Source organism: Raphanus sativus, chromosome 6, assembly GCF_000801105.2.
Source record: "Raphanus sativus cultivar WK10039 chromosome 6, ASM80110v3, whole genome shotgun sequence".
Lineage (NCBI taxonomy): Eukaryota > Viridiplantae > Streptophyta > Magnoliopsida > Brassicales > Brassicaceae > Raphanus > Raphanus sativus.
The window spans coordinates 4,850,796-4,922,408 of NC_079516.1; the positions used below are offsets into that span (position 1 = coordinate 4,850,796).

The 71,613-nt window shown below is 32.1% G+C and overlaps 7 protein-coding genes and 2 long non-coding RNA genes across 11 annotated transcripts; 2 read left to right on the forward strand and 7 right to left on the reverse strand.

Annotated features, from left to right (window-relative positions):
- The first annotated feature begins 2,941 nt into the window (after nucleotides 1–2,941).
- Nucleotides 2,942–4,671, forward strand: LOC108812651 (jacalin-related lectin 32). The gene is made up of 4 exons (XM_018584974.2): nucleotides 2,942–2,996; nucleotides 3,084–3,301; nucleotides 3,722–4,177; nucleotides 4,265–4,671. Exons 1-4 carry the CDS (start codon nucleotides 2,969–2,971, stop codon nucleotides 4,514–4,516), a joined length of 954 nt encoding a protein of 317 aa, XP_018440476.1. The 5' UTR covers nucleotides 2,942–2,968; the 3' UTR covers nucleotides 4,517–4,671.
- A 972-nt stretch (nucleotides 4,672–5,643) lies between these two features.
- LOC108805781 (PYK10-binding protein 1) lies at nucleotides 5,644–8,095 on the reverse strand. The gene is made up of 5 exons (XM_018577721.2): nucleotides 7,980–8,095; nucleotides 7,679–7,900; nucleotides 6,754–7,197; nucleotides 6,202–6,660; nucleotides 5,644–6,087 (listed from the first exon to the last, which is right to left on the reverse strand). Exons 2-5 carry the CDS (start codon nucleotides 7,877–7,879, stop codon nucleotides 5,833–5,835), a joined length of 1,359 nt encoding a protein of 452 aa, XP_018433223.1. The 5' UTR covers nucleotides 7,880–7,900; nucleotides 7,980–8,095; the 3' UTR covers nucleotides 5,644–5,832.
- An 11,030-nt stretch (nucleotides 8,096–19,125) lies between these two features.
- Nucleotides 19,126–21,106, reverse strand: LOC108809519 (protein IQ-domain 26). Its single transcript, XM_018581657.2, has 3 exons — nucleotides 20,448–21,106; nucleotides 19,989–20,171; nucleotides 19,126–19,900 (listed from the first exon to the last, which is right to left on the reverse strand). The coding sequence occupies exons 1-3, from the start codon at nucleotides 20,835–20,837 to the stop codon at nucleotides 19,298–19,300; spliced, it is 1,176 nt and encodes a 391-aa protein (XP_018437159.1). The 5' UTR covers nucleotides 20,838–21,106; the 3' UTR covers nucleotides 19,126–19,297.
- Nucleotides 21,107–27,271: 6,165 nt separating this feature from the next.
- Nucleotides 27,272–30,110, reverse strand: LOC108810625 (uncharacterized). The gene is made up of 3 exons (XR_001943145.2): nucleotides 29,792–30,110; nucleotides 27,688–27,855; nucleotides 27,272–27,599 (listed from the first exon to the last, which is right to left on the reverse strand). It is a non-coding gene; the product is annotated as an uncharacterized LOC108810625 (long non-coding RNA).
- Nucleotides 30,111–34,312: 4,202 nt separating this feature from the next.
- On the forward strand, nucleotides 34,313–37,753 carry LOC108807663 (uncharacterized). Its single transcript, XM_018579925.2, has one exon. The coding sequence runs from the start codon at nucleotides 34,313–34,315 to the stop codon at nucleotides 37,751–37,753; it is 3,441 nt and encodes a 1,146-aa protein (XP_018435427.2).
- Nucleotides 37,754–41,700: 3,947 nt separating this feature from the next.
- Nucleotides 41,701–43,505, reverse strand: LOC108806393 (auxin-responsive protein IAA26). The gene is made up of 5 exons (XM_018578495.2): nucleotides 42,919–43,505; nucleotides 42,521–42,801; nucleotides 42,291–42,423; nucleotides 42,038–42,105; nucleotides 41,701–41,950 (listed from the first exon to the last, which is right to left on the reverse strand). Exons 1-5 carry the CDS (start codon nucleotides 43,194–43,196, stop codon nucleotides 41,931–41,933), a joined length of 780 nt encoding a protein of 259 aa, XP_018433997.1. The 5' UTR covers nucleotides 43,197–43,505; the 3' UTR covers nucleotides 41,701–41,930.
- A 5,832-nt stretch (nucleotides 43,506–49,337) lies between these two features.
- LOC108859005 (uncharacterized) lies at nucleotides 49,338–50,975 on the reverse strand. Its single transcript, XR_001950421.2, has 4 exons — nucleotides 50,589–50,975; nucleotides 50,480–50,517; nucleotides 50,113–50,152; nucleotides 49,338–49,424 (listed from the first exon to the last, which is right to left on the reverse strand). It is a non-coding gene; the product is annotated as an uncharacterized LOC108859005 (long non-coding RNA).
- A 2,743-nt stretch (nucleotides 50,976–53,718) lies between these two features.
- Nucleotides 53,719–54,896, reverse strand: LOC108810182 (protein SRC2-like). Its single transcript, XM_018582314.2, has one exon. It carries the CDS (start codon nucleotides 54,780–54,782, stop codon nucleotides 53,922–53,924), a length of 861 nt encoding a protein of 286 aa, XP_018437816.1. The 5' UTR covers nucleotides 54,783–54,896; the 3' UTR covers nucleotides 53,719–53,921.
- A 5,175-nt stretch (nucleotides 54,897–60,071) lies between these two features.
- Nucleotides 60,072–62,412, reverse strand: LOC108807664 (pentatricopeptide repeat-containing protein At3g16010-like). Of its 3 annotated transcripts, none has more exons than XM_056988006.1 (4): nucleotides 62,045–62,412; nucleotides 60,620–61,962; nucleotides 60,485–60,515; nucleotides 60,072–60,366 (listed from the first exon to the last, which is right to left on the reverse strand). In XM_056988006.1, the coding sequence occupies exons 1-4, from the start codon at nucleotides 62,151–62,153 to the stop codon at nucleotides 60,266–60,268; spliced, it is 1,584 nt and encodes a 527-aa protein (XP_056843986.1). In that variant the 5' UTR covers nucleotides 62,154–62,412; the 3' UTR covers nucleotides 60,072–60,265. The 3 variants fall into 3 exon arrangements, with proteins under 3 accessions (XP_056843986.1, XP_056843985.1, XP_056843987.1); XM_056988005.1 differs by having other exon boundaries at nucleotides 60,077–60,366; nucleotides 60,485–60,518; nucleotides 62,045–62,390; XM_056988007.1 differs by having other exon boundaries at nucleotides 60,077–60,366; nucleotides 60,485–60,518; nucleotides 60,620–61,921; nucleotides 62,045–62,164.
- Nucleotides 62,413–71,613: the final 9,201 nt, after the last annotated feature.

Below are 71,613 nucleotides of genomic sequence, written 5' to 3' on the forward strand. Positions count from 1 at the left end.
TAACTAAAATAAAATTATACGCGGTATTTTATTAATTTTTTAATAATAATCTATAATATATTAAATAAATTTTTATATGAAATAAATGTAAAAAAATATATTAAATTAGTAAAGTAACCTATTTTATTTTTAAGACTGGTTTCATTTAAATAAATATCACTCACTGTTAAAATGGATTAAAATGTTTAAATCATTAATGTTTTAATACATAAAAAAAAGAAATTGTTAACATATATTTTTGTAACTCACAAGAATATATTATCTAAAAACAATTATATATTACTATTTTATTTATTTTGAAACTCCCAACAATATATCATCTAAAAATAATTATCTACAAAACATAAATTATATAACTAACCTTTAATTCATTTATTATTTAAAATATACTATTCGAAAACATTTGAAATTTTAATATTTATTAAAAATATTAGTAAAATAAATTATATTAATAAATTTATTGTTTATTTACAGTTATAACAAAAACTTGTTAAAAAATATGAAAACTGAAATTTCCAATATTTTTAATAAAAAATGCATTAATTTAGTAAAAAATAAATTCAAAAATCATATAATCTTCCAAACTCAAAAATAGTTGTCTAATTTTTAAAATTTCTACTGAGTAAATATATAATTTTAAAAATAAATCTTCCAAACCCATAATAATAAATTTGAAATTTTACAAAAGATAAAACAATAGGTCCTAATATATAATTTTTGAAATGAAACACGAAAAAATAAAATATTTTTTAAAAAATTATAATAATTTAATATTTTTAAATCCTAATTTAATTAAAATTCAGAAAACTTGATATTAACTTAATACTATAACATCAAAAAACATCAGACATCGATAGAATTTACTAAAATGATATTATAGATGTTTTTATGCATAAAATTTATTAAATAATAGGGCATGACTACTGAAATAGAATAATATATTTAATTATAAAATCATGAAATATATTAAAATGGTAAATGCTAAAGTATACTATTTAAATAAAATATGAAAACATAAATATTCTAAACAGTATCATTCTATAGCATAACAAATTTTTTTTAAAAATGTACTGTTGTTACAAAAAAAAATTAAAAATGTATTGTATACAAACTGTCAAAATTAGAAAAAAAACATATTTTGTAATTCTCTATTTAATTATTTCAAATTATGAACTTATTGTACTGAATTCAAAAATATAATAGTATGTATAATTAATAACAAAGTTTAATGCATACAAAAATTATTATATATTAATTATGTTGAATAAGAAACTTAAAACAATAAGATCGCAGAGTCATACAATATACTCCCTCTGTTTTTTAAAGATCCATGTTCTAGGAAAAAAAATTGTTTTAAAAAGATATATTTTTTACTTTTTCAATGTATTATTTAATGAAAATCTGTTAACTTCAAGAAAATTAATTGTGTTTATTGGATTTTTATTGGTTAAAGATTATGGAAAATTGTTATTCACAAAAATTAATGCATTTTTAATGTGATTTCTTAATATATGTGAAAAGTCTAGAATATGTATCTTTAAAAAACAGAGGGAGTATAACACTAAAAATGCAAATCATATCTTTAAAATGTTTAGTTATATATTTATAAATGAAAAATCTATCCGCACGGATATGCGGATCAAACTCTAATTTATTATTAAATTGCTGCAATGTTTCATAATCAACCAATCACAAATATCCCGCAAAATGCAACAATTTTCAAACGTTATACCAGTTATACAAAACACTAAATAAAGTTTGAAACTACAACCATCCGCATCCACAAACTTTGCCAACTGCAAACATAACCGATGCGTTTGAATCAGACATGCCATTAATATGCGCACAAAATATGGATCATCATCTAGTAAATGCTAAATGAAAAAAAAAACAGAAAATCCAAAATCACTTCTCCCACATCGGTAAGGAGAGTACATGTGACAAGTCTGATTGCCTATAAATACAACTATTTCTTCTTTACATCAGATTGCAATGTGGACTAGGCTTTTTATAAAGCCAAAAACATGTCCAAAGTTAAAACTTAATCAGGTAAAAATTTGAAACTTATTCGATTAATTGACTTAGGCGGTCATTTATTCGGTAACCATTAGTTAACTCGATATGGTCAAAATCACTAAGTTATTCTAATGCCAAGCATCTAACCGGCCGATCATACGGTTAGGCGCATGCGTTTTCGAAGAGAGGGTTTTAAGTGTTTAAAATGATATAGTTGTTTTATATCGAAAGATGATTAAAAAAATTGAAAACAAGATGATAATTGTTTTGATTGGTGAAAAGTACAAGTTTCCTATATTTTGACTAACAAACCAAAATGTTAATGGGTTTTTAATTACCTCTAGCCCAATTTTTAAGAAAAATATATATGTTCAATCGACCTGTATCTTAAATAAACCCGGGTAGGTAGCACTAAACGTCAACGAGTTTATGGTCGGCGTACACGTCAAAGTTAACGTATGAGGATAGCTCACAGGAGTATTGGATTAGTAAATCCATTTCTATATCCCCAATTTGAATAAAGACCGATTCACGAGATATCTAGGCATGTACTATAACTTCTGCGCTGTCAGTTATGAATAATTTGATACTTAAATTGGTAAATTATAACATAAGCATTTATTACAAATAATAACACTACTGGATCTTATTTAAATAAAGTTGTATTTTAAAAACGAAAACTTCATTGTTTTTTTACAAAAAAAAAAATTCATTGGCAAAACAAAAGAAAAACTCTCAATTTTATTGCATATAAAATCAGCGAGTGGAGTTTTTTGTACTTCAAAACCAGATCGCTGACAGCAATTTTACGGGCTAAAATTCAACTCATTTAATATTTTACAGACTCGTGGATCACGAGATATTATAATAAAAAATATCTACATTTATTACGTAGCTGATGATGGCCTAGATCCTTCAGGACATCAATAAATACACATGCAATTGTACGTAAATGGATAACTCGACTCTCTATCTCTCAGGTTGGCCCTCAGTCTCTCATATGATAATAGATTTGTAAAATTTGGCTTTAAAATAATTTTAATTATTTCGTTGTTACAAGTAATTAGGACTTATCAAAAGCAAGCAAATAATGGCTCAAAAGGTGGAAGCACAAGGAGGCGTGGGAGGAGATGTATGGGATGATGGTGTTTATGACGGCGTTAGAAAGGTGCATGTAGGACAAGGCCAAGATGGTGTATCGTTTATCAATGCCGTGTACGAGAAGGGTTCTCAGGAGGTTGAAGGAGGTGAACATGGAAATAAGACACTACTTGGATTCGAAACGGTATAGTGTTAATTTGCGTCCATTCTTATGTATTTTATTTGCTCAACTTATCATTTGCAATCTTTAAACTACTCAAGACTCGATTCTAGGGATGTATTACTTCCCTACGCACGAGAGGTTTATTTCTTGCTAACCCTAGAATGATTTGCATGACAACACTAGCAGTCTACCAAGCAAGACTTAAATCTCAAAAATGAGAAGGAAGCAATCCAAAATTTACGAAAGAACTTATACAGACAAGTTACCAAATTTGTAAAAAAAAAAAATTATTAGAACTTACTAAAATGTTTATATTCCTCAAAATCTTAATTAGGACTGATTCTTACCTAAGACTAGACCCATTTGCACCAATTATGGTCTACATAGACATAATCCATACAAATTCCCTACTCACGAGATGTTTGTTTCTATTTTTTCCAGTTCGAGGTTGATGCAGACGACTACATCATAGCAGTGCAGGTAACCTACGACAAAATATTTGGCCATGAGTCCGACGTCATCACATCTATTACCTTCTATACGTCCAAAGGGAAAGCCTCTCCACCCTATGGATTAGAGACCGACAAAAAGTTTGTACTCAAGGAAAAAAACGGCGGTAAACTTCTTGGGTTCCATGGACGCGCGGGAGAGGTTCTGCATGCTCTTGGTGCGTATTTCGTTACAACCACAACTCCTTTGACTCCTGCCAAGAAGCTGCCAGCAGTTGGTGGTGATGGAGGAACCGCATGGGATGATGGTGCTTACGATGGTGTTAGAAAGTTGTTTGTTGGACAAGCACAAGATGGTATATCAGTCGTCAAGTTTGTGTACGACAAGGGGGCTGAGGAAATTATAGGAGATGAACATGGAAATAGTACTTTACTCGGATTCGAAGAGGTACTCATTGTTTGTTTTTATTATATTGAACTTTTTCTTCATCAAAATTCATTTTATTGTTTTGGTTTTGTTTTGCTTTAATGGCAGTTTGTACTTGACTATCCTAGTGAGTACATCACGTCAGTTGAAGGCACATATGATAAGATATTTGGGAGTGACTCTGAGGTCGTTACCATGCTTAGGTTCAAGACCAATAAGCAAACGTCTGCTCCCTTTGGAATTGAAGCTGGGACACCCTTCGAACTCAAAGAGGAAGGCTCCAAGATCGTCGGGTTCCATGGAAAAGTCAGTGAGCGGCTTCATCAGTTTGGAGTCCATGTTCTTCCAATCACTTATTGATCATCACATGTTTTCCTTTCATTCCCTTCCATTAAGTTTCCTACCTTTTCTGTTCTGTTTGTTTATGTTTCCAGTGTGTTATTGTCTCCTTTATGATGTTGTCATGTGTTTGATGCTATATATCTGTCTGCTTTAATAAAATGGTTGATTTGAACTCAAGAAACAAAACCAAGTACGAATAAAATTATGATACTGTAAACGAATAAAACTTGGATATTCCATCGGATATCTGAGAGCATCTTAATGGGAAGTTCATGTTCTTAAATAATACAAATTAAATACAAATGCAAATATATAAAATATTATATTTTAAAATATTTATATTTTATCATAGGTACTTCAAAATTATGAAAAACTCACCATAGATAATAAAATTTATAATAAGTTTATTAATATTTATAATTTAATATATTATAAAAAATTGTTAGAATCCTTCATTAATATTTTTTTTTAAATTATACAGAGGTATCTTGACCCCACAGAAGTGATCCAGACTATTCACGTGTTGCCACATGTCGGTCCTCTGTCACTGGCGATGCCGAAATGTTAATCTTCCAGTGACCAGGATTCAAACCCAAGTGGCGGAACTCACAGCTGTGAACCTTTTATCAACTGAGCTAAAAGCCCCGGTTCTTTCGTTAATATTTTCTAAGAACATTTTCAGAGTTTGGTTCTTAAACAGTATTTCACAATTAAAATAACTAAATAAATAAATAATATTATAAACTCTATGCAAGTATATTTGCAACACCTAAAAAACAAAGTAGCCAATTTTTTCCATTTAGATTTTTTGGCCATTCAAGCAAGATCCCTTATGATATTAAAGAGTCAATATTTACTTAAGACTTTTCTCAATATTTTGAAATTTATGTCAAAGTTGAGCGATTTCTGATGCAGACAGCCTTAGTATATTATTTTGTCATCTTGCATTTACAAAGCTTATGTCTTTGTTTATAATGTCAAAAACTCTGATTTTCTTCTTTTACAGTTTACTTAGTAAAGGGTGAATTTTCCTTAATCAAATAGAGATCTGCTACATTTCTCTACTTACTCAAGTAAGACCCCTTATAATACTTATTTTTTTTGTCACCTAAAAGATCAATATATAATTCAAGGAACTAGACAAATAATTCAAATAAAATTTATTCATTAAGAGGGATCACAAATCCATCTTAGACAGAACAACAACAACACAAAAGAGAAGAACTTGAAACAAATATAAACTAGTAAAAGGTAGAAACAACTTATTTAAAGTTCAAAGACCATTATGAGAGAGAGAGACCACAAAAGCTGTGACAAATTCATGTGATCCACGATCAGTTGGTGATGGGAAGGACATAAACTCCAAATTTATGAAGCAAATCACCAGCACTTCCATGGAAACCCACGATCTTGTGGCCTTCCTCTCTGAGATGGAAGGCCTCACCAGCGGTAAGCCCAAAGGGACCATATGTTGCTGGCTTATTAGTCTTGAACGTAAGCATGGTAAGGACCGCGGAGTCACTCCCAAAGATTATATCGAATGTGCCATTTACTTCCGTGATGTATTCACTTGGATAGTCAAGCTCAAACTGCAACCAAAGTAGCCCAAACCAAACTGACATTAGTCCATATCTTAAAAACTGGAAAGAAAAAAAGAAACCATCTGATGTAAAGACAAAAAAAATAAAGCAAGAACTAAGTACCTCTTCGAATCCAAGTAGAGTACTCTTTCCATGTTCATCTCCTATGATTTCAGAAGAACCTTTGTTGTACACAAACTTAACCGCTGATATACCATCTTGGGCTTGTCCTACAGAGACTTTTCTTACGCCGTCGAAAGCACCATCATCCCATGATGTTCCTCCCTCACCACCCTTGGCTTCTAGCTTCTTGGTTGGTTGGGCAGGAGTCAAGGGGATGGTGCCTACTGGAGCTAAGTAAACTCCAATAGCACTAATAGCTGAACCAGCTCGTCCATGGAACCCTGTAATCTTGTGACCTTCCTCCTTGAAATCAAAGTGTGTGCTACCTTCGAGACCATACGGTCCATATGTTTTGTTCTTGTTAGTCTTGAAAGTGAGCATCGTCAGCCCATCACTCCCTAAGATTTTGTCGTAGGTGCCTTCCATGATGGTTATGTATTCATCTGATTCAAGCTCAAACTGCACAAGAGGAAGGCATAACAAAATATTGAAACTAGTTCCGCATATCTTTTAAAAAAGGAGAAACCATATTATATATATGTTTTAACGTACCTCTTCGTATCCAAGCAATGTTGGCGTCCCACGTTCTGCTCCAATGACCACTTGAGAACCATTTGTGTATTCAAACTTGACAGCTGCTATACCATCTTCGCCTTGTCCTACAGATACCTTTATAACATTGTCGTGTGCACCATCGTCCCACACAGCTCCAGACTCACCACCCTTAGCGTCAAGCTTCTTCGGGGGAACTGAAGGAGGGGCGGCTGTTAAAGGAGCAAAGTAAGCTCCAAGAGAATTAAGATTGTCTCCGGCGAAGCCATGAAAGCCAATTATCTTCTTGTCTTGAACTTGGACGGTAAATGGAGTACCATCATTGTATCCAATGACATCAGAAGACTTCTTGTTGGAGTTGAACTTAAGCCCTTGAATGACACCAGAAGAGTCATACCAACCTTCTACGGAAACTAGATGCTCCTCTGGATGGTTAATCACAAACTGAAAAGATCCACCGGAAGATCAAAATGTCAAAAACTTCAAAAAGAAAATACTCATTTTATTTCACAAAGATGTATGTTCTGAAAAAGAAAATTCAAAAACATAAATTTTATATATTTTTCTTATGCATTTTTATTAGGTAATAAAGATAAATTTTAAATTTTTAAAATTGTATTTATTTGATTCCCATGAGCTTAAATTATGGAAAATAGATTATCACTGAAAATATTGCATTTAAAACCAAACTAAAATATATCTTTTATATGTGTAAAAATAATATACATCATTTTGATATAGAGTGCGTATGATATAGACATGCCCTTAACTATGTTTGATAATATCTAATTCTGATCTGTTATGCTAATTTACACCGATATAATAACATTGAAAATATATAATCTTGATATTGTTTTAATTCAAGCCCATCTCACTATAACTTATAGAACGAAGTTTAAGAAACATAAGGAAAGTGTATTGGTACCGGATCAGCTGCGATGGCACGGCCCTTGACACCGCGAAGAGGGGCGGTTTCGGGTTGTCCGTTCTTGACATAGTCGAACTGAACATATTGAATACCGCTCCCACCTGGCGCGACCGTAATCTTGGTTACAGCATCGTGTTCTGATCCATCATCCCATTGGTTGCCTCCATTTCCTCCTTGTGCTTCCACCTTTTGGGCCATCTCTTTTGCTTACGACTATACCTGTAATTAGGATCCCTAATTGTTTTATAATCAAAATTTACAGATCTATAATCATATGAGAGAGAGAGTGAGAGTTGACCTGAGAAGAGAGGGTGAGAGTTAGTGATCAATATGAAGAACTACATCGGTATTTATTGAGCTTATTAAACTTATGCTAGTAATTAATTAATACAAGTGGATATACATATTATATAATCTCGCGATCCACGAGTTATTAGAATTATATTGTTGTCAAATATGAAGCAAATGAGTTGAATATCTTCGTCAAAAAAAAGCAAATGCGTTGAATATGAATAGTTGATATTAGTGATCTAAAAGTAGTACATATTTCTTAATAAATTATGGTCGTGCATAATGATGTTTGACAATTCAGCTAAGATAACTCGTTATTGGTGCTAGCGGATTCAAATCCAGCGGCATGGGATGCCGTCCTAACCTTTTAACAGTGGCATCGAGGCCTTAAGTTTAGGCCATGTCATGCTTTACCAGAAAATTAGTATTAGTTTGAATTTCTTGTGAATAGTTGACAGTGACTTTGAGCTAACAAGTTTTTAATCATGCAGTGAATGTATCATTTGAAAAGAAAGTGAGTGCATAAATTATAGTACAGTTAATGCAATATGTATTTACCTCTCTCTTGCTTTAGTTAAGTTTGCAGTAATAATCTTGGATCATCCGCTTAATGACTGGAGAATGCGACACACGTCCCACGGGCCACGAGTTAGACTCGACGTGCTCAGAAAGTGATAATCTATTTTATTTTGCAAGCTTAAAAAGTTTAAGTCATCATCATTATTGTTACGCTAATATAAATAAATATCACGAGTCCCACGAGTGTTGATTCTCTTTATTTAAATGTTATACCTTGCTAAAAGAACAAAAATGTTTACCTTTCTTGAAAAATTAAGAAGATTTCGACATATATATATACACATCAAGATCAAGCATTAAGATAAGGTAAAATCTCCTTTAATCAGATCATGTGATATAATAAAGACTAGATCATGACCCCCGCGCCTGCGCGGATTTATCTTTTGATTCACATATTTTATATACATTTGGTATATTATTTAAAATTTATAATATAAAAAAGTTAGAATGATCCGGAACCAAAAAAAGTCGATCCGGATAAAAAAAAATCAAATACCTACTTAGATCCAAATGTTGAGAACTTGAAGAACTCATACCTGAAATGAACAGATTTATACCCGACCCAGTGAGCTAAATTTCAAACATAATATCTTTTGTTATATTTTTAATTCATTTTGTTGGGTTGGTGAGATTTACTATTTATTCGGAAGATTTTTGGCTAACTTAATGGTATATATTCGTAGGTTTCTTTTTTCTGAATAGGAAAAAAAAAGATTTGGGTCTTGATTAAATTTATCTTATTTAACAAATTGCTGTTATAAATAATTTTTATAAAAACTAATTTGTAACAGTAATGTCATTTTTGTTATAAATTAATATATCATGGTTTATAGGTTCAAAGTATAGAGTTAGTCGTTTTCATAGTATTGCTAATATTGATAGATGCAAGTTAATGAATACAGATAATATATTGTATTATTAGTAATATGTCGTAATATGTCGTATAGTATTATATGTTAGTAGATGTATCATAAATAATCTATCTTATAGTATAATATGCTAGTAGATGTATCTAGATTATAGTAAAATATATGCAATATAAGGAAACATGTGTAGTGGATATAATAATAAGGTAAGAAGTAAAAAACTATGGTAATGGTTGATATTAATTATTTATAAAAAGGTATGTCTAATAATAAATAGATTAATATAACATTAAATACATAAATTCCAACTTTAAAATCTATCCAGAAAAAGTTATAATGTTTCTGTTTTAATAAGATAGACTAGATTTTGACCCGCGCTTTGGAAGCGCGGAATATTTTACGATAAAAATTTTCACTAATAACTTAACAAATATTTGGGTAATTTTTAAAGAGTGTGTATTTAAAATATTTTTGCATTTAAATCAGTGTTTTTAAATTCAACCCGATTGTGATTATACCCGTTAATTTCGGAGATCTGACAATTCAATTTTGGTTTTTAAAATATTCATATTAAAAAAATCACTAAACCTCGAGACTAACCGATTGAACTGATGGATGATCGAAATGTAATCTAATTGGATTTAAATTGTAATAGTTTCATAATTTGTAATCTTATAATCCAAATTTTAAAGTTCATTATTTTGCAATTTATGAAATTATGATGTTTCTACAAAATTCTAAAGAGAAAATGATAGATATAAAATAACTAAGATTAATTATTGTATTATCTAGAAACATTGATAGTAGTATAAAAATATATTGTTTGGAAACATTGATAATAGTACAAAGAAATAAGTATATTGTTTGGAAACATGGATAGTAATATAAAGAAAGTAACATTAGTGATTTAATGTAGGTTTAACTATAAAGTATAAAAGTGTATTTAATTTAAAAACTTATAAAATAAATGTTAGGTCCAACAGAATGTTTCTGTTTTAATAAGATAGATTTAGATTACGGTTGATTAGGTAATTATTCCTTAATTTGTCTCCTAATTCTATTAAAATGACGTATTATTTACACTCCATACTAGAAATGGAATCAATTCAAATACATGTTCTACGTCAAAACATCATATTTGATTGAATAAGACAATACGCTTCCATATTCCAACGATCGCATGACCGTGCAGTTAAAGGAAGCTTCATACATATTAAATTAAAAAATTATTCAAATTGTTTAAATAATTAGACATCTCAATAATTGTAGTATACAAAATACGATTCTGAACAAAATAAAAACAATACAGACTACGATAAGGATTGCTTATCTCGCTGGATCGCTTCCAATGATGCGACTATACAAGTATCAAGTAAACAAATAAACAAAGCATGTGACAGCCAGCATGGTATAATTTACTGCAAAATAGAATAATTTACATTGAGTTTGTCGTGCCACCATCTTCATTACTCATGTTCTCGCTCTCTCAATAATTTACATAGAATATTTTTTTTTTAGTCAAAAAAAAATATTTTTCCTAATAAAACTTGATAAAAAATATTATAAAAACACGTAAACTTGGCAAAAATCTGTTATGGAATACTCATTGAGACTCTGGTTTAGGTTTGTCCTAGTGACAGACAACAACAACAAATACATGTTCATGATCAGGGGCGGAGCTACATGGTCAGGAGGAGGTTCAGCTGATCCCGGTCAAATGTGAAAAGTTAAAATTTTAAAATTAGAAATGTGAATAACAGTTGCTCAGTTGGTCTAATTTAAAAAGAACAGAAGTTAAACCATTCAGTTTCTTTTATTGATTTTCAAATGATTTCTTATATGTACTTTTCGGTAAAATTATATGTAATTTTTTGTGTTTATGTTCTCATTGTTTTGGATCTTTTAAAATATTCATTTTAGAGAATTTATTTCTTTTGCCACATATTTTTTGCTTTTAGTTGTTTTGCAATTTATTTAGTTCATTTTCCACTTTTGTTTTAAAGCTTTATTTAAAAATTAATTTTTAAATACCCTCATTTCTATACTTTTGTTTCAAATATATTTTCTCCTAAAAATGAAAACAGCTTAATACACAAATAATTTAAATTAGATTAATAAATTATATTTTTACATAAATTTTAATTTAATTAATTTAAATTTATGACCCTTGTATAATTTTTTTTTCTGGCTCTGCCACTGTAATCATGATAATTTTTGTAAAAATGTTTTCATAAATGGTAGTAATATACGGCCTTCTTTCAGTAACATAACATTTGAGAAGAGAAACAAACACTAACCCCAAACGTGACAAAAAAATCTTATATCCATGATGGAAAGTTTTTTTTTTTAAGAAGGGAAAGTTTTTTTGGTAAAAGAAAGGAACATTAGAGCATCTCCAATGGTGTTACCACCATTGGAGTCCTTAGCAATACTAAATTATTATTTTTTAAAAAAAAAATTTTTTTTGAATAGTTAAGGACTCTAGTTAAAATTATATGTTCAATGGTGTTTTCCATTTTGAAGTTCTTAGTAATATGAGATACAATAGAGGTTTCCAATGTCTAGGAAGATTCATAATGCTATGATTTAAAACGAAGTACGACGGCAGCAAAATCCTAATATATTTCTATGGACATTTGGGTGGTGATGATTTTAGATACATATCTTCATCAGTGCCTGCGGTCAAATAGAGAGTATCATAAAGATCAATCTCTACTGTTTTCCATAAGATTATCTATATGGGAAAATGGTTTACCTTCAGATATATTGGATAGGTTGGTTCTTCCTGAAGCTTGACCACACTACTAGTTGCTGCTTCAATATCTTCCACTGCAACAAGAAATAGAACTCAGTACAACCCAAAGTTAACATCAAGACGTGCAATTAGGTACCGTGCTTATTAGTGGTTTTCTTACAGTTATCATCATTGCTGCATGATCGCTCTGAAGGAATGATATCTTCTTCATGCGGCACAGCGAAGCCTGCAAAAGAGAAGGAAAGTCCAAGGGAAGCACTAGAACAGGGTGTGCACTTTTGGCCTTCCTTATGTGTGTGTTCCTTCTGTTGTTGCTCTGTTTGTTACTGCTGCCACTTTGGCTCGGTGATGACACAGAAAAACACAGATATAAGAAAAACAGAGCAATAACAAAATCTTTATCTTTACCTATATCTAAAATCTTTATCGTTACCAGTCATCTAAACATAACACAGAAAAACACAGATATAAGAAAGGTTTGTATAATCAATAACAAAATCGATCTTAGTTCAAAATATATGATGGAAAAACCTTTTCAATAATTCCAGAAACTTGCAAGTTCGCCATCTTTGCTAGACCTTATCGATTCACCCCTTCCAACTGCATCAAACAAGGGATCCTTCAGTCACAGCAAAGCAATGCAACTCAAACAAACTCTCGGTATAGTTCAATACGTCACAAACATAGTCATAAGAACAAAGGAGAAGCCCCGAACAAAGGACTGATTCTCTCCCTGTACCAAAACCTAATCGATTTCCCTAAGAAAACTTATGATCAATCGCAGATCACAATCAAGAAGTTCGGTTCAATCAATCCAAGTACCTTCACACCAAAACCCTAGGACTACGACTACGAATACCAAAAGAGTTAGCGCCAGACATCATCATCAGACTTCTCGATGTGGTGCTAAACATCAAAAGAGGAGGAAATCCTCACCTCACAAGACGAAATCGACGAAAGAGATAGCCCAACGGGAATGGAAGCAGAGAGGAGAAAGAGATCGCCAAACAAAACACAATAGTCTCCCACCCAATGGCAACATGCCACCTCTATAAGGATTCGGTCCATATAATCCTTATTTAGAGACCAATCCTTAGTTAATTTAGTTTTTATATTATTATTTTATTTATAATAATCTAGGTTTGTGTGCTAAGGATTTTCATCATCCCCCATTGTGGATGGTCTTAGTGGATTATTGACTTTTACAGCTAAATTAGTGAATCTGAAAAAGTCTGGTGGTAAATAGTTTATGGCTGTAAGTTTCGCCACTTACATTCGAGTGAAGTGAAAAAATAATATTTTTAGATGTTTTCGGTGGATTCCCCGACTTATCTCTGGTGAACGGTTACTAGGATGCTAATTGGGTTTCTTTGAAGATATCCGAATATCAAGATTAAAAAAGAAAATTTAGTGAGCCTGATGTTTTTAGACCAATATGATGACTAATCCATTATTATACTCATTATACTAACACAAACGTACCCATTATTTTCTTTTGTTGGAACATCAACCAAAAGATTAATACTTGGTCCACCACCAACAACCTTATATTTTCTAATCGAATACTCATTAGAATTTTGTTAGTCCAATCTTTAAATAATTAGGTAACAAAATAACTCAACCATAATTTTACAAGCCAATGCTTGGGTTCAAGGCTATTAAGTGATTCCTTTTGGGCTGGAGGCTGGCACACCCTTTGGTACTCAAAGAGGAATGCAACAAGATCTTGATTGGCCTTGTATTTGTTACACTTTGTGGTCTACATCTTGATGGTCTTTGTACTTTGAATTAGCTGATTTTACTCTTTCTGGTTTATGTTTGTTACCTCTTCAGTGATTTACGTCTCTTTTATGCTGCTATTTTGTCGTTTGATGGACTTGATATTCATTTTAGTAACGTAAGTTCGTTCCAATTATTACATTAGCACTCCAAAGAAACAGAAGGATTTACTAATATCAAAACAGAAAGCAACCTCTTTTATTTAGATAGCAAAGAAACAACATGCACATACATAAAGCTTGAGACAGATCAAATACAACAATAGACAGTATACATCTCGACAAACTCACAAGATAATGGCGTATCAGATTAGTTCTGCATCAGTTGGTTATGGGCGCCACTTTGGCTCAGAGTTTGTAAAGATAGTCACATGCTTGTCCGTCAATAGAACCAAACGATTTTGTAGTCTTTCTTCTCCAGCACGAATTCAGTTGAGTCCCTTTCCATTCGGGTCATACATTCTCTTGTTACTTGTTAATTAGTCTTCCATTTAAGATAATCCTTTTTTTTTCTTTTGCTTTGTTAATAGATGGGCTTCGCAACACTTCAAATGCTAGGCCCAAATAAAAGCAACCCCACCAAAAGTAGCCAACGGAAACCTCCAGGCCCAGTTTAGTAAAGATGCGTGCTTCTTCTATACGGACCCCATATCACACGGCACCCTTACGAGCCAGATACGGAGAGAGGTACTAACTACGTATGCACATTCCACCTTTGAACCGGTTATAACCGGATTCGTATTTGCAGGAAACCAGTGGATGTTAAAGGACACTGCAGATTTCACCAGCAAGATTATTGCAAAAATATTTTCAAAAAAAAAAAAGATTATTTGAACAAAACGAGTGCGTGCACACACGCGCTTCTCTCCCAAATCGAACTCGAAGCACTCCGTAACCCTAAATTCTCGACATCAAATCGGCGGCCACCTCTGCAACTGTGGAGCTCCGTCGCCTGCTCAGGTACTTTTGAAGCCTCTACTACATCCATCTTGAAGATCCCCCCTCTGTTCTCAAGGAATGGAATTTCCTTCAACCGGTTTGGCCGTTCTCCCTCACTGTGACGGTGAAGCTCCTGATCCACCACCACCACCTTCCATTGCTCCTCCTCCTTCTGTGACTAAAACTCATGATTCTTCCTCTGCTGCTGTTCACGACTCTTCCATCACTGCCGTCATAGAAGTCGCTGCGATTTCAAATGTCGCTGCTATCACACCTGTCGATGTTGTTGCTACTGTTGTTGACGTTGCTCCGCCACCGGAAAGCTCCGATCTTGATGGTGATGAGCTTGACGAAGATGAAGAAAATACTTTTGTTCAGAGGCTGCAACCTCTTTGGGCGCGTGGTCGAAACCTCTTCACTTCACGCCTCCTCCAACCCCTCCGGAACCTGCAACTCCAAGGCTCGGAGTTTCAGAGGCTGTTAGACACCAGATAGCTTCGTTTTGGCCGACGATTGGTGAGACAATCGTTAATGGCTCCAAGTCTAAAAAAGGGCAGAAGTTGTTCCCTGCGCAAGCAAAGCCCCAACTGCCTGTAAACACAATTCCACCTCCGGCACTTAAGGATGATGGAAGTCTTCGTTTCCCATGGGCCGCTCGTATGAACCAATCCTCTAGGAATCTCTTCCGTGCGACTGAACCAACTTATCGTCTAGATGGCACGCCTCAAGTGACGATACCCTCCAAGGTACTTAGACTAGGACCAGAAAACAATGAAGAATACGTTGTTGGTCAGTTTCATAAATGCTCAAGTCCTCCGGGGGGTCTTATACACGCAGTATTGAATAGGTTATGGGGTCGGGAATGTAGGATCACTTGCAAAAAGTTAGGAGATTCATCTTTCTTGTTCCATATCCCTCATGAAAATACTCGTAAATGGGTTATTCAACGGGGCGTCTGGCACGTTGATGATTGTCTACTCTTTGTGGCACCTTGGACTCCTGTCAACTCCTTCAAGACACCCGAGATCTCTACCTTACCAGTATGGGTAAATCTTAAAAACATTCCAGATTCTTGTTTCTCTAGGTTAGGCATCAGCCACATAGCATCGGGTTTAGGAGAACCAATGCTTACTCACAAGCCTCGTTTAGATCCAACAAATATGGGGGAAGCAAAAATATTAGTTGAGGTGGAGTTGGATAAACCGTTTCCAAAGTTCATTGCTCTTGATGACAAACAAGGTAATATCTACTTGGTAGAAGTTGAGTACACTTGGATCCCTAGTGTTTGTGAAAGGTGTGGTGCACTTGGTCATAAGGAGAAGAGGTGTATGTTACCACCTATGCCACATGATTCTGCTCCTGTTACAAAAGAGTCTCAGGTCACAAATGAAGATATCCCAATTGTGGACATTGTCCATCTGACGCAAAACTCCTCCATAGCTCATGCCGAGCATGTAGAGCCAAACTCTCGTTCACTCACTGCCCATCAATCTTTTGAGACTTCCGAAAAGTCACTGGTCACTCTTCCCTCCGAGGATGCATCTGATAGTCATGTGAATGAGGTACACTCTTCCTCTTGCTCTCAGTTTGATAACACTTTACCCTTGTTAGCAGCAGAAGCTGCGCCAACTCAGTCACTTATTATGGAAGATATTCTATCACATCCTATCATTTTGGAAGACCATCGTGCTTCTGAAATTGAGCACCGAATTGATCTTCGTTCTCCTCTCACTCTTGATCACTCTCTATGGAGCCAGAAACTCCGCTCGCATATGGGAAAGGTACTGGTTTTGATGTAGTTGGAGACTCGTCTAGTTACACTGTCACTAGAGGAGGAAGAGCAATAAAACCAACACAAAAAATTCAAGAAATGGGATGGACGAATGTTAGTGGAAGAGGTAAATGAGGCCGTCGTGGCCGAGGAAACCAAATTCACTAGTTAATGTCTTCCTCATCTTGTTTTCTAAGATTCATGGTGAATCTTTATTTAAGGTTTTTAAACCCTCTTGTTTGTAGCAAACTTTATCAGATTTATAAGTGAAAACTCATACATGTTATTTCTTGCATTTTAATTTGAAAGCCCTTTTGCGGAAAAAAAAAAAAATCTTTAGGAGCAGGTAAACAAAAAGAAAGACGGACAAAACACTTCAACTTCAGAATTGTTTTTCCTTTTAATAACAAACGTTGATTTTTTGGTAAGCCTTATAAAATATCATTATTGACGAACGAAGAAATACGAAAATTTGCTTGTCTTGATAAAAGAAAAAGAAATACGAAAAATAAAAGTTGGAGATATGGCATAAAGATGAATGAAACGTTTACCAACTGTGTACTCTGTTTTTGTAACAGCTTAGGTTTTTAGTTTCTTTCTTGTTGGAGGATGCTGAGAAACTTATAAAGAGACATGAAGATAGATTGAGTATTGTATCACACACTGTTTTGTCAGTCTCAAATTATGAGCTCTTAATGGTACTTTAGTCCATGAATTGGCTACTTTAGTCCATAACAATTCATGATGCTCTGCTCCAAGTAAATGCTTTAATATACAAGCCAGGCCTTAAATATTGTGATTTGATCGCTAACAACAAGAAGGAAAATAGTCTGATGTGATCCAAAAGAAACCCAATGAGACAAAGTTCCCTCATGCTTTTTGAAATGTACAAGCATAGTATTCATCTAGAGTCTAAGGGGTTGTTATTGGATTATCTATTTATCAAGAGTTATATAGATTTAGATTTTCTAATAATTCTAGTGTTATTCAATTATGATTTTTTAAAACTATATCAAAGTCTGATGTTATTGGTTTATGAATTTTTAAGAAGTTGTTAAAAGTTTATAGAAATCTGGAGTTATTAGATTTGTTATTTTACAAAATCAACTAAAATTTTGTGTTATTCATAAAAAACGAAAGTAACTGATTTTTTCATGACTTAAAAGTCTGTTGTTATTCGTTTATTGATTCTATATATTTTTCTTCACAAAATTTGTTTACCAAAGTATTGCACATTGATGATGTATTTTCATATACTTTTTTATAATTTAAACAAATTTAAATTAATATCATTTTAAAACAAACTCTGTAAATTTTGGTTGCAACACGTCTTCATGCCACTGTAAAGACTGTAACACGTTAACATTTTCATTCACTTACCTCCAATGTAAAATGCCAACTAAAAATACAAATTTGCTCAAAAAAAACTAAAAATACAAACCTATAGAATAGTTCCTGATGAAAAATTTAGAGAGTAGTTAATGAAATTCATAGGAAAGTCAATGATCTGGGAAGTGAACACAGAGGTTTGATCAAAAACAAACCAAAAAAAAAATTAAAAATTTGCAAGCTACGAAGATAGGAAATGAACTTTTGCGCAAATAGAAGAAGGAATAGGAAGAACAGGAAATATAATACAAAGGGGCAAAATGAAGAGGATAATAACAAACACAACAAACACAAATATTTAAAGATACTCTGCATAAGTTTATAATTATCTCGGATAAAGAATCTAACGATTTTATAAAACTCTTCAGCAAAATTATAAGAAAATATAAAATCATTGTAACTCTTTTAAAATTCAGAAAATAATTAATTTTAAAAAATCATCAAAACTTTTTTAAAATCACAAACCAATAACAGCCCTAAACTTTAATTAAGGTTAAAAACCTTAATTAAAAGGCTATTATGGAATCTTTTTGGCAGATTACGAGGTTAATCTAGCTCTTATCTTTTTCTTTGACATGGTAAAAAGAGCTTATCAAAAGCCGTTGAAATAAATTTTATTTTATTGTTGGGTTTCAGAAGAACGAATATGATGACGTAAACACGTATCGGCCTCCGCCAATCATATTCCCTGGTGGGTTTAATAATGATTAGATGTAGAAACATAACAAAAGAATTTGAAAATTTCGTAGTAATGATAACGTCATATCGTACTTGCCTGATGCTACATGGATTCGCAATTTTATTGCAAATTTCAACCTCATTTCGTCATCATAGGTAGTAGTTATTAGTATCTTCTCGATTACACACATATTTGAATTTCAAAATCTCCAAAACATTTACCCGAGTTCAGTTAATCTATTAATCTATTTATATGATATAACCTTAACATAATACTCTTGTACATAATCTTTTGAATCAGCTTCTTATTTTCTGATGTATATAATAAGTTCTTTATTATCATTATATAAAACACATTTCAGTATGAAGTGTAGTAAGTAGTCTAGTATACTAGTGAATAACTAGAAACAAATTTAACATTTTCTTTTCCAAAGCAAAACTTTACAAAAATAAGAGCCCGAAGAAAAGGGAGAAAATGAAAGATCAAAAGATAATAAGAAAATAAAAGAAGTCCTTGATGAAAGTCAAAAGCAACGACCATCTTTTCTCAAGGACGAGAAACGCTTATTTCTAATTATAGAATCTAAAATCCGCCGGTTCTTGAGGAAACTGACGATCATAAGAACAAGAAGAACGTTTTTCTTGCTGCGGTTGCGGTTGGACCATCCTCACGCCGCTAACGCTACTCCTAGCCGCCATAATCTCATCAAGAGACAACCTCTTTCTATCAGGACGCTGTCTCGGCGCGCTATGGGAACGCACCTTGGCCTTAAACGACTGCGTATTAGCCATATAACTCGGTGTCATCAAACCAGGATAATTCGGCCTAAAACAAACGTCTCTGGAAACGCTTTTTGCCGGTGAAGGAGGTGTATAGTAATGATGATTATTCGCCATCGATGAAGAGAATCTTGGAGTGTTTTGAGCCGTGGGAAACTTGCATTTATCTCCTGGAAAACTCCATTCGAAGTCTTTGCCTTGATAGATGAAATCATCACCACACTCGGACACAGCAACATTCATTCTCTTCGATCTTGATTTCGTTTTGTAAGTGTCGATCTCAACAATCTTGGGACTGGTCTCATCATACACGTTGTTGTTGAAGCTCTGTCTCTCAACAGAGATTGATATTCTCTTGCTATGGACTTCGCTTCTTGAATCATCAAACCTCTCCTATTGAATAATCATTAAACATAAGTTTGATCATAGAGATCTGTGGTAGAAACTGAGACTGACAATAGAAGGGAATGGTTCTTCTTACAAGGGAATGTCTAGGATGTAACATGTTGTTACGGTTGATGCGTTGAGACCGAACGCTAGTTTGTGCTCTGATGAGAGCTTGCATGCTGTGTAGCGTTTCGGCGGCGCGTTTGCGAACCAAGTATCCTCTCACCAAAGCTTGGAGCTTCACTAGACCTTTCAAAGCTCTCAACGCTTTCCTCGCCTAAAACAAAATTCAAATTTAATATTTTTAAAAAACTTACGAAAAGCTTAACAATTATATTAATGTGTTTAATTAGAAAAAAAAAAGTTTTTTTGAAATTAACAAAGACGTGTACTGTTTCATTAAGGAAGATGTGTAAGGACCAAGCAACGTACAGACATGCTTTTTCTTTAGACATCCGATTCTAAACTATACCCACATGGCAAAACTCGATCTTTCGTGTCTAAACGATATGAAAAAAAAAAAGAGTTTTAAGGAGATAGTTTATTAATTTACCAAATAGCCCTTGAAGACTGTTTGAATTTTCACGGCGGCCCACCGCTCAACTCCGTTCCCGCCGGTATATCCTCCGGCTCTCCCGTTACTTGTTAGCCTAACCACCGCGACGGCAGCTTGCGCAGCTGCAACCGCTGCGTCTGCGGCTGCGGCAGTGGCGGCAGCAACAGCAATGGCGTGTTTGTTCTGTTCCTTGTCTGTTTCTGCCAAGTATGTTCTGAGCCAGACGGAGTCTGCTTGGAGAACTTTCCGGTGAATGAGGGACCCACCAGCTTCTCCTCCTCCATTGCCGGAATACTCACTTTCGCCATCGCCGGAAACTCGGTTCTCTTTCTCTTTGCTCTTTTTCATACCGAAAATGCCCTTGAACCATCTTGATGCTCTGCCCATCTTCTTGAAGAACAGTCAAAGATGTTGACGCGATTTAAAGAGTAAAAAAGATTCAGAGGTGAGAGATCACAAATACCCAGAAGAAATGGAGAGTAAAACTTTATGGCACTGAAACAGAAGAAACAGAATGATGTTTAGTGAAAGAAGCACTGCAAAAAGGGAGGGATAAGAACTTGAGAGAGAGAGAGAGAGGGAGCGATGGAAATAGATTCTTGAAGATAACCATCATGTTCGTATTTATATATAAGTACTAGTATTTGAATTTCAACTCGAGCAAGGGACAAATATGTTGATTATAATAAACTATTTATGTACATTTGTTATGGAGAATTTTTGTTTGAAATGCAACGTTTGGTAAAGAGCTAGCTAACCTTTTCTTTATACGATCTAGCTTCAAATATAAGGTAACGTATTTAATTTGTAGCTTTAATTTGTTTTACCAGAAAAACCTATTTTATTTACAAAGATTAACAAATACTAACATTTTTAATTTAAGCGTCAAAGTGAAGCTAAGGGGTAATTAAGGGGGTGTTAGTAGGAATTACATTTATAATTATTGTTAGAAATTTAAAAATTTATAGTTATTGGTTAATGGATTCTAACATTTTTATAAAATCAAGTGCTATTGGTTTGATGATTTTATAATGACATATGAAATCTATTTATTCAAAAAGTCTAACTTTTAAAGATTATTAATTCTACAAAAAATAGTCTTATTGGTATTTAAATTCTTAACACTTTAACTCATGAAACAAGAATTCAAAATATTGCATATATAAAGATTTTTAAAATCATTGTAGTAGAATAGTTTCATAAACTTTTAAATATGAAAATTCATTAGAATTTTTTATAAATTTAATTTAACAAATCTCTTGATTCTTAAATCAATCAAATCTACTTAAATTTATCTCCCACTAATCTCCTCTAGACTTGTTTTTCTCAGCAAATCGATCTTTTGAAATATGTAATTATAAATTTATCAGTTGATCAAAGAAAAATTATTTAGCATAGAAAGAAGAAGACAACTTTTTTTTGGTAAAATAAGAAGAAAATATTTTTCTAGTTTTGTAATTGTAAGACAAGCAGTTACTTCATTTGAAAATACCTTGGATTCAGCTTCAATGAACTGACAACAGTTGTAATCATACTTTCTGAAACGTGAAAAGTAGGAATCATTACTCATAAATTTTGAAAGCGAATTATTTGATAAAAACAAAAGAAGAGATAAACCTTAAGCTAAAATAATACTGTGTTTACCGTATATTTTCTACAGTGTCTAGATTTTAGGGCAGTGCATAATTATCTGTAAAAAAAGATCTGACACAACCTCGTGAAGTACTGAATTACAAGACAAAATGATGTCATGGAAAGACAAAGGATGGAGCGCTCTATTTTTTATAAAGCTATTTATTCGAATTACTTCTTTAAAATATGCAAAAATGGAAAGAAAAATAGGAAATCGAACACAACGGACCACGGATCTGCAGACAAACAATGAAGACGAACAGAGTAAATTACTTTTTATTATTTTTTCAAACTAAAACTACACATAAACACTCCTCAGAGATTCAAAAGTGGTGTCTCTGCCTTCCCATTGAGTAATAAAAAATGTCTTTATGGAGCATTGTGTTCTTACTCGATTTTAGAGATACCCTTCTCGTAATTGTCGTCATTAACTTAATTTGATTATCTTCACTTCCAGTCCTCAACCCATAAATAATCTCATTTATTTCTAAATGCAAACTAAAACAGAACATTTTAAGTTCAAATATCTAATGAATTATGAATCATAACCGCTAATTAATCTGTTGTTATTTGGTATATGAAGTATACACTTTAAGCTAATTGCATTGATTATGGAATCATGTTGAATTGTTTCTAAATCAAGTGTGGTTTAGAAATGGAATGAGTGTATGATTTGATGATTATAGTAGTTCGAATGTTTATTGAAATAAAATGGCAATACCCAATTACCAAACTTTAATTATGGCCGTGGTTAAGGAACGTTGACCATGACACTTTCCATTGTTAATGCTAGCTTCTGGGAAACAAATGCGATTCTGGAAAATAAATAAAAAGTTAGAAACTTTATGTATTAATGATGAGTTTGCGTTACCAATCAAAGAAGTTAGTAGCATTGCGTTTGTCTACCTCGATAAATGAAATTAACTTTGTGAAACAATGTACCTTTTAACGTTCTTCTTTGTACTTTTTGGGATGTGGTTTATTTGGTAGAGTTGGGTATAGATTCTAGAGTCGGTTATGGGAATGTCGGGGTAGCAAAATGTATACATCCGGAACAAAAAAATGTATCAATAATTTTAATTAACGTAACAAAAAGAAGCACTAGATAAGCATTTATATTTTCATCTAAAATCTATATTATTATATGAAAAGTAAATTTATTGATTTTCATTTCCCCGTAATTTTATGTTTAATCATATTTTATATATATACTATTAATTCATATGTTTCGTAATAAGTATCATTCTATTTTTTTCTTATTATACAAAAAATGTCATTTTACAATTCCAAGACAAATTCTTATTTTCAGCTGAAAATTTATTGTAAATTGCATTGATTTTATAAATAATTTTATTTATTTTAAATATTATTGATCAGAGAAATATAATTAATAACAATTTACATATATTTCCTTCACTTTCTGTGTGAAAAATGTCAAAGTGACACTTATTCAGAAACAGATGGAATATTGACTAGATGATGGCTCACACATTTGTGAGGACTAACATATATTCAATTAACTAAAATTTGAACATAATTTTTAATTTCAATCTAAATTATCTAATTATTTTTAATTGTTAAACTAATCAAAATATATAATTTACCTATTTTATTACAATGCAACATAGATAACAGTTTGATATTTTCATAATCTTTTATTTATTTTGTCACCAAGCCACACACGTAAAAAGAATCATCATCATAATAACCTAATAAGTTTTATTGATACTTTTAAATAACATAAAAGATAATTATACAAAATAAATTATAATTACTAATTAGGTGATAATTTTAGTTTTGCTTATTTGTTATGTTCTCGATAATTTTAGGTTATTTTACTTAGTTACAATGTTTTATTATTTTAGAAGCTTATTTGTCATATTCAACGATTTAGTATGGGTCATTAGTTTTAATAAATAACTTTCTGAACTGTTAGTTTCTAAACATTTTTAGTGATTACTTAGTAAATATTGTCATTATATTCAGATAATAATAATCATTGAGTATTATCAAATTTCAGCAATAATTTTATAGTTTTGTTAATCTTATGTTTACTTTAATAATATTAAATTGTTTAATTTTGTTTAATTAATTACTTTTAAAAGGAATTTTGTTTATCTTTTATGTCACCAAATTATGTTACCAATTAAATAATATGAGTAAAGAATAAAATCTATAAAATACAACATATATAGATTATTACTTTTAGTTTATAAAATCTTAGTTAAATAGAAGTATATTTTAATTATTTTAGATTTTGTTAATAGGTGTCATTATATACTTGGATCAAGAGAGAATTCATATAAATTGCAATTAAGATTGATGAAGAGAGGTTTGATTTCATAGGTTTTGTAGATTTATCTTATATGATATTTTAACGTATTAATAAAACTTTATTATGCTATTATGATAATGTTATTTTTACATGTGTGGTTTATTGATAGAATAAATAAAAAATGGAAGTATCGAACTATTATTTATTTTGTGTTGTAATAAAAAATAAAATATCTTCTGATTAGTTTAATATTTGAAACTAATTAAATAATTTAGATTAAAATTAAAAAAAAATTGAATTTGAATTAGTTGGAAATATATTAGTCCGAAAAAGTGTGCGGTCACCATGAGATACATAAATATTTACATATCAAAATAGTGAACTACCTATATTTGTGGCAGGACTGTTTTATATGCTGAGTATGCGATATTAAATATCAGATGTAAACTAGGATGACAAACAAATGAATCAAAATTGAGTAAACTGTGTTTCGATGATTTGTTTCAGAAAGATTTATGTTTTACAAAAACAAAATATTTCAAAACAAATTAATTTTTTAAAATTTTCAATATAATTATTATATTTTCAATATATCTTATTAGGTAATAATAGTAAAATGTAATATTTTAACAAATAATTATGTTTATTAAATCTCTATTGACTAAAAATTGTAGAAAATAATTAATTACAAAATAGTTAATTTATAATCAAAATTTAATGTGTTTTATTATGTGTAAAATTATAACACATGAATCATTTTAAAATATATATATCAAAGAGATTATTTATAACCTTTATATGTTTGTTGTTTAAATATCTTTCACATATGGTGTGAAGATTAATTTGTAAAAATAGCAAGTAATAAATTATATTGACCAAAAAAGTTATTAATAAAGTAGTGATTTCTAATAGTGTTTCCACATGTTATCATCACATTAAAAAATATTCTAAGCACTACTAGTAAATTTAAAACCATTCTAGGTGAATCAGAATAATCTTCCAAGCTTTATTATTCAAAATTATAATAAACTGTTTTTTGTCAACAAAGTACTGTATTTGATATGTCTGATTTAAATATCTGCATCTCTTTTAATTGTTTTTTACCACTGTTTTAATTGTTTTTACCATTCATAATGTAAGAGTTAAACCACTAGATTGTCCAAGAGTTTCATTGTCCAACCACAGTTCAACACAATGTAGTTTGGAGATGACTCCTAGTTGATGGGATGGACTCTGTTACATTCAGGGGCGGACGCAGCAATGAATTTTAATGGAGTCAAAAACATTTAAAGGGACATTAATGAGTTTGAACCCTGGTTTTTGGGGGTTTAGAAGTCATACTTTACCAATTATGCTACTGAAATTTTGCCAACTTATTGTACAGAATCAACACTTCATTAGATTTTTGTGGTGTCAGATGACCCCTCTAGTGATAATGTGGGTCCGTCCCTTGTTACATTATAAATTAATTGCGCACCGCAACATGTTTTAGTGCGTTTACCAGTAGTTTCACACATAACATGATGTAGTTTTCGTAGTATTTGTATATTCTCTCCGTACCATTTTAAATGATGTTTAAGCATTTTTATTTTGCTTCATAATAAGTGAGGTTTTCACATTTCTAGATAAAATTTAATGTCAATTGAAATTTGCAACCAATTACAAAATACTACATGTTTTTCTTATTGGTTAGACTGATTTTATTTAATGCAATTTTATGTAACCAAGATAATTCCATAGAAATTTGTATTTTCTTAATCTTTGTGTAAAAACCTTAAACATCACTTAAAATAGTACAAAGCCAGTATAATACTTCTAATGGATTATGGAGTGTATTTTTTGGTCTACCAATTTATTATCTCGAGGCCTAATGGACAATTGCAAGTTCTAAAGAAGATCTTAAATCAGTAAAGGGTGTCATTGAATAGGGTATTTAACAGAATTGAATGTAATTCAAATTCAGCAATAAATCTAATGTTATTTGATCGAGTATTTAGTAATCCTTCTATTTCCAAAAGATAGATGTTTTGGAATTTTCACACTTTTTAATAAAACATATTAAAGTTTAGCTATAAATGCATCGTTTTCTGTAATTTTATATTTCCTATACTTTTAAACCAATAAGATTTTACGAATTAGAATTAATATTTTTGAACTTCACAATTTTTCATTATTAGTTGACAAAAATTGTATTAAAAATATAAAACATCTATCTTTTTGAAACAATTTTTTTTCTCTAGAACATCTATCTTTTAGGAACGGAGAGAATAGATACTACTATTTAAATCTATTAAAAACCCTATTATTCAATGTCTTTGTTACGGTGAATCCCAATGGAATTCAGTGTATCTTTTTAACTAAAACAAGACTAAAACAATACTCTTTCCATTTCAAAATGTTACATATTTTAGATTTTTCATACGTTTTAATAAAACACATTAAATTTGCATAAATTTTTGTGATTTTCTTTTCATAATTTTAAGCCAATAAAAATCTAACAAGTGCAACTAAGTTTTTTAAAGTTTGCAATTAGTTAATAATGCATGCATTAAAAATGCTAAAAAAATAGATTTTTCTGAAACAAAAATTTTCTGTAGAATATGTAATTTTATGAAATGGAGGGAGTACTATATTTTTTATCAGTATTTGAAGGGTACGAGACTGACTAACAAAATAGAAACACACCCAAAAACAAAAATAGTTTTATTATTCAAGTAAAGAAGATAGAAGATTACGCTAGGATCCATGTCCCAATTTGATTCAGTTGTATTAGCCATTAGTTTGATTTGATTTAATCCAAGAAGCTACACAAAATGACTTATTTTGTAAAACGTTTGTATCATAAAACCAAAAAAAAACATTAATAAATTGATGATGGTTTGAGAAAGTTTTGTAGCATTAATAGAATAAAAATTGAAGATCTTAATTGCCTTAAAAATTTACTAGAAATACGGAAAGGTTTTTAAATCGTCGAGCGGAAAATTATTTCAACTCAGAAGCAGAGATAAAAGAAAGGATTGGAGTGTTGCTCTGTAAAATGGCGTACGTCCATGAAATCATGTTTATTTTCTTGTCTTTTTTTTTATTTGCTAAATTATTTTCTACTGTCTGCGGTAAAAAGAAAAAGAACTTCCGAACTGATTCGAATCAATGAGCTTTTTAAGTCGAAAGGAATCAACGAACTTCACATAATCATATCTCAGAGCTTGATTATTTTGCAAACCGACATGATGAAATGATTCCTGTATGTTTAAAAAAGAAGAGATTATGAAGTTTGGGTTTTTATAGACAGCTTTAAATAAAACCGCACATTTGAAACCGATGATCTACCTTTTCTATAAGTTGAAAATGGCAAGATGAAATCCATCTTTTCAATGTCACTCGCATCGCCGACACGTCTCTTCTAACTGAATATCTGTTATCTCCATTACAGCAACTCTCACTTATTGAAGACCTTCATACGTGTTTCATCTCACTAACATTCAGCTAATCTAGCATCTGTACAATAATCTAGTTTCATTCTTTGTGCTAGTAGTAAGCAACCCTATCTATTGCTAATCAAATTATTCTTACCTTTAAAAGATATACACACATATTATAATAAGTCAAACACGACAATCCAATTAATCATGAACAATAAACAATAACCTTGCCTGAAACACTCGCATAAAAATATAGGCCGAGTTGGATTCTCATGAACATCAATTTTACAAATTCACTACATCATGACCCGCTCGACCGAGCGGGTGTTAATTTTTTTTATCTTTGTTCGTACTAAATGTTATACATGATTGTTATGTGTATTAATTTTAAATTTTGAGAAATAAAAATGTGTTTAAATGTGTTTAAATAAACAATGTGTACTAATGTGATTCCTTTGGCACGCTGCTGCAATCTTTACACCATATAAAACAGAAAAAAACAGATTTATAAACCAATAGAATAGAAAAAAAACTTATAAAAGCTGAAACAAATGCAAGTACAGATTCATCTGCGAGGATGCACTCAAATGTGTCGCCTCCAAAACCGGTGTTTTGTTTCCAACAATGAAGAACTTCAACTCGAATTTTCCAATTGTTTCTTAAAGGTTTCACACCATCTATCATAACTAAAGTGCTAGGTTTCGACATTGTGTTTATTTGGGAGTTTTGTGGATGTCGTATGGTGAATAAGAAGTCGAGTATTTATGGACAAATTTTTGTGAGGTGAAAAAGAATATTTCACATTCAATTAAATCAACCATAATAAATAAAATATCACAATTTGATCGACTCCTAGATTTTCGCTTGGATAAAATATACTTGGAAAATAGGATTTTCCATAACTGATTATTTAAACAACTTGGAGAAGGGTTTTTCTATAAAAAAATATTGACTGTATTTTTAAAGGAAAGGAATATCCGATAATCAATTACATTAACCATAGTAAATACTAAGAACATCGATTTTATTATTTTCTAGATTTTAGGTTTGATAGAATAAACTTAGAGAAAAATATTTTCTATAACCGATTTTTAAAACTTGCGATATTATTAAATCTGATATTGTAGGCATGTTAAATCAACTTGGAGAAGTGGTTTTGCTATAAAAGATTATTTAGTGTATATTTTAGAATTGAGAGATTCAATTTTTTAAAGGAACAATATGGACCAATCTTAAGATGAATTATATATAATTGCAATATGGATAAACAGATGAATTATACATAATTGCAATATGGACCAATCTTAAGAAGCTGGATGAGTGTGAGCATGATGGTTTTATTACAAATACTATGTCTAATTTGTATATGATCATGGCAGGGATTATGGTTGCACATTTGAGTTGATCAGATATATTAGTATCTAATTTCAGTATCTAATTTCTATGTATGTGACGATTCATATGTATCTTAGTATTCTTACTCTATATATATATATATATATATATATATATAATTTCAATATAGACAGATATATGAATGGTACGTATTTCATAGGAATGGTATCTATATATTATATATATATATATATTATATATAATTGCAATATGGACAAACAGATGAATTATGTATAATTGCAATATAATTATAAAATTTAGTTTCAGAGCAATGGTACATATTATATTCTTAGTATATAAATCGACATGTAATAATGGTACGTATTAAATTCACATGTAATAATATGCGAAAACCGTATATGGTATGTATTATAAATAAGGGATGATAATTAATTTAAATATAAAAGATCCACCTTTAAAATCTACCTAGAAGAAGTTGTAATGTTTCTGTTTTAATAAGATAGATAGTGAAAAATAATATTATTGTATACATTCATGAACATAGTCGAAGTGAGCTTCCCGTTCCATATTTATGTCATGCCAATGCATCTATTACAAGAATCTATCTAACTCATCATTCTAATTAACTTCAATATATATGAAATTTTTTTATATACCTTTTCTTTTAATTTCTTCTTTCGCCTGACTTAACCCTGCGTGCACTGGCCATAAGACCTCCTTTTATGACATTGGCACTCTTTAAAGCTAGCTTCTTCAGGCCATCTCTCAAGAACCTCTGTTTCTGCTGCTTCTTCCTCTTCCTTACCAAATCCAATATACTTACTTGTCTCTTGCTCGTTCTGAAGTAGATACAACAATAAGAAGAGTATAATTAAGTTGTTCGCTTTTTTATTCAATGCTACCCTTCTTTAATCATATTTCTTCGTAAAATAATATATACACACATGTTAACCGATGAAGGAGCATAGAGCAAATTTATGAATGGTTAACCGATGAAGCGACCAAGTCTTAACCTATTTTATGCCAAAAAAATGTTTCTAGAAGCACTCGATTGCTTGGAGACCATTTACTCAGAGAAACACTTTTTTTCATATAACTCAATGATCATACAGATACAATATGAGCACACAAGTTATTCCATAGGTCCATTACAGCTTGAAAATAACTTTTTAACCCTCTTTCTTCTTAAAATATTTTCATTTAATACGTATGTTACACATTTGGTTAACTAGGCCAATACCGATTATCAAAATTTGCCAAAATGGAACAAAAATCAGCATGGTTGTCCATTTGGTATAATACGTTTTTAGTATATATTTTTTTACAATTCAAGAACTAACCCTAGATTAATTAAATTAAACATATTAAACACAGTTTAAAAGTTTAACTGAATTTTAAGAAGTTGAATAAAAAGGAAAAAAAAACATTTTAAAAAGATAAAATTTAAATTTTTTATTTTTTATTAAAAAGTTTAATAAAACTAAAATTTTTACAAACATTTTAAACTTAAAAAAACATTTTATAAAGTTTATTTAGTATTTTTATTAAAAAAAATATAAAGTTTTATTTTTGTTTTTATAAAGTTTATAAAGTTTATTTTTATTAAAATTTTGTTAAAAACGTTTTACAAAGTTTTATTTTTATCAAAAACATTTTACAAAGTTTAATTTTTATTAAAAACGTTTTACAAAGTTTTATTTTTATTTATTTACAAAGGTTTTAAAAAGGTCAAAGTTAAAAAGTTTAATAAAAAGGAAAAAATGGTTTAAAAAAAGTTTAATAAAAAGGAAAAATGGTTTTTTTAATATTTTGACAAGGAAATTGATCAAAACACGTTTTAGGAAGTTGATATATTTTTGGAATATGTTTAGAATATTTTTTTAACTGAAATATCTTTAATTTTCGCAAAATAGTGTCTAGATTTTCGAGTAGTGTCTAAAACACTTCATAAAAGTAGAAACTGCATTTGACAAGAAAGTAGATGTCTTTACAATTAGTAAAATTCACATTCTCCATATTTAGAACTTTAACTAAAAGTAGATGGTTTGTTCTAGAAAAGTAGATGACTTGTTTAATGTAGAATTTATTTTCTTCTAACTCATTTTCTATAGAAGACGAAATCTACTTTTAGTAAAATGTAATTTAAAAAAATTATTTATCAAATTTTCAACAAAAAATATGAGTTCGTGTATATGTGTGTTTTATTTATTGTTTATATTTTTAATAATTTTTTTTGATTCATAAAACTATTTATTTAATTAAATTTCAGAAATAGAAAGGATAAAAAGGAGACAAAAATAATTTTATACCAAAGTGACAACCATGCAGAAATTTTGTTCTATTTTAGAATTTCCCCTACAAACTGTACAAAAATACAATGTTGATTTACCCATATCAATCTTGAACTCGATCCCCTTTGAAAACTAAATTACCACTCGATTAGTCTGAGTTTGAGTTTCGGTCCAGGTGGTTTACATTGTGGTCCGTAACAGATGATGGGTTCACCTCTTGGCATTAGTCGGAAGGCATTCCAAACTCGGATCATACAGTGTGGTACGTTTTCATGCTAGTCTACTCTGTAATACTAAGTGTGTTTTTTTGGGACCGACCAGATTACCCGATTGGGTTTATCAAAAAAAAAAATACAATGTTGATTTATTAGTTTTTATTAAAATTATCTAATTTGAAATGTCATATATCCAATGAAATTGTGTTTTGCATTGAGTTTTTTTCACACACTTGCATCATTCCGCTGAGATTCTCATATACACGTTTTTTAGAAAAAAATATTAAACAGTATAGTACAGATGGATCGTTGAGTGGGATATACACCGGAGAATGATTCAACCCTCAATCTCATTATTCACTAGAAGAAACAAATAATGCATATTCAACAGTTATGGGCGCATCCACATGATGAATTCTCTTTGAGTTCCCTTTCTCACTCTTCATATACATGAATTCTATGTTGTTTCAACTAACTAGCAAAATAGTTGGGGAATAGTTTCAAAACACGCATGGTGATTGGCGAAGATTTAAATGCATACGGATAAACGACGAACCCTATATTTTACACTTAATCGTGGTCAATGATGTGTATCAATGACTGGAATATCTAACCTCCTTATCACTACAATATACATATACATATACATAATGTACATGTTTATATTTCCTTCATATTGTAGATAAGGTGACATGACTCTAGTGTATGTGAAACATATCGAATAATCTTTACTTCTTTTCTTAAGGTGGGCCAAAAAGAGGCCCTATAAAAAACCATAATCCTTACGGGTAGAAGAAGGCGCGTGAATCTGACTCTCTCTAAAAAGTGCGACAAAAAGGCGATTCGTCCCCTCCCTTTGTCACCGGCGGCGTAGCCTCACGCACACCGCCGAGAACTCTCCCCCCCCCTCTTCTTCGTCTCTCTGCTCACCCATGGCTCCTCCTGACCCTTCGGTTCCTCCGGACCTGCTTTTCCTCTTCCCGTCAGACTCTGTTTACTCTGGTTCTGCCCTAGCACCGTCGTTACCCTCCGCTCTGTTGGCTACGCCTCCGAGTTCTCCGGCAGGACCTTCTCAAATTCGATTTCAAGACTCTTCAGCGGTTGTTCCCCATCCGCCGAAGGCTCTCACTCCCCTCCCATCGGCTCATCCCTTTGCTCAGGAACCGTCTTCAAAATGGACCGGTCTTTTTAAGACTACGGGCCTAAATCTCTCCAAGATAGCGGGACCAACTTACTCTGAAGATGGCATTCCAACGATTAGGGCCCCGGATTCTGTTAGATTGAGCGCTTCAAAGATTTGGAAGGACCATTTGGTAGCTTTCTTTCATGGAACTCCTCCCTCTACGGCTAAAATTATCAATGATCTGAACCCTATCTGGGGTAAGAAGGGGAAGATCTCGGTCAAATATCATTCGACACGATCTCGTATGATTTTTATTCCTTGCGAACAGACAAGGAAATGGGCTCTGGATGTTGGCTTTTGGCATTCTGGGAATTGCTCCTTCACGGTGCTCCCATGGTCTCCTTCTATGAACTCATCTCCCATGAAGTTAGAACATGCTCCGGTGTGGGTCTTGTTTAAGAACGTGCCGCAAGAACTATGGTCATTGGAAGGTTTCAACTCCATAGCTTCGGGGGTTGGAATTCCAGTCTACTCGGAATTCCCTCAACTAACTCCTTACACTAATGGAATCATCAAGCTTAAAGTCGTCATTGAATTGGAAAAGAACAGGCCTTCATCAGTAAGAATAACTGATAAGGAGGGGTTCTCCGTTTTGGTTTCCTGCTCATTTCCAAAGCTGCCTCCTTTTTGCAATCGCTGCCTGGAGTTTGGTCATCTGCAACTCCGATGTCCTAGCGCTGTGGTGACATTACCTATTCCTGTACACGTGGAATCTCCGGCAAAGCAAGGGGAGTCTTCGGTTGCTAGTAAGGCTTCAAGTGGATCTCTACCTAAGAAGAGTCTAGTTCGAGCTTCAAGTCTACCCTCTACTCTTTCTCGGTCTCCTTCTAAAGCCTCAACAGGAGATTGGATTACGGTTGTTTACAAGTCCAAGGTTAACAAAGCTCCTCCTGATGCTGTCCCATCTCCTCCCCAGGAGCCTCTAAATTCACGGCAGCTGGCAGAGGAAGATGATTTGGTCAGGATAGCTCAGGATATTCTTCGGAAGCGTCTGGCGGATCGAAATGAAGCCTCGAGCTCATCCCTTCTAGGACCAGAAAAGAGGAATGCAAGAAGAAGGCAGAGACGTCGACTTCGTGCTCTCACCGAGGACCCCTCATTTGATGCGAACTCCTTTTCTTCTCTTGCCTTCGACAAGGAACTTCGGTCTTCTTCTGCGGATCAGGCACCGTTGGGTCCTGATTCAACCCCTGTTAACTAGTGCGGTAGCACTCCCCCTTTTTGTGTATATAAATGAAGTGCTTCTTTTGGAACGTCAGGGGCCTCTGCGAGAGGGCAAAACAAATAGCAGTAAGAAGATGGATAAATTCTAACCGTCCTATGATAGAAGGTCTTTTGGAAACTAGAGTGAAGCAACCGGTTATTGCAGCAACAATTGGTAGTCTTTTACCAGGATGGAAATTTGATACTAACCATTCCAATGAAGCAGAGAATGGAAGAGTGGTGGTGGTTTGGAACCCTATTCTATCAGTGGTAACTTACACAAAGATGGATCAATTGGTGGTGTGTGGAGTCTTTAATCCGGTGACTCATCAATCATTCACAGTAGCTTTTGTTTACGCCAGGAATTGTATAGTGGAAAGAAGACGTCTGTGGAATATTGTTCGGACTCTGGCTGCTTCTTCTCCGCTCAATCAGTCACCATGGCTGGTGGTTGGCGACTTTAATCAGGTTCTCTCGATGGAAGAAGTCTATTCCTTTGTGCCAGCTCCTGTATCTCTGCGTGGAATATCAGATTTTTCAGAGTGCCTCTCGGCAGCTGGATTATTTGATCTTGCCGGTAGAGGATGTCACTTTACTTGGTCCAATAAATCACCGATCAGCCCAAAATCCAGGAAGTTGGATCGAGCCTTAGTCAATGAAGAATGGAGGCAGCGCTTCACGGAGTCAAATGCTTATTTTGATGTTCCAGGATGCTCGGATCATTCCCCTTGTTTGGTGACTATATCAGAAGCAGAAGATCGAAGGCGCTCAAGATTCAACTTCTTTACCTTCTTCACAACCCATCCGGAGTATCATCAGAGACTACAAACGGCATGGGAAACTGTTTTGATTCCCTCAGATCCTATGATTTCTCTTTGTCAAAAGCTTAAAGCGGCAAAATTCTGCTGTAAGTCCATCAATCAAGAGTTCTTTAGTGACATTGAAAGGAGGACGAAGGAAGCTTTTGAAGACTTGGAATCTATTCAAAGACAGATGATGAATTTACCTACTCCTGAGCTGTTCGAAAGTGAGAGGAGAGCCAGGGATCTCTGGCTAATTCTTGCTGCAGCAGAGGAATGCTTCTTCAGGCAGAAGTCTCGCATTCGATGGTTAGAAGAAGGAGATGCTAACACGGCTTTCTTCTACAAATCGGTTCTGGCTAATCTCTCCAGGAATATCATCTTCTACTTACTAGATGGGACTGGTAACAGGGTCTCGGACATCATGGCAATAAAAGCCATGATTTTGGATTTCTATACGTTACTTCTGGGAACTTCTAATAGTCTTGTCGCTCCACTCACAATAAGTCAGATTAGAGACATCCACCCCTACAGATGCCCTCTCGACTTAGAGACTCAACTGATTGAAATTCCAAGTGAGGAAATCATCAGAGACACTGTCTTCAGACTGCCGAGAAATAAGGCACCGGGGCCAGACGGATTCACTGCTGAGTTTTACACATCTTCCTGGGAGTTGGTTGGATCTGATGTTATTACGGCAGTGAAGGATTTCTTTCTGTCCTTCAATCTCCCGAGACAGGTTAATGCAACGGTGGTAGCTCTTATTCCCAAGGTCCCCGGAGCGGCTTCCCTAACAGATTTTCGACCTATCTCCTTATGCAACACCATCTACAAGGTAATTTCCAGAATTCTGGCTCGCAAGCTTCAGCTAATAACACCTGCAGCGGTTCAAGGGAATCAGGTGGGGTTTGTTAAAGGAAGGCTACTCTGCGAGAATGTTTTGTTGGCATCGGAACTGGTTGCGAATTTCAACAGGGAGGGGAGTGTAACAAGAGGCTGTTTGCAGATCGATATATCAAAGGCATATGACAATGTGGATTGGAGGCATATACTGAACACTCTTCATGCCTTTGAGCTTCCTCATCGTTTGATTGCTTGGATTGAGAAGTGCATCTCTTCGCCTCACTACTCTATAGCAATCAATGGAGAACTATGTGGGTTTTTTCCGGGAAAAAAAGGTCTGCGTCAAGGAGATTCTATTTCTTCCTCTCTTTTCATTATTGCTATGGACATTCTGTCCAAAAAGCTTGATGAGGCTGTGAGGGATGGTAGATTCAATCCGCATCCTTTATGCTCTGATCCTCTAATCACACATCTAAGCTTTGCGGACGACATGCTCATTTTCTTTGATGGCACAGAATCTTCCTTACGAGGCATTCTGGAGGTACTAAAGGAGTTTGAATTGATATCTGGTCTTGCATTAAATCTGGGGAAATCTAGACTCTTCCTCGATGGGAATCAACTTCAGCCTACGGAAGCGCTTGCGTCTGCTTATGGGTTGACACAAGGATCTCTACCAGTTCGCTATTTGGGGGTCCCGTTGTCGCCTAGTAAGTTAAAGAAGCATGATTATCAGCCTCTTATAGACAAAGTGCTTGCGAGAATTAAATCTTGGACTGTTAAGAGATTGTCGTTTGCGGGAAGGCTTCAATTGCTGCAGACAGTGGTGTATGGAATCACTAACTTTTGGTCCTCCGTATTTCCTCTGCCAAAAGGTTGTTTGGATCGGTTAGAACAGATTTGTAATGCCTTCTTGTGGTCAGGAGACTCGGCATCGGCTAGAGGAGCTAAGATTGCTTGGAGAACAGTGTGTACCCCGAAAAAGTCAGGAGGGTTGGGCCTGAGGCGTTTGTTAGGAATTAATCAAGTCTTTGGGTTGAAGTTAATCTGGTTGCTATTCTCAGCAGAAGGATCTCTCTGGGTCGCCTGGGTCAAAAGACATTTGATCGGTGATAAGCTGTTTTGGGTGGATGATCTCGGAACTAATGGCAGTTGGGTTTGGAAGGAGCTCTTGAAGCTGAGACATATAGCGAGACCTTTCATAAAGTGCTCAATAGTCACAGGGAAAACGGCTCTCTTTTGGCATGACGATTGGAATGGGTTTGGTTCTCTTTTGGAGGTGGTTGGAGACAATGGACCCTTGGTTTCTGGTATACCTATAGACGCACGGGTGGCTGACGAGTCTGTGGGTAATCTGTGGAACCTATCAAGAAGCAGGCATCCTACGCTTATGCTCTTGAAAGCGTGCATTCCTCCAACTCCCCCTGATTTCATGGAAGAAGGAGATGATACCTTCTTTTGGAAGACATCACCTTTGGATAACTCTGGAAGATTTTCTACTTCAAAGACTTGGAAAGTACTAAACCCTGCACCGCCCCCTGTGGACTGGTACAAATCAGTTTGGTTTCCAGAGAAGGTTCCAAAGCATGCTTTTAATATGTGGGTGGTTTATCATGATCGTTTGCCCACAAATGATAGGCTTCTTGCGTGGGGCTTATCGGTTTCATCGGTTTGCTTATTATGTGCTGTGCATGATGAGACGAGTTCGCACCTCTTCTTCTCTTGTGCTTACTCGACTCAGTTATGGCAGGGGATTCTATCTCAATCAGGTTTAACTCCACCACCACCACCTGATTTTCTTTCGGTAAGGCAGTGGATCCACAATGTAACACAAGATCAAAAACTCAGGACGATCTTAGACCTTATTTTCCAGGCAGTTACCTACTTTATTTGGAGGGAGAGGAACGGTAGACTGCATCAGAGCCCATCGAAGACACCAGACCTTATTGTAAACGAGATTTTATTACTTATGAGGGCTAAAGTAGCGGCTTTGGACAGGAAAAACACACCTCAATCAGCAACACTAATCACTCAAACTTCTATCAGCTTCCTTGGAACCTGGTTTCGCTTCATTCAACCGGGATAACACTATGAAGATTTCAGCGATTTAACCATGCTTCACTCTGGTTTCTTTATTTTGGCTATCAGCTCTTATATCATTTTTATTTTCGTCTATTCGACAGAACGTTTTGTAAATGGTCTCCGGTTTGGAGAAGATTTTAAAATGAAAAAAAAAAAAAAAAAAAAAAAAAAAAAGGTGGGCCAAAAAATATACTGTTTTTCAAGATATACTCGTTAGAAAACACTTAAGTTATGTCGGAGAAATAATTCCATTTGTTTTAGTCAAAAAATAATTTCCAACCAATATATAGGAGAGACATTAATATTTTGCAAACAGTTAATTCCAAATTATATAGTGGTTCAAGAATCAAGTCTCCCCTTGTAGATTCAAATGTTGACTGAGAAAATTATTGGCAAAGTACTATTCGTTGCATAATGGGTTCAAATAATTTAATTTAATAAGATTTGGTTTGAAAACTTAAAATGCGTGTGGCTGGTTGTTTAGAGAGTGCGTCGACCATGGACCGAAATGTTTATAAACTTGTGAATGTCCAACTAAAAATAAAACGGCATCCAGTCTGACGAAGAAACTCTAATGTATTCGGCCTCGCCACGCGATGGATTAAACCGGTACTACTGATAATCATTTATTTAGTTTATTATTCACCTCTTACATATATCAAATTTATTATTGTCTCCTTGGCATATATTGTCTTTTGGCTTTATAAATATTCTTCTAATTTTTTTTATTTAACATGAAAAGTGTCCAAAACGAATCTCGATTATTGTATCCTGTCGAATTAACAATATCACATTGGAGAAAAATCGATCATTAGCCTAGGTTAAAAGAATGATTACTCATCCAGTAGAATCCACTACACCATTATGCTGTGGATATATTCTTCTAGCTAATTTAAAGTAATTGGGTATTGTTAAGGACTCGAGGTGGTCCTATGTGATTTTAAATTACTAATTCATATCTACACCATTGTGATGTGGATGACTAATTCATATCTACACCATTATGATGTGGATACATACAAATATGGTTGAAATAAAAATAGGAATATTTTCATATTTGTATAATTTATCTATATCGGAAACTTGCGCAAATATGTCTATATTACCGTTCGTTTCTATTTTGCATAACTTCCTAAAAGTCCATTAGAGCAACTCCAACGCTTAAATTCTTGACAACTTTAGTGATTAAAGAAAATAAAAATATTAAAAGAGCATGAGAGAAAGAGTGGAAAAGTTCTAAACTACACATCTTTTGTATACGGTTTAAAACCTTACTAGATCTTGACCCGTGCGACCGTACGGGTATTAATTTTCAGTTTTAGTTTTTATTTATTTATACTAAATAGTATATTTATAATATTTGATCGTTTTATAATGATTAAGCTAGGGATAAGTATTTGGGTATCCACTCGAATTCAGTTAAAATTTATTCGGATTTGAGATTTTCGAGTTTAAAGATTCTAGCTATATTCAGGTATTTATAAACTTTGGTTCTAGTTTGATTTAGATCTTTGCGGGTTTCATAACCCGTTTAAATTATTTTTAAATTTTCAAAATTTATATATCTTTAAGTATCCTTCAATCTAAAAAAATATAACATGCAAATTTGAGTAATGTAAGCTAAAGTACCTAAATTAAAAATTAAAATAAATTTAACTTGAATATTTGGATGAAGAATATATATATATAATATATATATATATATACATATTTTAATTTTAAGTATTTTTGGTGTTTTGATTATTGTTTATCTACTTTAGATGTTTACTTTTGACTATTTTTAATATTTCAAATCAATTTAAAATAGCTTATATCTTGGATATTAACTCGAAAATAGCTAACATATTGAAGTATATAAATATGATTTAAATACATTCGAATATCCGAAATATTTCGTTCAGATAAGGTTTAGTTATGGTTCTCTAGATACCAAAATGGTAAATCCGTTTAGATATTATCTAGTTTCAGTTTAAATTTGGTAATATTTTTTTCGTTCAGATTTGTTCAATGAAGAGTTGATATTGTAATTTCCATGAATTGTTTGTCCAATAAAAATGTAATTTTTTTGAATTTGACATTGATTTAATTGAGAAGTTAATGAAGTGTAATTAATATAGATTTAATTTTAGAAAACACATTAATGTAAGTGGAAAAGACAAAGCATTAAAATAAGAAGTATTATTTAATTGTTTATTTAATTCAATTTTAATTTTGGAAAACACATTAATCAAAGTGGAAAAGACAACATTAAAATATAAAATATTATTTAATGTTAGTAGCATTGAAGTATAAATAACACTGAAAACTAAGGGGCATTTTATATGTGTAATTCTCTTTTAATAATATAGATATGCACCTGTCATTTTATCATTGATTCAATTAATATTAGAAATAATATTAGAAAGGTAGAATGTACTTAGATAATTATAATAATAATATAATTACTTTTTAAGAAACTATAGCAGTTTGTTACCGATAATGCGGTTTTCTTCTTTGTTTGACGTTCTAAACATTTTACTGCTTATTAGTAAAAAAAAAGTTTATACTATATATGTTTTCCTATAAGCTATAACATTGGTTCAAAGTTCAATTTCTTCGCTTATAGAATAGAGCATTAATTCCATCACAATCGCGGACAATATTACTACATGACCAATCCCTTTATATGAAAAAGGAGTAATAAGTCCACATTTGCTTTGAGTTAGGCATGGCTCAACGAAAACGACTATTCTGATTCAATGTTTCTATCGTATTTATTTTTCATGTCTCATTCAGTATTCCCCCCCCCCAACCCCCCAAAATCCCCCAACCACAAATTAACTAATCCAATCATATATAATGGTTTATGAGAAGAACACCGTCGATTGATCATGTTGTTGCTCTCCAATTTTTGTTCATGTCAAATCAGAAAATGAAATTATTTATACGCTCCAGACAATGAAAATAGTGTATGGTGTTGAAATTGCATTAATTAAACTACACACACTTCATGTAATAACGTCATTTAACTAATATGAATATTTTTTAGTCAAAAAAAACCTAATATGAATATTTGAAAACTATCCAAATATCTCATTATTGTGTTACATAACTGTAACATCCACATCTAACCAGAAAAACCCCGTGGAAATACAGTTTTTAGTGGCTTTCAATGGTTGCATGCAGCTGTATATGGTTAAACACAAACACCACAGGTCCACAGCCACGATATACTTTTGGATAAAGCTTTATTTGTTAATATAAGCCACTAAAAGATTACAAGTGTTTCTGCTACTTTCTTTGGTTGGCAAAAGTGTTTCTGCTAGAAGTTTTACCTCCTAGTCGAAAGTTGTACTTATTTGAGATGATTCTACGTCGGCCAGTTTTTTGCTTAGACATGAAAACAATGTGCTAAAATTAAACAATTTTCCTTTGTGATGATGTTTCAGTCGATGACGGTCGACCAAGAAACGGTCCAATAGGTGATAGACAATGCAAGATGTTGTAACACCTGGCAGTCCACCGCTGCTAACGGGTTACATACGCCCGCTTTCTCGGTCTGTAAGCTCTATCCTGTTTCAACGGTCAGTGCATAAATTTTTCAAAATTCAAAATTATTGTTTACTGATCCTGCAATCACTACATCTATCAAGTTTTTCGACATATAACAACTCGGAATGTTACGATGTGTTACATCCACTGAATATATAGCAAGAACAAACAAAGCTGCTAAATTCTGCACCATGACAAAAGAGATGATAGCCCACCTAAACTATCGATATGGACTGATCATTCAGAAAGAACCTTTTTGTTTTCAACTTTCAATCTTATTTACAGTCTCAGATTTATTTTTTGGTCTTTCATTCTCAGCCTTTTACATGATTAAAGATATACTAAAGTTTGAATGAAAGTTAAAAGAGATAATCCAGAGAATAAAATTCTCATTTATATTTCTGAAAGAGTTTTGTAGAATAATTATTTTCTAAGTATCTTCCTTAAAGCATTTTGTGAATCAAATGTTTTTAGACACAGATCGTTTCTGTAGTCTCATAGTTGAGTAGAGACATGGAAGATATCATATGAAATGTCTCTCTGGATACAACCAATGGTTATCTCTTATATATAACAAAAAGCAGATGTACAACTAAAATCTGTGAGACCCTCTGACTCATGTAATTTTATATAACCCACTCTTTAGTTCCTCATCTTCTCCTGCATCCAACTGCAAACACAGATGAAACCTTTTCTAGTTATGACTCTAATAAATCATCTTAACATAAACTAAACAGATACAAACATAAAAGCTTACATCTCAAAGCAGATGAAATCTCAGAGCTTTTAATCACACGCAGTCTCTTCACAGATGAAATGAACATTCTGTATTTAAAACACATATCAAGATTACTTATTAGTATACACTATTTACGTAAAGAACAATCAATTTGAAAAAGCATTAACAAAAAGTCGATTCCTTAAGGTTTTTGTTGTTATATGATTCAAGAATCTGATTCTGCAAAACACTGAATCAGATCAAGAGAAGAAAAGGTAGAAAAGATTCTTACTGCCAAGGAACATCCCCAACAAGCATCTTGTCCCCTTCATTGTCTTCATAAGTTAAAGTAAATTCTCCTTTACCATCCAGTAAACCGATGATGGGTTTCTCTTCTCTTTCACCACTAGAGGTATCCCTTTGAGCTAAAACAACAACATAAACAAAACACATTCGATACAACAAGAATCTTTCTATAATAACAACAACAACAAAAAAGGAGATTTGAAACCGAGAGTTAACCTGCGAGTAGACCTCTGAAGAGTTTGTCTACGGCAAAAGAGAGCTGTTCGTAGCTATTGTAAGCATTGAGATCGATTTTTCTACCAATTGGAACACTATCCATGTTGATCTTTACAAACATTCCTTCCCTCTTAGGTTCAACTTGGGTCACACCATCACCATTCTTGTTGATGTGACTTACGTGTGAGGATTCGTTTCCGAGCTTTGAAGAGCTTGTGCTCGCTAGATTCTTTCTGAAAGAACGAACCGGTGGCCAACCCACCACTGGACCAGGAGCGGTTCTTTAAATAAAACAGTAAAAAGAAATATGTTAAAACCAAACACATATACAGAGCAAAACAGAGAAAAACAGAGCAAAACAGAGTGAAACAGAGCAAAGCAGAGGTTAAAGGTGATACCTTTTCTGAGAGATGTGAGAAACATTAGCTTTGTTGCATGGAGAGAGATGGTTTTTGCTGGGACTGGAGATTTCTGTTTGTTCCTTCATGATGTTGTTGTTTCTTGTCTCTGTGTTCTTCTTGGCTGAACGATCTTCTTCATAACCACCGGGTGGTCCAAGCCTTAGCTCAAGTTTCTTTTCCTGATCTGTGTTGTTATTTTCTTCATGGTACCATTCTCTTCCTTGAGGAATCAAATCAAGGAGTTTAGGACAGATGTTTCTTGGACAACCCTCCATTGATTTTTTTTGGTTTTGGTTACAAAGAGATTAAAATCCGACAAAAGCCTAAACTTGAAGAGCTGATAATTTACTTCAAAAAGTTCAAAGATTTATAGTCATCAAAACGTAGTAAAGCTTCCTTATAAGGGGAGACGTAAGACAGAGATTCACCAAACCCTAAGAGACCTTTAAAGGGAAAAAATCCTAGAATGCCCTAAAAGGAAATAATCTCACAAAACTGAGAGCGAGAGAGAGAGAGAAAGATGTAATGACGGTATGGTAAGACAAGTGGTGGGATTTTATACACAAATCAAAGCTTTGTTTGGCTCTTTTTTCTCTCTCTCGTGCACGCTTTGGTGCGTTCTCTCTCACGCACAGGCTTCCCCTTTTTCAGTTTGTTCTCTCTCTCTCTCTCAAGATTCTGAAAGCGACGAGAAGAAGAAAAAAATATTAAATTACAGAGAAAAAGAGAAGGTAGATTTTGTATGAACAAGAGCAATCATTTTTAATGTTTTTACATGTCAAGAAATGTTTACTGTTTTTCATGGCTAGTTAAGAGTTTTTTCCCTTTATGGCTGTTTTTCAAGATAAAAAAAAAACATTAAAATGATTTTTGAAGTTTTCTAGAGTGAAACACACGCAACCTTATCATTTTTTTCTGCCCCAAATATGGCTAGTTAAGAATTTGTCTAGTTTGTCTAGTGAAAGAAGCAAAGAGTGCTTTTCAGTTTCTAATAACAAGTTGTAGTTTTACAAATTAAAAGAATAGTTGACAAAAATACAAATTAAATGAATAAATCCAATAAACAACTTGAGCATAATATAAGAACATTATTAAAATATGATTAAACAATATATAAACTAGGGAAGATCCCATAAATTATGGTCTGTTAAGGGACCACTCTCTTATCCACTGTCCATAAGACACATATCCCTATGCTTTAAGACACATTTTTGTATGGGTCGACATGGTAATATGAAACTTTAATACTAGTATTAAACTATTTACAAAATATACATAATTTCACCAAATAATAAATGAACTGCATGGGAAGATTAACGGAAAGAATGCAAGAAAATGGGAGTACATGCGAATCTGCCTGACGTTTCAGTGATATATAGATGATTGTTTATTTATCTTGACACACAATACGGCAAACATAATGTCAATTTGTTAGGTAGCTATTCAACGATTTTATCAAAGTTACAACCAATGCGTACGTGTGTATTGCGATGGCATGTTTTATCTGTTTCCCAACACAAGTAAATAGTCAACTGTTTGTTTCCTAGTCCTTAGTTGTTTTCTCACGACATTTAAATGACATTACAGCTTACAATAGGATGGGCGTCCATGTCCAAGCAGGTTCGGTTGGGTTCGGATTCAATCAATGTTTTGATTTTCGGATTCATAAAATTTACCAACATTCAAACATTTTTAAAATTCAATTCAGATTCGATTCAAAATTGTTTGAGTTCGGTTAATATGTACTAACACATCACAAAGGTTGTAATTTTTTTTTAAAAAATTGGGTTTGGTTCTAAAATTTAGCTTTTGGTTATTCAAATACTTGTTTTTGATTCGAAAGTAAGCAATTTAGTTCATAAACTTGGAAATTTTAAACAATTTGCATTAACTAAGGCTTCATAACATGATTAAGAAGTGGTTGCTAAGAGTAGAGAAACATAAATAAATTGAAATCAATTGCAACTCTATAAATATAAAAATCATATTTACACTAAATATAAAATACATTGTTGAAACTTAGAAAAAAATTATTTATAAACAAAGGTCAAATGCAATTACCAAAATATAAAAATTTCAGTATTTGATCAAACAACAAAAATATATGTTAAATTGAGTATTTAAGTTAATTATTCATGTTATAAATATTTATTGTGATCTTTGAGTGTCTTGAGTATTTATTCAGGATTAGCTTTGGACTTTGATATGAAATTTTTCTGGTTTCTAATTTTTTTCAAGTTTTTTTGGATATCCATTCTAGTTCGAGTTCAAGTTCAGGTAAAATCCAAATACCGTAAAATAAGATTTATTTGAATATTATGTCGGATTATGTGCGGTTCAGATTTACTTTTTTGGGTTCAGTTTCTTAATTTACCATCCCTCTCACAATATTGACATTTTTTTTTAAATAACATAAAAAGAATATTGGTGTGTAGTTATAAGCATACTTGATACTTCAAGGCTAAAGCTTATTTATTTGGTGAGGGAAAACGGAATGTACATGTCTCCCCCATGTGTGACAGCGATATTACATAGAAGCCAAACGAAGAAATTAAAATCGAGAGCGAAAGAGTTCCGGTCAAGCAAGGAAGGGCAAGTTTGGTAACTTAGTGAAGGAGTGTGTGTGACTGTGTGTGTGTGTGTATGTAAGAGTAAATACGAATCTGCATGACGTCTCAGTGATATATATGTGATGTTTATTTAACATGACACACAATAAGGAAAACAAATTTTCAATTTGTTAGGTAGCTAATCAATAATTCTGTCAAAAGTTAAAACCAATGTGTACGTGTGATTGCGATGGTGTATTTAATCTGTTTCCCCAAACAAGTAAATAGTCAATTGTTTGTTTCGTAATCCTTCGTTAATTTCTCAATGCATATAAATAACATCACCTCACAAAATTGACATATAGGAGTACTATTTAAAAAGATAAACATAAAGAAGACTTTAAGAGAATATTTATAAGCATAAAGAAGACTTTAAGAGGATATTGGTGCGTAAATTATGAGCATACTTGAACGCTAAAAGCATATTTATTTGGTGAGGGAAACGGAATGTACATGTCTCTCCCATGTGTGACAACGATATTACGGAGAAGCCAAACGAAGAAAAATCGAGAATGAAGAGTTCCGGTCAAGTAAGGAAGCGTAAATTAGTGGAGTGTCTGTGTATGTGTCGCTAGTCATGGCCTATGGTTAACCACTCCGGTTTAACTTAACCGCACTTCCTATCTCACCGTCAATGGTTCAAAGTGATAATACAGCAAATAGTATAATAGTTCAGAAGAGCAAAGTAGATCCGCGCAGACAAAGTAGTCAGTGGACACATGTTGCACTTGCACAAGATTGTAAGTTTGTACGATAAGGTTTAAGTTTTGGCCTTTAATCACAACCATATAAGTGAATAAAGACGAGATAAAATGACGGCTGCGATTTAAGATTACAAAGCAGCCGACTCAGGAGTCTGGAGTGAAGGAACAAAAACAACTCGTGAAATGAATGTCATATCAGGAAAGGAGAAAGTGAAAAAGACAAGAAAATAGTGGGACTTTTTTCAGAATAGACCTAAGAATTGAAGTCAAATGTAAAATCAACCCTTTTTTTTTCTCATTACTATTCACCTATGAATTTTCCAAACCATCCTTATGTTTTCAAAATATTTACAAAACTGCCATTATTATTTTTTTTTTTTAAATCGAAAATGAGTAAAAACCAACTACACCCTAAACATCTTTTCTTATTTACAACAATGCCATCATCTTCAATTTTGCAACCACCATTGAACCACCATGTTTGAGCTCATAAAAGCTCAATAACTCAATTTTAACCACTATTTCTCTTCTCTAACTCAACAAATCTTTCATTTCCTCTACATTTCTATCTAAAACACTCTCACAACTTTCATTTTCATCCCACAAATTTCACATTTTCGAGTTTCTTCATTAGTAAATCGTCAAAGATGCTTCCTTTTGCTCGGTTTATGAGTTTGGACGGTTGAAAGGGTCGGAATCGAGGTTCACACCGGAAAAAGGTAACTGTTTACATGGTTTTCACCACTTTTTCAGTCTGTGTCGCGATGGTAGACTGCTTTATATGTCTACACAAATGTATAGACGTACGATTCCGTCTATTTGTCAACGAACAAGTCAGTTTCGCAATTGACTTTTTTAACTTTTTTTTGGAACGCAGACTTCCCCAGCAGTCTACATCCTTACCTTTGACTACAAAAACAAAAATCTATGTAGACCTACCAAGACGGCTACGAAAAAGAGGTTGGTTTTACATTTGACCGAACTTTTGACTTTCTTAAGTAGACTTCAAAGGAAGTCTACGAAATGTAGTCTGCCAATGAAGTCTACTTAAGGTCAGTTTTGCATTTGACCAAAACATTGACTTCGTTGAATAGGTTAGTATTGTATTTGACTAAAATGTTTTTAAATAAAATAAATATTTTTAAAATTGTAGACTTCCAGTGCAGTCTACGCATTTTTCACAAAAAAATATAGACTGTTCTTGAAGTCTACATATTTATTTTGGTCAAATGCAAAACCAACTCATGGGTTTTAAAGTTAGACCTTATGCGAAGTCTACAAATCTGTAGACTACATATGAAATCTACATTCGAAAGTCAAACAATGGTCAATTGCAAAACCAACCTATGGGTTTTGAAATTAGACCTTATTCGAAGTCTACGTAACACGTAGACTACATATGAAATCTACCTTCGAAAGTCAAAACTTGGGTGAATTCTGGTCAAACTAACCTTTTCAATGTGGTAGACTAAAACGGAAGTCTAAATGTATAAAGTCAAAACTTGGATGAGTTTCTGGTCAAATAAAAAAAGTAACCCGTAAAATTTTCAATTGCAAAAACTAACCCAAAAGTAGACTGACAGGGACGTCTACATTGTTGTAGACTGACACGAACGTCTACACTGTCGTAGACTGATTGAAAAGTCTACCTAGGAAAAAAAATTAAAACTGAATTTATGTATTATTCATAAAGTTTATTCTAGATTTTTTGTTTGAAAGTGTGTGTTAGTTAATCCTAATAGGTTGGAGTGATTTTGAAAAGAAAAACTGTTGTAGTTATGAAATTATAATACTTTTGATTTCACAATGTTGTTAGGTGTTAACTGTAGACATAATTGTAAGTCTACATTAATATTTATTCGCTAATTGCGTAAATTTATATTCTTTTGCAGGAAATGACTCAATTACCGGCCGTATACGGAGAATGGGTGGAGAAAGGCTCATTGTGGGAGTTTGTGGTCAATAAAAAAAAGGGAGGGAGAATGTTCCCTTTGAAAGATGGTTGTACACATGTTGAACTTCTTCAAATGGTACAAGAAGATTATGATCTAGACTAAAAACATATTGGTTAAGTGTGTTGAGTGATTTGTAACACACACTTTCAACGATTATTGGGTAACAATGTTTTTTTTCTTTCAAACATATACAGCGTGGGTTTGAAGTTTTCTTTAATAATCGTTGAAAGTGTGTGTTACAATATGTTACAAACTAAGACATTTGTTTGAAAGTGTGTGTTAGTTAACTCTAATGGGTTTGAGTGATTTTAAAAAGAAAAACAGTTGTAATTATGAAATTATAGTACTTTTGATTTTACTATGTTGTTAGGTGTTAATTGTAGACATATTTGTATGTCTACGTTTATAGTTTTATGAAACATGAAATATTTATTCGTTAATTATGTAAACTTGTATTTTTTTGGAGACAATGACTCAATTACCGGCAGTATACGGAGAATGAGAGGAGAAAGGCTCTTTGTTGGAGTTGGGAGAATGTTCTGTATATATGATGGTTATACACATGGTGAACTTATGCATGTCACGAATGATCGAAAAGTGCAGAATTTGATTGAGTTATCTAATACACACTTTGTACGCCTTTGTGTATCAAGTCAAAACTAAGTACACTACAAATTTTTGGTTTGGATATATGTTAGATAACAAGTGTAGACGTCTTTCTAAATTTAAGAATGTAGACTACATTTGAAGTCTACGTCATAAATTCTATTAGAAGTGCATTTGTGTATTAATCATCATATATTTTTACTATATAGTTATGTTACCGTGTGTGTTAGTAAATTTTAGTGGTTTTGGATGAATTTCAAAAGTTAATGTGTTATAATTATACACTTGAATTTTTTTGCAAAAATTTGTGATTAGTTTTACTCTTAAAATTTCTTGAAATTTTTGTTTAGATTTTCTTCTACTCACATGTGTGTTAGTTATTGTTTTACCTTATGGTGGTTTCACTTGTTTGGTTGATTAGTTCTTGTAAAAAACCAATATCTAACAACAAATTAATACTATCATACAAGTGAAACAAAACTAAAAGTGAATACAATTTTTATTGATTATGCATCCAAAATTATTAAAAATGAATATTTTATTATGAGAAAATATTACAAAGGAATTTATTTGACTGTGTTTGATTTTTCATAATCTTGATGCCTCAAATAAAATCTTGGAAAAAGTACCTGCAAAGTAAGATAAAGTTATGAAAAAAAAATAAGATACAAAAATAAATCATATTTTAGTAGACTTTTTATTAAGTCTACTTAAAGTTTATTGTTCATTAGACTTTAGTTGAAGTCTACACTAACAGAAAACTTTCAGATCCAAAATTGTACATTTAGAAATTTGATTTTTTTTTTCTAAAGATATTTCAAAAACTATTTTTTTGTCAACCTTGTATCAAAGAAAAAATATAAAATATGAATCTATAAATTTAGTTCAATATAAACACAAAATATATCTATAATGAATAAATGTAAATCTTACATTTTTAGGAAGATGATTTGAAAATTTTGGAAGAGAATATTTGCAAAATAAAATAATTTTTTGAGAAATAAAATAAAATTAAAATAATATTTGAGTGAGTTTTTAATGAAATCTACTTAAAAATCAAGGCTATTAGACTTCAAGTGAAGTCTACCAGCCCTGACTTTTAGATAGACTTCATTTGAAGTCTACCATATAGAAAAAAATCTAAATCTGAAAAATGTATATATTAAAAAATATCAAATATGTTTAAATCTAAAAGCTTTAGAAAATATAATTTATATGAAAATAGTAATAAACTAAAGACATAGAGTTTTAATATGTAACTTTATTTAAATATAATTACAGAAATAAATATTTAAAATCTATAAATGTAATTCTTACATCTTTTGGAGGAGGAGATAACAACCATGGAAGAAAATACCTGCAAAATAAGATAAATATTATAAAAGCATAAGAAAAAAGACTAAAGTCATATTTTGGTAGACTTCCCGTGAAGTCTACTTAAAATGTGTGGTTTAGTTAACTTTATAAGCAGACTTCATTTAAAGTCTACACTGTCAGATAATTTTCAGATCTGAAAAAATCTATACATTTTGAAATATGAAAAACAGTTTTATATCTGAAAATAATTTAAAATAAAATTTATCAGATAAAATAGTATAAAAGTAAATGCACAGAGTTTGATCTATAACTTTATTTGATTATAAACTTATAAATACACATTTAAAATCTATAGATCTAAACTTACATTTTAGAGGAGGAGATGAAAACCATCAATGGTAATACCTGCAAAAAGATATGTGAGAAATAAATAACATAAAAAATACACATTTAAAGTCTATAGATCTAAAACTTACATTTTTAAAGGAGAATATGAAAACCATGAATCATAATACCTAAAATGACAACATAACTTTGTGAGAAAAACATGAGAGGATTTTAGAGAGAAATGAGAGAGTTTAGAGAGAAGGGAGAGAGTTTTAGAGAGAAGTGAGAGAGTTTTGCAGCCATTTTAGAGAGAGATTGTGTAAATTTCATTTATATATGGAGACATAAATGTAACTAGGTTAAAAGATTGCCGACATTGTAGACTTCTTTTGAAGTCTACTAAAATTAAAAATTAAGAGTAGGTTTTATTGTAACGTAGTAGACCTTATTGAATGTCTACAATGATAATTTTATTATTGTTGTTAATTCATTATTGTTTTAATAATTTTAACATAAAATTTACTGAACTTTATTTTTATTTTTTATTTAATAGTTATAGTATGTGATTTCACATTTTATTCTTAAAACTCAATTTAATTTAAAATAATAAATTTTTGTTAACAAAATTTAAAAATGTAGACTGAAAACGACGTCTCTAGCATTATAGACTTTATTGTAGATCTACGAAATCCTAAACCACAAATCTCAAACCCTAAATAGTTTGTTTGATAATCAAAAAGTTTCCTTTACTGTATCAAATATCAAAATTAAACAAAATATAAACTACAAAACATTAATAAGCACATTTAAGTCAATAAAACAAAAAAAAATCAAAATCTAAAGTCTAACCCTAAAAATCTACACTAAGAGACATAACATGTTACAACCTTTTGTTTCTAAACTATGAACATTGTTTAACATATGGTTACCAATTTAGTATATATTCTTTAAAATTGTTCAGTTATATAAAATTTTAACATATTTACTTCATACTATCCATTATATTAATAATTAGTTAAAATCTATTACAATAATTATTTTAAAATAATTTTAAAACAAAATATTAGATAAAATTTTGGTGTAGACTACACATCAAGTCTACAAATTAGACTTCGCTGGAGGTCTAAAAATATGTAGACTTCCTTCTTCTACATGTAGACTTCCAAAAGGATAGAAACGTAAATACCCCTCCGTTTTTTTGTTTGTTCATAAGGACTAAATGGTATTTTCATCTTCCATTTAGGTTGGTTCTGCATTTGACTGAAGTTGGGGTATACTAATGCATTTGACTTCAATATTTAGGTTGTTTTTAGCAATTCTCCCAAAATAGTGGTACAAATAATGCTCTTCTCAGAATTTTACCAAGAAAATAATCTAAAATTCTAAAACAATATATATATATATATATAATCGTCTAAATCTACAAATTACTAGGGCTAGGCAAAAAATCCGAACCAAAAAAACCGAACCGAACCCGATCCAAAAAAGTAGCATCGAACTCAAACCAAAATTGATTAAATATCCGAACGGGTTCAAAATTTTGGTATTTAAAAAATCGAAACCGAAACCGATCCAAACCGAAGTATTTCGGGTACCCGAATGTATCCGAAATAGATTTATATACTTAAATATATAAATTATTTTTAGATATAATGTATATTAAAAATATTCAAAATATATAAGATACCTTTAAGTTTTCTAAAATACTCAAAAAATATATGAAAATAGTAAAAAGTAAATGTTTAAAATAGCTAAAGTATACTAAAAACACCAAAAATAGTTAAATATATATTGATTCTCTATCCAAATATTCAAAGAAAACCAATATATATGTTAAATTTAGGTATTTTGACATATTTGTTATTAAAATTTATATGTAATATATTATCTTTCTTATAGATTTTGAAAATTTAAAGTATATAATGAATTTTAAAATTTTAAAAATAATTTGAATGGGTTATCCGAACCCGAACCGAACCCGCAAAGATCCGAACCAAACCCGAACCGACATTTATAAATACCTGAATGGGGCTGAAACCTTTGACTCCGAAAACCCGAAACCCGAATGGACTGAACCGAAACCCGAATAGATACCCGAACGTCCACCCCTACAAATTACGGACTTTGGACTTCTCCGAGATCTTTTTTTTTTCTCCGAGATTTTTGCCGCGGAACATCCGATCACAGACCAATTTGACGACGAAGGTTAAACGGCCTTCACGGACTAACCTTTGATCGAGGGAAAACTTGACGGCGTGATCCCATGTAGGCTCAGATCCTATCCGGTTCCAAGACTCTATGTGTGTGTTTACTTGAGAATACTTTTTTATTTATAGTAAATGTACTTTCAAATGAAATTTCTTAAAACCTTTGTCTCAAGTTTTTGAACTTAAAATCCACTAAATACGATTACAATAAACTAATACCAAACATGGTTGGCAAAATATATGTATAAGCTGAGAACAAGCACTGTACTTTTAAAATATATATTGGTTGGTAATTTAAAAAAAAAATCTCAAAAGTTAATGAAAAGTTCTAAATATCAATAAGATATAAATTAGCCCCTAATATAAGTGGCCTGTGAAACCCACGAAGAAAACAGACTCAATGGTTTATTTCATAGATCAAAATGGTTGGCGTTTCTCTATTAAGTTGGTGACTTTAGAACTCAATAGAATAACACCACGTCAGCTTTGCTTTTCAAACTTCAATAGAGGAACGTCAAGTCAGCAATTAGAGTCCGTGGTTACTTGGCAATTCAGTATCTTTGGATAAAACTTTGCATTGCATTCATTTCTTTTAATTTCAACCTTTTCTTGTTGGTATTCCATCTGCTGCCTTCACTTTCGATAGAAAGAGATTGATACATTATGTCCCTTACCATGTAGACAGGTTCGAGAGAATATCAGAGTTCTTACATTTTTCAAGAGAGATGGACTTTCATTACTGGGATGAAAATGATCCCTTAAAGATGTGTTCTCTTTCAACCGAGCCAATTCAAGAAGTAAGTAACATGGATTTTTATATTACTAAACAAATGGATGAGTTCGGAAGTATGACAAGAGGGGGTCGGTTGATCAAACCGACACAAAAGTACCAAGAGATGGGATGGATGACAGTTCGTGGAAGAGAAAAAGGAAGCCGTAGAAGTCGAGATTCCTATCAAGCTCACTAATATCCTTCTTAGTTTGGTTAATCTTAAGAGTAGTACTAAGTTTTCTTATGTATTAGTTCTTTCTCTCTGCTTTATGTATCAAACTTTCTCAAACCATCTAAATCTAACAAATCACACCTTACATCTTGTACTTTGTTTTAATTTTAATGAAAAAGTCTTTTTACAAAAAAAAAAAAAAGTTCATGACCGTCACAATAACTGCAGACAAAATGTAAGACCAACCACAACATGAACCATAAATGCTGATGGCTCATTCAAATCACAAAGACAAGTACCATATGAAAAAGAACATGATCAGTTCTCACAGTTAAAAGTTTTGAAGATCAAAGCCAATATCAGACACTAAATTTTCGAGTAAAAGCCCACCCAATGCTCCTCCCAAAAGCAAAGCTCTCGTTCCAAGCCCAACTCCTTTCTTATTTTTCCTCGGCCTCGGAGGACTACCGTGAGCGTATCCGGAAGACGACGTGGGATAACCATGAAACGACTGTGACTGTTGTAATTGGTGGTACGAAGGCGGTGGCGGATACATAATGCCTTGATCATAGTGATGATGCGGCGGCGGATAACCAGTGACCGGCTGGTGCGGGTACGACGGTGCCGAATACTCTTGCGACTGAGACCACGGTGGGTATACAACAGACGCCGGAAGATAGTTTGTCGACGGGAAACTATACGATGTACCAATCCGAATCGGTTGAACCGGTGATACCGGTACATCCGGGTTACACGACATCGTATCGAACCGGTACGAGAAAGTCAACGAGCCTTTACCTTTACCACACGGAGTACTCACCTGATACGTCACGAATCTCATCCTCGTCCCCTGGCCGTCACCGTTAAATGACGGCGACGAAATGAGAAGCTCGAGAACCGGGACTTGGACTTCTCCGACATCTTTGCTGCCCAAGATCCGATCGCAGACCAATTTGACGACGAGGGTCAAACGGCCTTCACGGGCTAGCCTTTGATCGAGGGAAAACTTGACGGCGTGATCCCATGTAGGCTCGGATCCTCCGGTTCTGTCGACGGCTGTTCTCTCCTTGTGAATCTGGAAATCGTGGCCGATGATCGAAGCGACGGCGTATACGTCCATCTTGGTGATAAGGTTGACATTTTCAAGATCCTTTGCTGAGTAGATGTTGAGTTCTAAGGTAAGATTCGCCATGGTAGAGTAGAGAAGGAGATAGAATTGTTGTTATAAATAATCGAAATAACTAAATCACAACCAATGTGTATCTAGTGAAGACCACACTTATGACTGGGTGCTTCAAGAAAAGAAAAAAAAATTGAATAAGTTTGTTATAGGAGACCAAACTGTCACTACTTGTGCAAGAGCAAGTCCTTTTCTGGAGTAGGGTTTATCTGGCCTTCAGGTGGTATCCCAAAACATAGAATGATCCAGTGAGGGCTCCCCCATTCTTGTCTAATGCAAAATCATCAACAATGATCGACAACTCCACAACTGATTTCACCTTCTCCTCCACTTTGATTATCTCATCGTGGTCGATGCTTATTGGTTTCAAGGATCCGATCGTCTCTGCTTTCTATTCCTACGTGAGTTGCATGGCTTCTCCCGAACCTGGTGGATTGGTCTTCGACCAAATTCGGACTTTTTGGGCTTCTTTTTCTACTTTCCTTGGGCTGCTTTTGGTGATGTTTGGGCTTTATTAAAAGTGTTACTAATGTGGGAAACAAGAAAACAAACTGCCAAAAGGCTGTAACATTTTATTTTCTTAATTTTAATAGAATGCCAACTTTCAAAAAATAAAATAAAATGTGTATCTGGTGGATAGTAGAAGATTTGACTCTAGAGAAAATAAAATAAAAAAATCAATCCAAGCCGTTGATGTTCATCTCAATAATATTATTTGAAATAAATATTGTTGCACTCACGTTAACTTTTCCAATAGTTTATTATACAATGAATTAAGTTTATTATATTTTAATTGACATTATTATTTTTTATTTTCTTTTACTGCTACATTCTTTTTATAACTAAATTTTTATCAAAAAGGAAATTTATATAAAAGTCTCTATCTAAAAATATATTTTTTTCTTTGTTTTATTAATTAAATTAGAAAAAATAATATTGTACAAAAAGGCAATATTTTAACTGTTAAAGTACAATATTTTAATATATTTGACACATGTGATTTAATAAAAACTTCCAATTTATAAACTTTTTCTTTATATTTTTTTTAAATCTTAGGATATTAAAAATCAAACATCTTCTTTCTTAATTTAAAAATAAACTACAGTATATGGTAATAACTTTTGATAGTTTTACAATTTTTTATTTCTACAAGAAATGTATGCACAGTTTTATGCAATTTTCTCTTTTTACGTTATGCATTTTTAACTTTAATATCTTTCACATGCCTCCAAAATTTATATAAATAAACAACAGATTCTCATAAATCTAAACTATTAAACAATAGAAATAAATATAAGTATAGGTCAATCATTCCTCGTTCACAGAAATCTTCATTATCTATGAAAAACTAAGTCTTTCTATTGTAAGAAAACAATTCACATGGCTTCTATCTGAAAATTCGTTTTTCTTTAGATGTATTCAAAATCAAAATAAACATCATGAGATTTTGGAAAAAAAATATCTCTTAAGGAGGCAGTTCCTATTGAGATGGTTTTCATTGATGATGAGACAATTGTTAAAGAGAAATTATCCATCTATACACCCAAACCATACTCTAACTTGCAATCTACCCCTTCAGTAATTGGACCTTATTTCATTCTCATATTACCCCTAATCTATGATCTCCTAAGACTAGGATTGTAAGATATGTCTCAGAAGTCAAAACATTGATCTTTAAAGGTTGTCTAATATCAAATCTCTTTTCTCAATTAGTTAACATTTTTAGCCCTCTTTCATCTCATCTCATTTCCTTTCCTCTCCTCTTTTCTCCTCTACTCTCTTCTTTCTTTTCACGTTTCTTACGATTCTTTTCTTACATTTTAGTTGTTATAGATTATATAATGATTTTGTTTCAAAAAAAAAAAAGATTATATAATGATTTTTTTTCTTGTTCATCTTCATGGATCACACAAACTTTACTACTAATTTTTCACCAACTAATTGTGAGTTTTCGCCATCTCTTTTATGTGTCTTCAAAATTTATATATATCACCACCTTCAAACCAGAAGACTTTGGAAATAATTGAAGAATCGATCATCTCTCACTCGTCTAGAATCTACCGTCTCACCGGTTATCACATATACCACCGTTAAAGTTGGAAAAAGTCTCAATTTACGGAGTTTCTCGTCTTCAAGATATACCTTTGGGTTGCTTTATTTGTTAATATAAGCCGCTAAAAGATTATGTGTTTCTGCTACTTTTTTTTTTGCTGGCAAAAGTGTTTCTGCTACTTTGTTATTATTTATTAATGATTCGTTTCTGCTCAAAGTTTTACCTCCTAGTCGAAGTTGTACATAGTTTTAGATGATTCTAAGCCGGCCAGTTTTTTTTTTAAACATGAAAACAATGTGCTAAATTAAACAAGTTTTCTTTGTGGTGATGTTTCAGTCGATGACGGTCGACAAAGAAACGAACCAATAGGTGATAGACAATGCAAGATGTGTTACATGCACTGAATATATAACGAGAACAAACAAAGCTGCTAAATTCTGCACCATGACAAAAGAGATGATAGCCCACCTAAACTATCGATATGGACTGATCATTCAGAAAGAACCTTTTGTGTTTTTAACTTTCAACCTTATTTACAGGCTCAGATTTATTTTTTGGTTTTTCATTCTCAGCTTTTTACATGATTAAAGATATAGCTAAAGTTTGAATGAAAGTTAAAAGTTATAATACAGAGAATAAATTTCTAATTTATATTTTTGAAAGAGTTTTGTAAACATGAGATGACTATTATCATTTGCTACGTATATTTTTTTTCTACGTATCTTCCTTAAAGCATTTTATGAATTAATGTTTTTAGACACCGTTCGTTTCTGTAGTCTCATAGTTGAGTAGATACATGGAAGATATATATCAGATCATATGAAATGTCTCTCTGAACACAATCCCTCTCACAAAATTGACATTTTTTAAAATAACATAAAAGAATATTGGTGCGTAGTTATATAAGCATACTTGATACTTCAAGGCTAAAGCTTATTTATTCGGTGAAGGAAAAAGGAATGTACATGTCTCCCACATGTGTGATAGCGATATTACATAGAAGCCAAACGAAGAGATTAAAATCGAGAGGGAAAGAGTTCCGGTCAAGCAAGGAAGGGCAAGTTTGGTAACTTAGTGAAGGAGTGTGTGTGTCTGTATGTAGGAGTAAATACGAATCTTCATGACGTCTCAGTGATATATATGTGATGTTTATTTAACATGACACACAATAAGGCAAACAAATTTTCAATTTGTTAGTTAGCTAATCAATAATTCTGTCAAAAGTTAATCTGTTTCCCCAAACAAGTAAATAGTCAATTGTTAGTTTCCTAATCCTTCGTTAATTTCTCAATGCATACAAATAACATCACCTCACAAAATTGACATATATTTAAGAAGATAACATAAAGAAGACTTTAAGAGAATATTGGTTCGTAAATTACGAGCATACTTGAACGCTAAAAGCATAGTATTTATTTGGTGAGAGAAAACGGAATGTACATGTCTCTCCCACGTGTGACACCGATATTACGGAGAAGCCCAAACGAAGGAAAATCGAGAATGAAGAGTCCTGGTCAAGTAAGGAAGCGTAAATTAGTGAAGGAGTGTGTGTGTATGTGTCGCTAGTCATGGTCCATGGTTAACCACTCCGGTTTAACTTAACCGCACTTCTTTTATCTCGCCGTCAATGTTTAAAAGTGAAAATACAGCAAAGTATAATAATTCAGAAGCTGAAATTAGATCCCCGAAGTAGGCAGTGGACACATGTTGCACTTGCACAAGATTGTAAGTTTGTACGTTAAGGTTTAAGTTTTGGCCTTTAATCACAACCGTATAAGTGAATAGAGACGAGATAAAGGACGGCTGTGATTTAAGTTTCAAAGCAGCCGACTGAGGAGTAAAGGAACAAAAACAACTCGTGAAATGCATGTCATATCAGGAAAGGAGAAAGTGAAAAAGACAAGAAAATAGTGGTACAAATAATGCTCTTCTCAGAATTTCACCAAGAAAATAATCTAAACTTTTTAAACAATATATATAATCGTCTAAAGGGGTAAAACGGCCTTCACGGACTAACCTTTGATCGAGGGAAAACTTGACGGCGTGATTCCATGTAGGGTCAGATAGATCCTCCGGTTCGGTCGAAGGCGGTTTTCTCCTTATGAATCTTCTTGGAAGCGTTTCCGTTGATCGAAACAACAGCGTATACGTCCATCTTGGTGATCTCACGTTGACATTTTTTTCAAGATCCTTTGCAGAGTAGAGAAAGAGAAGAGAATGGTGATAGAATTGTTGTTGTTTCCGTAGTGTTGTATAAAATATAACTTACACGTAAAAATGTTAATTATGTAACGGAAGTTATATAATAATCGAAATAATTAAATCACAACAAATGCGTATCAAATTGATAGTAACAGATTTATAAAAAAAAGATCAATCTGAGCCGTTTATTTTCATTATATCTTCTGCTAACAACGAACGGTCCAAATGGATTGTATACTGCGAAAACAGAGCTCCCCTGTTTTGGCCATGACGGCCCTGCTTTTTAATGCCTCAGAAATGTTGATGGTGGTGAAGAAGGTTGATCGTGAATTCAAAATCTGTGAAGCACAATAAGATTGTTGTTGAAGAGATACCTCAAAACTGGAATGATATTGATGAGCAATCCAGTGAACATGTGACCTCCTTGATGCAACCAATGCCTTTTCACCAATATGGTTTCCTCTGAGAAGAAGAATCCAATACAATCTTTGTTCACTGAGGCTGATGAAATGGTAAAGATGTCTCAGAAGGGGATTGGTATGGCGAATTGTCATCATGCATACTCAAATCAGTCTATGGCGCCGCGCACCAGTGTTTAAAGAAGTTTGGTTCACAACTTGGCCACAAAAAAAAAGTATGTGGGGAGAGTTGGGCCTCATTTCGAAATGGATAGTTTCTGAGTTCTGATAAAAATATATTCAACATTTTTGCATTTGAAGCAATAAAGCACCTGATGGTGTATATATTATGTTGTTCTTGTTTTAAACAGCCAGCTTATATTGGTTTGTGTACAAGAGAAACCCAGAGACAGAACAAAGAGCACAATTTCTTAATTTTAAATATTAACACAAAACAAGATTCTAACATCTCAATGCTACTTACATGGTTTCAGGATGCTGTTGTGTTTAAGTCATCTGAAGAAATCACTGTCTTACGAGTTTAACGTGTACAAGTCGGATCATCTATTATAACCGGACAATGAGCAAAGGGATAGTTTTTTTTACAAAAATAAAATCGTCTTTTTAAGCATGAAAAGTCATCATCATAATTAAAACTAAATAATATTATACAAGCATAATTAGCCAAGTTTGATGAAATCTGCTTCTAAGCAAGATTAACAGACTTACTTTATTACACAGAAAAGTCATCATCATAATGAAAAGTGTAAAACTAAATCTAAATAATATAAAACAACATAATTAGCCAAAGCTTGATGATAACTTGAGCATGAACCACCATTTTAGGGGGAACCAGCGGGTGTCTCAGGCTCATCGTCTGAGCCTTGCACACCAATCTCAGCTTTTAGGTCATGCTCATTGATCCTGCTTCCCATGTCATCTAGTGAACCCATTACCAAAGTCAAGGACATTACAGGTGATGTAAATGAACAACAAAAAGGCCACATTTCAAAAAGGTATAATCCTAACAGAACATCTGTAGACTAATAGAGAAAGGATATTCTTCGTGATGATGGAGTCCTGGAACCTGGACTGCTGTAAACGCACATGTTAGCACACATTCAGTATATACTATAATACTATAAAAGCAATAGCTAACTCAAGAAGATGGAAAGAAAAAAAAACAACAAACCCACCAACAGATTTTGATCCACATTGCCATGATCAGCTTCAAGTATTGATGAGTCAGTGATGGCAAAACCTTCATCTTTCATCTCTCTGGTAACTCTTGCAGCCTCATCAAACATTCTAGCGTGTAGGAAACATCCAAGAAGAGTATTATAAGTGACACCATCAGGCTTAATCCCAGATTGCTTCATAGCTTCAAACATATCAATAGCCAGCTTTGGCACACCTTCTCTAGCAAAGCCGTTGAGGATGAAGCCAATTTCTTCCATCCTTCTAAGCAACAAATTAGCTTCATTAATCATACCAGCCTTCACCATTCCTGACACAAGCGCATTGACACTAAGACCACTTCTTGCATGGTCCCTGAGAAGATACACAACAACAGCTTCCTTGAGCTTTCCATGTTTCCCAAAATGTTTGATCATGACATTTGCGAGATTCTCTATATCTTCCTTAGACACCTCATCATTTGCCTTTCCAAGAGTGGTTATGAAGGTGCAATACACTTTCGGAAAAGGAGGGAGACCTCCCTCATCCATCTCCTCAAGAAGCAACAGAGCCTTGTCCACTCTGTTTCTTTTACAAAAGCCATCTATAAGGACTGAGTAAGTGTATTTAGTAGGGGAAACAGTACCGTCTGCCTTCATCTGATCAAACAGATACATCACCTCTGAATCAGGTGCATTGGACTCAAATAGAGCCTCAATCAGAGCATCGTACCCATTACTGTACTTCCACACTAGCGGTACCTTTGTTAACACCTCAACTCTATCTATTTTCCTCAAAATGTTAATCAACTTGTGTAACAAGACAAGACGAGGACACCTCAACCAATCTCTACGAATGTTCACATACAAATCATATGCTTCTTCTAAGTTCCCCACTCTGACAAATTCAAGTATCAGTACCGCAAAAGTAGAGAAAGTAAACTGTTTCATCTTAACCTCCTCGAGAAGATCAAAAGCTTTCTCAAACATACCTAGCTTACAGTATACTCCAAACAGCGAGGTGTATACACTCTGTGCGGCATCAGAATTATCATCAAGGTTCCTAGCCTCTTCTTCAAGGCAATGTTGAAAGGCCACGTAGGTGGAGTCGTTAAGTTGAAAGTTTCCTCTTCTACAAGCAGAACGGAAAAACGTAATCTTGGCGATTATGTCAGCGTCCATGTCAAGAACTGAGCAAACAAAGCGATCGTCCACTCTACGTACATAATCAAACAAGCCTTTCAAGTTTCTCCTCTTTTTGAAGTTTTCCATTATCCTGACAACGGGCTCACCCAGCCTCCGCACTGACCTCTCCCTTTTAGCCTGTTCCGAAATACCAAACCTCTTAAGACCAGCGTCGTATTCTGGGAAACATAATAATGTTACAGTGTCAAAACCCCACTAAAAAGGCAAAAACCTATTTTTGAAAAACCTAGGTTTTTTTACCTGCCGGAGAAAGGTAATATCTTGGTGGTATAGTAGTTGAGAATCTTGAGATGAATCTTGAGACGAATCTCTTCGCTACTGTGGATGGAACCGACGTCATGTAAACCATCGCAATTATACTCCTCACGCTGAATCAGACAGAACAGAGGCGGATTTGAGCTAAACGTAACTAGGTTTGGTCGGGATGTTCTTCAACTGGGCCGTTTTGGGCCTGGATTGTTAAATACGTAACAATACCTTCTTCTTCAAGTAACCAACTCGTAGAGCACGAGTAACATTAAGCTTTCCTTTGATTTCTTCCACCAATAGCCATCTTGGGATCATCAAGATCCTATGTGCGCTGAACAGCTTGCAGCTCTCTATTACCGTTTTAGGTTGTTAGCAAAGCTCTGCTATCACCTAGATTCATGAGGTAAAGATCCTTACAGACGAGGAGAGTGACCACAACACAAGATCTCAAGGATACTAAAAAGCAACTGGAGATAAAACACAATGCACTCATACAAAGTACAAGCCAAGAATCAGCAGCATCTCCTCCATTGAATCCATCATAAATGGCGCAAAATTGTTAAACATCAACCCAGCTATAGCTCGGGATCTTGTGAAGCCCTCTTTTCTTCTGTATCGTTTAAAAACGATTAATAAAATGTTTTTATGTTTTGTCCGCACAGACGGACATAGTTTTCTTAAAAATATTTATTAGTTTATAAATTATTAATTCAAAACCAATATAATAAACTATTATTTATTTTCTCAAAAGTTATGAATTAAAAGTTAAATTATTTATAGATGACAAATTATTCTTTATCAAAATATAAATGTTTATTATTGGGTTGAATTTTTAACACATACATATTAGAAATATTTGAGAAAATATATTTATGCAATTTTTTTTTGCTTGATTAATATTTAAATGTAAATTGTTTAATATCTTAACTTTTTAACTTTTATAATAAAATGTTATTTTCAGATAACAACACAATCAGTATATATAATATAAGAATATTTATGTATAGCTTATTAGATCAAATCACAACTTAATAAGTTATTAGTTTATATTCTCAAAATATTTAATAAACATTAAATTATTTATATATGATAAACATTTTAATAAAAATATATATGCTTATTATTGTGCTGAAAAATTTAGAACATTCACATATTATAATTTTTTAGAAAATATATATATACACATGTTTTTGCTTCATTATTATTTAAATGTAATTTTTATATCTTCAATTTTTAAGTTTATAATAGAAAATATTATTTTCAGATAACAACATAATATATATATATATATATATATAATAATTATCTTATTTTTTTAAGTATGTTTTCCTTTTTGAAAGTTGTATTATATTAGATACAGTCAATTGTTGACATAACTTATAAATCTAATAATAATAATATAAAACTCGTTTTTAGTTATATGATAAATTTTATATACAAATCTACTATAGGTATCAATGACTTTAATTGCTCTAACTTTTAGCGTGAGAGATCAAATGCGAAAAATTATTTCGCATATAATAGTATAAATAGATAACGAAATCATGGTTTGGGTGACAAAAGAAAATGATAAAAATGGGATGAAGAATCTATGGTACTGTTGGTAAAGTTTATGACCGTCACAATACCTATTTTTCGTAGATAATATCTTAAAGGTTATCAGTTTGCGTTTTATCCAATTCCAATCGACAACAATGATAAACAGTTTGTACTTCCATACTTAAGGACAAATTTAGCTATATTAAATTATAATTTATTTATTAATCTGAGACTCTTTCTTTGCAACCATCGATCATGCATTTATCGGTTTGCTAATTGGATTTTTTCCTCTTATTATATGTTTCGATCTATATATCTCAGCGAAAATCTTCCATTAACTGTGAATTATTCATCTATGAAGATCAGTTTTGAATTTGTTGTCATTTTTAATACTATTATTAACTAAAATATGGTGAAAACATCATTAACTGTGGTAATATAATGATATTTATTTTGTGTGGTAAACTAATGATATTTTCACACAAAGACATCATATTACCAGTTAATGGATTGAGAAGGACTAAACTGAGACATCTATTCGAATTATTTTTTCATAATCATTCAAGGTTAAAAACTTGAAGACAAACACCAACTTTAAAATAAATAACTGAACGTTTAAATTGATATAAGATCCTAAAGTAAGTGGTTGTTAGGTAGACACTACATCATGTTCACATATATATTCTACCATTTTTGTTGGGTTTTTACGTTTTGAAAATACACATATATATAAATTTGCAAGACAAGATGTAAAAAACATCATAAAATACACTAAAGAATTTTTTTGGGTAAATAAATTACATACTTGGTAAAATTTTAGTGAGTATATTTTACTATCAATCTTTTCGATAACTACTTATACACATACATGACAAAACTGAAAGTATTGCTGTCAAATTCTAAGTATGATGTTGGATCCATGATGATTATGACTATGATGTTGCATACACTTTTGTGACATGTAGACTCCAAAACATCAAGGAAACCCTTTAGATGAAGGGTTTTATTATTAAAAACCTTTTAAATGTTATGCTTGTAACTATAACAACTTACAAATTTAGAATAGAAACCAAACTAGTTACTCCAATTATGAGATTTTTATATTTGGAGAATAAATTATTATAACATTCCAATATTCAACCATTGTTTTTTGGTGGATTTAAAGTGAATGACTGCAACTTCTCCCATATTGTATATCTAGCATCAAAATATTAAATACAACATCTCTTTATGAGCTCAATGAGATGATAAAGACTTTTCAATTTCAAAACACTTATCTTATGCATATGTTCCAAGAATATAGTTTTTCAAGGAACTAAATGGTTTGGTTAGGATAGTTACCAGCAAATATTCCAAGCGTATGAAATCTTGATTGATGTCATGATTGTCATAGGTTTCTTCATAGAGTGGAATGTTTACAAAATATAGTGGAGACATATATTTGAAGAATGCATTGCTATAAACATCTAATATAGCCAAATCATGTTCTTAGACAGTCTTCTTAACTCTAGCCTTGTGCTTGATAGATGAATTGTGTCTCACCACATGGATAAATGTTACTTCATATTTTCTTCTCGAAGTAGTGGAAACATATTATTTTTGCCCAATTTATGTTTTTTAAGATCTAATCTATTATTTTGATGTGTTTGGATTCATTTTAATCCTCGTATGCTACTATAGTGATTGTTTCTTCATCATCTCTCTTTTTTTATGTTATTATCTATTTTATTATGTTAATGCCTATTTCTATATTTAATGATGTTTTAGTCCTAATATTTAGTTTGGTCATAGTCAAGTTATAGTAGGATGATTTGAATACTTGATGATAATGATTATGTTACATTTTGTTAGATCTTTCACTTACAGTATTTTATGCTAGTTTTTAATTTGACCATTCAAATTCTAGATCATATGAACTTTAAGGTCTCAATTGTGTTTGAGAAAATTATCTTGAATTATTTTTTTATAGTTTTTCCCTTTTAATCAATAAAAATGATATGACTGTGAACAATTAATTAAAGGGTGTAATTAAGAGAGTTTCTCATAGAAACTAAGTATCTGAAATCAAACCGTTTTTCATCACATAAAAGAATTGCATAAAAAGTCTGGTTTTACAAGTTTACATATAAGAGATTAATTAAACAAGATTTTCAGTACATGTCTCGTCATTTCCTATTAGAATGTTGTCTATTGCAAGAAGTATGTGAGAAGTTTTCATACTATTATTGACCCCAGACAACAACTTGATTCTCTCAAAAAAGATTCTTCAATGACTAACACTACATTCAACCATGTACCGACATGTTAATTCCAACCAACCAAATCCAGAGTGTTGATCACTCTCTTCAACGCTAGATGACATAAAATGTATGACCACAAAGGTTGGATTCACCAAACTGCATTGTAAAGACAATAAATTAAAGTCAAGAGAAATAAAATAGTAAAGTAAACCGTAAACACAAAACATATATACAAGATATTCAGTTATAACTTATCCAATATGAACTCTACAATTTTGAATATGAACACTATGTAATATCACACCAACCACTTTGCATTGCATGATTACATTGCTTCCGCTGTGCACAATAATATTTTCTGCATCTACAACTATCGCTAATAGCTCAGTGGCACTCACACAGTTGTACTAGAATTTAATGCTAATGACAAGGTTTCTACTAACGTGAATATTATAACCTTTATTTAAGTAACGAAAGCATTAAACAAATATTTATCTCTCTTTATTTCAATATAAATATATATAAACATAGTAATGCGAATATCAAGACTCATTTTTGTGTTTGTTCTCGAAGTTGCATATAATGTCTAATGTATCTAAAATATAGCAAGATACATACCAGAACAATTGCATTCTATTTTCCAAATACTACCAAAGTTGATATAAATTATTCTTTCTAGTGGTAGAGAAGATCATCATCACCAATTCAAACAACTTTTCATAAAAATAGACACAAAGTTCTTCTATTTCCTCTGTTGTTCTTACATATTACATGCTGCAAAGCTTGGAGATCATTTCCTACCACCCTTTAACAGTGTTGACATGTCAGGAGAAGAGGAGGATGAAGACATATCTTCTAAGAATTCTCGCTCTATCAATCTCTACTATAGCTAATTAGCATATATGTACAATTTTCTTAACTCTAGTCTTGTATTTAAATATGTCTTTGTTTTTTCTTTATGGAAGTAAGGGAATCATATTATGTATGTTCAATTTTTGTCTTTTAAGTTCTAAGAGTTTTAAATTGATTATAATAGTGTAAATAAAATTTTAAAACATTTAATGATTTTTAGTGATAAACCCCCTTAACTATTTTTGAATTGGAAGAAAACTCATCAACTAAGTTTTCGACAATATAAATCATCAAATTACAAACCGTTAACGTATATTACCCTCTGCAACAATATTTTAGATGAAAAATGATAAATCTTAACGAAGTTAAAATTAAAGATTTTTCATCCAATTTTCAATAGAGAGACTGTTTTATGATTCATATTTAAGTGAGAAGTTTCATTATTAAAAACTCTTAATCTTCTTATGCTATTCTAGAGACTGAATCATCATGATTTTTTTAAACTTTTTTTATTAATGTACTATTTTATATATTTATGCTATTTCTTTACAAGTCATGATTTTTAGGATCTAATATTTCGTTTGATCATGGTTAGGTTATAGTAGGATGATTTGAAGGTTTGATGATAATGTTTTATATTACATTGTTAGATTTTCCATTTATATTATATTTTTTTGACATTTTTCATTTATATTATTTTATACTAGTGTTTTAATTTGATCATTCAAATTATTGATCATATATACTTTAAGGTCTCAAATATATTTGAAGAAATGCTCTTTAATTAAAATTCTATGAGTTTTTTTCTTTTTAACCAATAAAAATGATATAAGGTAAATAGTAAACTTATTGAAATTATTTCTTGATGCATATGATTATGTAACTAGCATATGGAATTTTTTTAGTGTGGGTCTCTTGGTCGGACATTATTCTCATATGACACATAACCCATAATCTTTATTCTCTTACAACCTAAATAATTATGTGTGACCCCATAACATATAATTTACATTTATAACCTTAAAGAAATAAATAAAAAATAAAATTAAAACAAATCAAAACAAAAAATTACAAACAAAATATTTTTTAAAAAACTGCTTTAGTCGTCGGCATCATCACGCCTCACCTCAATCAAATCTATGGCGGTCATCTATGTTATGTGTCTACCCACCACAATGTATCCTAACCATGAATCAACGTCTTTCTACATCTGTAATGCTCAGCTCCGCCACGTTTAACCTTCATAGCATCGCCTTGCTTCATCGTCTCTGCCTTCCTCTAACGGTGCCAATCATCTACGCCTCCTCTGAACCGGAACCACCGAACCAAAACCAAGCTCAATTCGTCGTCAACACTTCGCTGTCGTAACCATCAGATCTCGTCATTGCAGTGAGAGCTCAACCACAAGCAGCAATGGTGGGTTTTGGAGTATTTGCACATCTGATCCTTCACATTTCAGTTAATTACGTTTTGACCTCAAACCTTTCGAAAATGCAGAAAAGTCCATTAAATCAGCTCCAGATCTTTCAATCTCATATTCAAGACCTCCTACTATTAATTGCAGAGTGGTCCCTTGTCTTTCGTTACCATTGTTTTTGACCCCAGACTTCAATAATGTGAATTTAACCTTTGATTTTCGCCCCAAACTTCTTAATAGTGCAATCCAGCCCCTAATGCACACAAATATATATATATATATAGTAATTTAAACACCTAAATGCAACTCAAAACACTAATATGATTAAGAAAAATATATTAAAAACCATTAAACACTAAATATCATATATATTACACTTTAACAATTTGTTTATTTGTTTGTTCACCATATTTTTGGAAAACATACACCAAATGTATTTAAAAAAAATATAATGATTTAATAATATGTGATAGCAATTATGTTAACATATATAACTAGTACAATTGAGATATATTTACTTCTTATGTGGTGCAACTAAATTTTTCAATTTAGTTATGATATTGTAATACTAGTACAACTCTTTTATATATACCAGATATAAAATACTGATACAACTTCGTCAATTTTTTCTTTTAATTTCATTTGGCTTTCCACATGAAAACAACTGCAGAATAGACAAGTTAAAATGTCCTTAGAATGGTCCATGCTAATTATTTGAAGTTTAACCAAAATTTCCATAGTTATTACACAATCACATAAGTTTCCATGATCTACCTTATACTTTAAATGTTTGTTTATTTGTTTGTTCACTAAATTTTTGGAGAACATACACCAAATATATTTTAACAAAATTAATGATTTCATAGTATGTGAAGTTTTACCAATTTTTTTTGCAATTATTAGACAATCACATAAGTTTCTTTGATCTACCTTATACTTTAAAAGTTTGTTTGCTAGTTTGTTCACTATATTTTTCGAAAACTTACACATAATATATTTTAGCAAAACTAATGATTCCTTTGTATGTAATTATATGCATTTAAGAATTGAAAGATTGTACAACTGAGGTATATATATTTTTAATGTTGTACAACTATATAATTCAAATTATCTACCAAAATACAACTATGAACAAATTTGTACAATTCAAATTCTAGTACAACTATGTATTAGATTGTACAACTAAAATATTAGTACAACTATTATAACTATATGATGTAATACTAGGGCAACTAGTACAACTACATTATATACACGAGGAATGAAATACTGGTACAACTGGTAAAATTTCTTCAAATATAACATTTTAAAATTTCATTTGGCTTTCTATAATTAAATAACAACAGAATATACAAGTTGGAATGTCCTTAGAATGGTTCATCCTAATTATTTGAAGTTTTACCTTTTTTTTGCAATTATTAGACAGTCACATAAGTTTCCTTAATCTACTTTATACTTTAAAGGTTTGTTGACTAGTTTGTTCACTATATTTTTGGAAAACTTACACATAATATATTTTAGCAAAACTAATGATTCCTTTGTATGTGGTTCTATGCATTTAAGAATTCAAAGGCTGTACAACTGAGATATATATATTTTTAATGTGGTACAACTACACAATTCAAATTCTCTACAAAAATACAACTATGAATAAACTTGTATAACTCAAATTTTTGTACAACTATGTATTATATTGTACAACTAAAATACTGGTACAACTACTTGTTAATAAATTTGTTATGTTTTTTTAGGTTTGTTATGTTTTAGTTGATATAACTTCTTCAATTAAAAAAATTTAAAATTATATTTAACCACGGACTAGACAAGTTGGAAGATCCTTAGAATGGTACATCCTAACTATTGAAGTTTTACCATTTTATTCAAAATTATATTACTAGTAAAACTTGTATTAAAATGGTGTAAAATATATTAAATCAACTTGTATAAAATTAATAAATAAAATTTAAGAATATATATATAGATATTTAAGAATATATATATAGATATTTAAAATTATAATTTAGATAGATTTGTTATCTTTTTATTTTGGATAAAATATATTAAATCAACTTGTATAAAATTAATAAATAAAATTGAAATACAAGTTGTTCAATTATCAAAAATACAACTAAACAATATTTCTAAAATTTGTATATTATAAAAGAAACTAATAATATTACGATTAAATAATTATATTTTTTGAAAAATTAAAATTATTTTTAGTAATAAAATTAAATAATTACTAAAATAGAAATAAAATATTTCGAAATTTATAAAATATTAATTTATTTTTATTATTATATTATTTAATATTATATTTGAATATATTTACATTAATGATGATGTATAATCTATTAACATATTCTAAAAGGTTACCAAAAATATTAATAATCATTAAATGTAATTTACATGTCACATTTAGTCATATGGCACATCATCATTTCTAATATATCATGTCATATTAAATTTGTGAAACTGATTGTAGGATTGACATTTGTTAAAATCACTTCACAAATAATGTAGAAGGGATAATTGGTCTATCTTTTATCTTATTTCATATCTATATAAGAAAATTAATATTGAGAAGAGAAAATTAACACTCAATGTTAAAACAACACAACTCAAGTGCTAACACAATTAAACTAATAATACTATTTTCGTATCTAAACTAGTTGTACCACTTGGATTATTATTGTCGTAGTGCAGTCACCAAACATGAATGCTTATGCATCTTTTTCAAATTTATAATGATTTTACATCATTTTTGCAGTATACTCTTTTTTAATGTTCTTTTCCTGCAACTTTTCCGGCTCCGCATCAACTTTTTGGATTTTAGGAGCAAAAAGATGAAGATGCATTTTTTCGGAAATGTTACAACTTGTATAACTAATACAACTTGTAAATAAATCATTATCCAAATCAAATATTTTTGAAAAAACTATTTATGTAATTTGACAAATGCAAGTGAGGAAAGATTAGACCAACATATCTCATTGGTTCTACATCATTCTATTGATAGCATCATTCATATGCTGAAAACAAAAATCAAACTATTCATATTAATATCTTTTATGTGTTCTAGTTGTTCCAGTCATACTAGTTTTAGTTGTACCAGTTATACCAGTTGTAGTTGATCTAGTTGTATTAGTTTGAGTTTTACTAGTTGTACTAGTTATAGTTGTACTAGTTGCACTAGTTAGAGTTGTACTAGTGGTACTAGTATTACTCTGCGTTCTTCTTTATCATGACTTCATACATAAAAGATGAAATTTGATCTTGAATAAGATAAAATTGATTAAATATGATTATGGGTTGATTGATTTGAGATAGAAAAGAGAAAATCAGTAAATTATTAAGAATTTTTTTGATTTTATTTCAAAGTAAAGAAGTGAAAGAAAAGAAAGGGGAAAAGGAAGAAGAAGAATTAGGGTTAAATATCGGGTCGGGTTATGGGTCAAACTATGGGTCGGATTCTGGGTAGGATAGGAATGGCATGCATGCGTAAATATCTT

Coding starts and splice junctions, on each gene's coding strand:
- LOC108812651 (XM_018584974.2), top strand. CDS start 2,969: ATGGATAACTCGACTCTCTATCTCTCAG. Junction 2,997..3,083: donor CTCGACTCTCTATCTCTCAG/GTTGGCCCTCAG, acceptor ACAAGTAATTAG/GACTTATCAAAAGCAAGCAA. Junction 3,302..3,721: donor CACTACTTGGATTCGAAACG/GTATAGTGTTAA, acceptor TATTTTTTCCAG/TTCGAGGTTGATGCAGACGA.
- LOC108805781 (XM_018577721.2), bottom strand. CDS start 7,879: ATGGCCCAAAAGGTGGAAGCACAAGGAGGAAATGGAGGCAACCAATGG. Junction 7,198..7,678: donor GTGCCATCGCAGCTGATCCG/GTACCAATACAC, acceptor GGATCTTTTCAG/TTTGTGATTAACCATCCAGA. Junction 6,088..6,201: donor CTCTACTTGGATTCGAAGAG/GTACTTAGTTCT, acceptor CTTTGGTTGCAG/TTTGAGCTTGACTATCCAAG.
- LOC108809519 (XM_018581657.2), bottom strand. CDS start 20,837: ATGGGCAGAGCATCAAGATGGTTCAAGGGCATTTTCGGTATGAAAAAG. Junction 20,172..20,447: donor CAGTCTTCAAGGGCTATTTG/GTAAATTAATAA, acceptor ATTTTGTTTTAG/GCGAGGAAAGCGTTGAGAGC. Junction 19,901..19,988: donor TACATCCTAGACATTCCCTT/GTAAGAAGAACC, acceptor ATTATTCAATAG/GAGAGGTTTGATGATTCAAG.
- LOC108807663 (XM_018579925.2), top strand. CDS start 34,313: ATGGATCAATTGGTGGTGTGTGGAGTCTTTAATCCGGTGACTCATCAA.
- LOC108806393 (XM_018578495.2), bottom strand. CDS start 43,196: ATGGAGGGTTGTCCAAGAAACATCTGTCCTAAACTCCTTGATTTGATT. Junction 42,802..42,918: donor TCTCACATCTCTCAGAAAAG/GTATCACCTTTA, acceptor TTTTATTTAAAG/AACCGCTCCTGGTCCAGTGG. Junction 42,106..42,290: donor GTTGGGGATGTTCCTTGGCA/GTAAGAATCTTT, acceptor TTTTAAATACAG/AATGTTCATTTCATCTGTGA.
- LOC108810182 (XM_018582314.2), bottom strand. CDS start 54,782: ATGGCGAATCTTACCTTAGAACTCAACATCTACTCAGCAAAGGATCTT.
- LOC108807664 (XM_056988005.1), bottom strand. CDS start 62,153: ATGGTTTACATGACGTCGGTTCCATCCACAGTAGCGAAGAGATTCGTC. Junction 60,519..60,619: donor ATGTGGATCAAAATCTGTTG/GTGGGTTTGTTG, acceptor GTGCGTTTACAG/CAGTCCAGGTTCCAGGACTC. Junction 60,367..60,484: donor GGACTCCATCATCACGAAGA/ATATCCTTTCTC, acceptor TAATGGGTTCAC/TAGATGACATGGGAAGCAGG.